At 44.4% G+C, this 72089-nt stretch overlaps 1 protein-coding gene across 1 annotated transcript; it reads right to left on the bottom strand.

Annotated features, from left to right (window-relative positions):
* Positions 1-17876: 17876 nt before the first annotated feature.
* Positions 17877-40399, bottom strand: LOC144782187 (uncharacterized). The gene is made up of 4 exons (XM_078661405.1): positions 40273-40399; positions 27662-27816; positions 21280-21408; positions 17877-18692 (listed from the first exon to the last, which is right to left on the bottom strand). Exons 2-4 carry the CDS (start codon positions 27807-27809, stop codon positions 18616-18618), a joined length of 354 nt encoding a protein of 117 aa, XP_078517531.1. The 5' UTR covers positions 27810-27816; positions 40273-40399; the 3' UTR covers positions 17877-18615.
* Positions 40400-72089: the final 31690 nt, after the last annotated feature.

The raw sequence follows: 72089 nt of genomic DNA, 5'->3' as shown, positions 1-72089 counted from the left end.
CATAATTAGCTCTGTTACCTATAACTGGTGAGAGTTCAAAACATTAATGTTATCACTGACATATCCACCTAACTATAATGTTACTTTAACCTTTGTTTTTTTCATTCAATTTATGAGGGTAATTTAAAAACAAAACCAGATCTTTTTATCACACCTAACATCACTTTAATCTTGGGCCTTTTTAGTGAAATTCTAGAGTTCTTTTATAATGTAAAGGCATATTTTATTATCATGCATAAAGCAACCCCCTCCCCACCTTGGGCCAGGCCCTGTGGCAAAACCCCCAAAGACAGGCAACCCAACGTTGCGCACGGCCTGGGCTGTGCACGGCAGGATGTTGGCTTCAGGGCTTGGTCTGTGGCAGGGCCCTGTTGTCAACCCACAGAAAGGCAACCAACCCCCTGCAGGAAGCCAAGCACAAGCTGTGCAGGATAATTTCTTAGGAAAATTGAACAAAGAGCTGATCATCCACTCAGTGCTCCTTTTCACAATCAATATAGAAATTAAATGCCTTTTTAGGAACCAAACACTAGAGTCTTTCGTTATCCTTAGAGGGATAAGGTGGAACATTAAATGCTGGAATGGTGATAAGCCTGACCGACATGAAAAGGAGTGATGACTTTCGGCACAAAGGAAGCCCAGATCCACTGGACTAACTTTTCAGGGAAGAAGGTGGAATACAGATGACTGGCACTGCGAGCCTGAACTTTTTCTAACAATTCTAGCCGATGTTATGGCAATAAAAAAGACTGTCTTTAAGGTAAAACGTCTCAAGGGACAACAACTCATAAAGGGTGCACATCAAGAATGTGAGGATTAAGTGCAAATCCCACTGCAGCATTACAAATATTTTCTGTGGAAACAAATGTTGCGAACCTTTCAAAAACCTCATCACTACTGGTGATTTAAATAACAAAGGTTAATCCAGCAACCGCTAGAATGCCAAAAGATCTGACTAGTAGCCCTTAATTGTGTGGGGGGCAAGTCTTTGCTGAGCTAGGGCCAGAACAAACAGCAATTTTGCCTGCAAATCTGAAAAAAGCATAACTCTGCATTGGGACAAGATAGAGACAAGATAGATAAATGGAGTTTAGTATGCCTGAATTCAGGATTTAAAAAAACATACTTTAGTAAAGATGATTTTTATATTATGTGTTTGAAAATACCACTTTTAGAAAGTGGGATTTTTCTTGTCTAACCATCCTGTGTGCCTCTGCCTGTTTGTGTATTCCCTGTCTGGGCTCAGTGTGACAGGAGCAGGAGATGCGCATTTACACTAGACCGACACAAGGGGAGGGTTGAGGTGTGTTCTGCCTATCCTGTGTGACTCAGAGCCAGGCTGAATAGACCTGGCTGCATTTAGAGTAGTGGAAGGAGTTGTTGCTTGCACCTGAATGAACTGTGGCTGCCTCTCACAAAGCAGTCTCCACCTCCTGTGGTGAAACTGGCCCAAGGCAGGCTGAACTGGTTTGTGTGCTAGACAAACTTTGTTTGTACCAACTTCAAAGGAAAATGTGGTATAAATATTGGGGCCCTGAACCCAGAACTTTAGACTACTGCTGGACTGAGGAGTATGCCAATAAGAAGAGCGGGTAGAGCTATGAGGAGAGACTACCACATTGCTCTGTGCATTGCTGGGTGGGCCTGCAGTTGTTGCTTCTGTCTTGGGCAGGGAAAGGAAAGGACTGTTCTTTCTGCATTCTAAGTATTCCCTAGGGCTTGATGTAGAGTTTGCCTCCTGTTGGAAGTCTCAGGGAAGTCAAAGACTTCATTTTCTTCTGGATACCAGCTTCTGGAACTGGATGTTTCAGCTGCTACAGAGGAAAAAGGTAACCCAACGCCATCAATGATGCTGCTGCTGACTCCGAGACCTGAAGGCATCGCCGAGGGCACCACCCCACTTCGCACCACAACCCTGGTCTCACTGACGTCGCCGTTTAATGCCGCCACTGAGCCGCTGCTTGCACATTTACCTGTGGGTACCACACTACACCCCAGCTCGCTTCACACTGCTGCCCTGGTTTCTGCAACAACATTGTGATGCCGTCACCGAAGCCACTGTGCGCACAATGACCTGTGCACACCGCTTGTGGAGTACACGGAGTACTATTCCACTTCGAGCAGCAGCCCTGGTCTTACCAACGCTGCTGCTCGGAGCCGACCTCAACGCCCCTGCCTGCACTGTGGTTTTGAGGCACTGCTTGTATGGTACATGATGCACCGCCCCATCCCACATTGCAGCCTTGGCCACAGATGCCAGTGCCACCTACTCCAGTTCATCATCTGACACCACTGCCTGCAAGAGACCTGTGGGCCTCGTAGTCCGCATAGCCCTGCCTAGCACCATAGCTGTAGGTCTACCGATGACAGTGCTCCAGCAACGATGATGCTGCTGTTTGCACCGTGACCTGTTAGCACCACAATTAGCACCGCCCCCTTTCGCAACACAGCCCTGGTCTCACCGACTCTGTTGAATGACCGCCACCAAGCCTCTGCCCGCATTGTGACCTGAGGGCACTGCACGTCACACCGCTCCGATTCACACTGCAGCCCCAATGGCTGCTAATGCCAGCACTCCTGACTTCAAACTCACTGAGTTCGACCTGCAACTAGTGTGAATTTAAGGGTCCGCGACTCCTGCACCGACTTCCGGACCTGACGCCGCTCCTCCAGACCTCACCGCAAGATCCGATGACTGGCATCTCCAAAGGTACTGTTTTACTGGTCTCCCCAACACCATAGCTGGCCCACAATGCTGCAACCAGCCAGAACTGTGGTATTTGTTTGTACACGATGCCCTGATAGCCCCAGATGGAGCTATTGACTTCAAGGAACTGTATATAAAGTCTAGTTTTGCTTTATTCATATTTTGATCACTGTATGTTGTATTTTTTATCTTTTAGGGTTTTGTTTTACACAGATAAATATTGGGTAGTTTTCTAAAACTGGTGTGGTGTTATTTTGTAGTGTTTTCACTGTAATACTGTTTGTAATATGCTAATACTTTACACACTGCCTCTGAGATTAGCCTGACTGCTTTTGCCAAGCTACCAAGGGGATGAGCAGGGCGGTATTTTAGATATGTAATCCCCTTTTCCGACTAGAGAGGCAGATTCTGCCTGGCTTAGGTGCATACCTTAGCCAACCAGAAAAATCATTTTAAACAGCTGGCATACCTGATTTAGTGGAGGCACGCCTGACTGCGAAGATGCATGGTCCAATCAGGGAGCAGGTCAAAGGTAGTCAACTGTTGCCCCCAATCTCCAAGCATGGATATGCAAAATGTACAGATCTCTTCAGAACTCAGGGCAGGAGTGGAAGTGGTGGGAAGGCATAGAGAAGTCCAGAGCGCCTTTCTAGACGGAAGGCATCTTCGAGGGAGAGCAGCTTCGGAAACTCCATAGTGCAGAAGTGTTGACATTGCAGATTCTGGGCAAAGCTGGAAAGATCGAGCCAGGGTTCTCCTCATTGCTCAAAGATGTCCTTTGACTCATCTGGATGTAACTGCCAATCATGATCCGCTAAGTGCCTGAATTCGCCCACCCTGTTGTTTAAAGATCCCACCAGGCAGTTCACTACCAGAGAAATCCCTTGAGGGTCCAGGCACTTCCTATACCATAATGCCTCCTGGAACAGAGTCCAGGACTCCATCCTACCCAGAATGTTGTGGACCCCAAGACAGAGGTGTTGTCTGTGAGCACTTGCACCAGCTTTCCTTTACTGTGGAATCAAGTCTTCACCTCTCAGAGATGACCTCCCCATACCAGTAGTGATGCATTTGTGGCCATTGGTATAGAGACAGAATATCGAGTTGGAACTGTCGACTTGCTTAATATCGAGTTGAAAAATCGAGACACAAAAATATCGACAGCAACAATATCATTGTCAAGAATATCGAGTTTAAGGTAAGAAATATCGTTTTAAAAAAATTGAAGTCATTAATATCGTTTGCAAATATTTAGTTGTTAAAGATATCGTTTTTGTTAGTGTTATGTATTTTAGAATATATTTTAAATGTATGTACTCTATTTGTTTCTAAATATTGCTTTTGTTTTTAATATATGTGTTAAATTTTTTGAAGTTATTCATTTTATTTCAATTACATTTTGTCTTTTAGTTCTGTAGTAGGTTGTGGGTTTATAGGGGAATAGGGTGGGAAGTAATTGGAATATAATAAATTAAATATTAATTTGTATTTATTAGTATTTATTTAATTTATATTTTATAGTGTTAATTGTGGAAATTCATTAATTAGTTGATTAATAATTGATTGTTAATTTTTCTTAATTAATTAATTGGTAAATATGTTAATTGTGTCATTTTCTTAGGAGTGGGTTTTGTGTCGATAGGGGAGTAGGGTGGGAAATAATTTAATTTTAATAAATAAATTATTATTTGTTATATAATATTTATGTAATTTTATTTTATGGTGTTAATTGTGGGAATTAATTTATTAATAATTATTTAAAACTTGATTGATAATTGTTTTTAATTAATTAATTAATTGTTAATTAATTATGTTCATTGTGTTGTTTTTAGAAATAAGTAGTGGTGTTTATAGGGAATAGGGTGGGAAGCAATTTATTTATAATTAATTAATTATTGATTAATAAATGCTAATTGGTTTACTACAATTTAAATATGGGAATTGTGTAATTAATTTGATGTGTGAGTTGTGGGGGTTTATAGTGGTAAACGATGGTAACTATTTTTTTTGTAAATTAAGTAATGATTTGTGATTAATTGTTATTAATGTATTAATCTAAAATTAGTTATGGAAATTGTGTAAATATTTTTAGGTGTGTGTTGTGGTGTTTATCATGGTGGAGGGTGAAAAGTAATTTAGTTTAAATAAATCAATAATTACTTGATCATAAATATACATTCATTTCTTGCTTGATAAATAGTTTTGGTAATTGTGTATTTTTATTTTATTTGTGGATTTTGGTTCTATAGGGTAACGTTTGGTCAGTACAATAATTGTTATCTGTTTTAACGTGTTTTATAATTAATATTTGCTTAATTGATAATTAATTGTGTTAATTAGGGAGGTACACTTTTTTTAAATTTAGATGTGTGCTGTAAATTGTGTGGTATCATAGGGTAGGAAAAAATATTAAATGTATGTAATAATTAATGGTTTTGATTATAAATAATTTAAATTATAAAATATGAATTTGTTTGTAAAGGATTTTTAAATTTTTTAAAAGTTATCTTTGTATGTAATTTTTAGATTTTTTTAACATTATAATATATTTCTATGTTTTTTAATTTTATAAATATTTATATATGTTTGGTGTTGTTGTTTTTTATTATCTTTTGTATTGTAGTTGATATTTTGTTTGTTTTTAAATTTGAATTGTCTGGGTATAGTAATTGTTACTCCTCCACTATCCAACACTTTCCCTACCGTTGCATTCGCAGTAGTGGGTATAGTAATTTATACCCCTCCGCTATTCAACACTTTCCCTACTGTTGCACTAGCTGGAGTGGAAATTGTAATTTATACCCCTCTGCTATCCAGCACTTTCCTTACTGTTGCACTCGCTGGAGTGGGAATAGTAATTGTATCCCCTTTGTTATCCAACACTTTCACTGCTGTTGCACTAGCTGGAGTGGGAATAGTAATGTATACCCCTTCGCTATCCAACACTTTCCCTACTGTTTCACTTGCTAGAGTGGGAATAATAATTTTTACCTATCCGTTATCCGACACTTTCCCTACAGTTGCACTTGCTGGAGTGGGAATAGTAATTGTATCCCCTTTGTTATCCAACACTTTCACTGCTGTTGCACTAGCTGGAGTGGGAATAGTAATGTATACCCCTTCGCTATCCAACACTTTCCCTACTGTTTCACTTGCTAGAGTGGGAATAATAATTTTTACCTATCCGTTATCCGACACTTTCCCTACAGTTGCACTTGCTGGAGTGGGAATAGTCAATTGTACCCCTCTGCTCTTAAATACTTTCTCTACTGTTGCACTCAATGTAGTGCAAACTGTGTGTTAGAAAAATATTAAATATTTTAATATTTTAATTCATAATATACATTTTTTACATTAATTTTTATGTTACAAGTGTATGTATCTATATTTATTTATATCCTTTTATATATTTATAACATTTTAATTTCAAGTATAATTATTATTTATGAATTTTTTCCAAGTCAATATATATCTATTACATTTTATATACGTATCTTGATTTTTTAAATTAAATGTATTACTTATGATTGTTAAAATTTACAAATAAATCTAAATAATTGTTTTGAAGTTACATTTATTATTTAATTAATTTGACAATATTTTTTATACATAGAAAAAAAACATATTTTGTACATCGATATTGTTTCCGATATTTTTTCCCGATATCTTTGTATTTGTATTTGTGGGTATTTATTAAGCGCAGCCTTTCGCTCCGAAGGGAGCATCTTGGCGCTAAGCGAGCGTGTGTAAGATAGAGGATCTAGATGGCTGCCATCACATAGGTATCGGATTGCTGATAGACCCAAGTCTTCAGTTGTTTCCTGAAAAGACTCTCAGTCTCAATCAGTCTGAGGTTTACGGGCAGGTTGTTCCAAGCCCTTGCTGCAAGGACTGTGAAAGTTTTTCCACCCCTTGTTTTGTATTTATACCTTGGGATCTTGGTGAGGTTGGTCCCTGAGGATCTCAGACAGCGTGCGGGGTCATAGTGGATAAAACGGTTGGCGAGGTATTTAGGACCTATGTTTTTCAGGCCTTTAAAAACTGTTAGTAAGAGTTTGAAAAGGATTCTCTTATGCAGAGGCAGCCAGTGGAGACAATTTAATGCTGCTGAGGCTGAAGATTTCCTGGGTAATTTTAACACTAATCTTGCAGCAGCGTGCTGTACACTTTGCAACTTCTTCAGAGTGGACTTTTTCACTCCGGCCATCAACCCATTGCAGTAATCGAGTCGGGAGAGTATTAATGCAACCACGACCGATTTCCTAGAAGCAATGGGGAGGAAGTCAACATTTTTTTTTAGAGATTTAATGAGTCCGAAACAGCAACCGGCCGTAATCCTGACGTGATCGTCGAAGGAGAGGGTTGCATCAAATTGCACGCCCAGGTTGCGAGCAGAAGTCACTGCACTAGGCGGGGCCTCTGAATCTTTGGGCCACCAATCCTTAGGGCTAAAGAGTAAATCTTTCCCTAATGGTATGATTTCGGTTTTCCCGCTGTTGCACTTCAAGTGGTTTGTATTCAACCACTGAAATACCTCCGTGAGACAATTCTGAAACCGCAGCTCTGTATCCGTGCAGTTTTTGTCGATAGAGACGACGAGTTGGGTGTCGTCAGCATATGACGTGACAAGGATCCCATGAGACTCTATCACAGCCAGGAGGGGTGCCATATAGACATTAAAAAGTAATGGGCTTAATATGGACCCCTGCGGTACTCCCGATGTAATGGTTTTTTCGCTGGATAGGTGGGGACCCAAAGATACAGATTGGGACCTATTGGTCAGGAAAGATTTTACCCATGCCAAAGCTGTGTCTGTCACGCCAATCTCACGCATCCTATCAATCAGGATGACATGAGAGATTGTATCGAACGCTGCTGTGAGATCGAGCAGGATGAGGACGGCTTTCCTTCCCTCATCCTGCAGGAACTTGATGGAATCGGAGAGTTCTATCAGGGCCGTTTCGGTAGAGTGGCTGGGGCGAAAGCCAGATTGCTGTGGGTGCAGAATGTTATGGTTCTCCACAAATGCTTTTAGCTCCCAGTACACTATCTGTTCCGTTATCTTTCCTAGAACAGGCAGGAGTGAGATGGGGCGCATGTTCGTCAGATCCGAAGGAGATTTATTCAGCTTTTTCATCAGGGGTTTCATGATGGCCTTTTTCCATTCGTTAGGCACTACCCCTGAGTCTAAGGAAGCATTTATGATAGCGTTGATGTTAGGATTGACTACCTCAATTAGATGATGCAGTATGCGAGGGGGACAGGAGTCAGTTGGTGCTCCTGATTTGCAGGCCAGAATCGCCTTGCGGGTCTGTTGGAGGGAGACAGGTTGTGAATGATGGTGATCGCCTACCTGTTTCTGGGGTCCAAGAGTGGGAATGGTCAGGGAGGGCGGGAAATCCTTTTGAATGATTGCAATTTTTTCCCCAAAGAAATCTGCAATTTGGTTGCACAGAGTTTCAGAGGGGGGGATTTCGGGCTGAAGAGCTTTGGGGTGAGTGAAGGATTTGACGATAGAGAAAACCGTTTTTTGCTTCTGATGGGCGTCGTTGATAGCTTTTGTGTAATACTCCTTTTTGGCAGACTTTATGCTTGAGAGGTATAATTTCCTCTGCTGAACATAGAGGGCTCTTAAGCCTCATCGTATGTTTTCCTCCACTTCCTTTCTTTTATTCTACAAAGAAGGTGGCTCTCAGTTAAGGCCTGGGTGTACCATGGGGCGCTCAGTTTCCTTCTGGGACACTTCACACGGTCGCCTTTCGAATTAGAGTTTTCCGAGATAATCTGATCCATCCAGACGTGGAAGTTGCGAGAATCAACCGATACGTCTCCCACCAACTTAGGGGCCTGTGCCAGTGGCTGGGAATCCAGCTTAATACGGTCGGTCACCTTTCTCCAGTTTACCAAGAAGGAGGGTTGGGAGCGCTTTATTGTTGATGAAACTGGGACTTGTTGCTCAATGTCAAAGGGAATGAAACAATGGTCAGTCCAGATTTGTGGAATGGGAGGGGACGTAGTCATTGTACTTAAGTTGGAACAGATACCGTCCAAAATGTGGCCGGCTTGATGGGTAGGAGCGGTCACTAATTGAGCCAGTCCAAATATATTTAGGGTATGTTGGAAACAAGTGGCATGTGGGTCGACGCACGATTCCAGTTGCATATTCATGTCTCCTAATAGAGTAAAGTGAGGGTAGCGTAACATAAGTGACCCAAGTACTTCATCTAGGGAGTCCAGAAAGGAGGTGGCATTGTACTTATAATGTTAAATATAGGAGGTCGATATTTTTGTCAATGATATTTATGTCCCGATATTTGTGTAAGTCGATATTGTGGTGGTCAATATTTTGTCAGTGATCCGTGGCCAGTGCCAGCTGTGGGTCGGGTAACGAGTGGGACCTGCCACTGACCCAATCGTAGTTAAGGAGCAACAACTGCAGAGCTTTTGCTGTCTCCTCTGAAATTTCGATACAATCTGAAACATTTCCTGATTTTGTGCCTATTGGAATATCAGGTCTCACTGCATAGAGCACATGAGCCATATGGCTGCAACACTGGCAGGACGCAAGAGGCCAACAATCCCAGCAGCCTCAGTGTCATCTGCACTGGTATCATGGAAAGAGGCTGAAGTATCGAGATCATAGTCTGAATGTCCTGAACCCTCCTATCTGGGGAAAGGGCACATCCCAGAATGACACAAATGAAAGAGAGCATCTGTAAAGGAGTCAGATGTGACTTAGCTAATTTATAGTGAACCTCAATGATGTGAGGAGGCTCTCCACCACCCGGAGGTGGTTGCAATTACTGAAGGCTAACCCGACTTTAGCAGCCAGTCATCAAAATAGGGGAAGACTGATACTTTCAGCCTCCGTTCAAGTCCTGTGACCACGGCCATAACTTTTTTGAACACCTGAGGGGCACTGGCGAGCCCAAAGGGGAGCACTGCAAACTGAAAATACTCTTTCTCACTATGACCTGCAGGTAGTACTTTGGGCCTGCTGGACGAGGATGTGAAAAATAAGTGTATGCAGGACCAATGCTACCATTCAGTATCCAGGGTCCAGGGCAGACAGGACCTGGGCTAGCGTGAGCATCTGGAATATGTACTTCCACAGGAAGGCATTGAGAGGGCAAATATCTAAAGTAAGACAAAGGCCACCGCCCTTCTTCGGCACAAAGAAGTAGCAGGAGTAACATCCATTTTCTACTTCTGAGGCTGGACTCCTCTCTGTGACTTCTTTGGCCAAAAGGGCCTGCACATCATGCTGTAAAGTGGTCAGATGGCCCTTTGTCAGCTGCCCTATGGGTGGTGGAAGTTGCAGGGAGGAAGAAATAAAAATTGAAGGGAATTTGTAGGACCCATTTTTCCATAGTGATTGTCTTCACCACTGTAGGGAATATCAGATCCTTTCTCCAACAGGTTGTCTTTGTGCCAGAAAGGACACACTAATGTTGTTTTTTAGTTGCGGCTGATGGAGTTGTGGGGGGTTGAGCTATATGCTGTCCCTGATGTCCTCGTGGTCCCAGGGAACTGCAGCCTTGGCCACAAAAGGGCTGAATAGCCAGGCATGCTGGAGGACTAGCTTCACGCTGACAAACAGGAAAACCTATATAGTAGCAATGACGAGGTCAAATGTTGGTGGAATTGCCTTAACAGGCACAAGGAATGTGCCATGGATTTGCTCTCTTTAAAGCTCTACAAGGCTGAGTTTGCTTTATCCCCAAAACGGCAAAATCCGTCCAAAGGCATTTTCATAAAAAATGCATGGACATCCCTGGAGAAACCTGTGGAAGTCATCAAGGTATGGGGGTGGAGAGCAACAATGGTGTCCATGGCATATCCTAAAGAATTATCAGTTATGTCCAGTCCTAAACTAATTACAAATTTCACTGCGTTGCAGCCATTCTGAATATCTTCCGTGACAGAATCCCGAAGGCCGTCTGGAACAACCAGTAAAACCTGAGGCACTGTACCGCAAAACGGTTGGGAGTAATGGTCAAGGATACAGCTGGCATTGACCGATCAAAAAGCAAGGCATGTGGCGAAGAAAATTCTTTTACCAGAAGTATTTATTCATTTGAACTCATGGCCAGGAAGATTCATAGGGAAAGCATCATATTGACTCTGCTGGTGGACGCTTGGCCACCCAGGCTCTCCAGAGGGTGATGTATGTTAGGAAGGAGAGGCTGGAGGCCCAGTTCAATCATGATTGGAAACCTATTTATTGACTGGCATCCCTGAACTGGGCTTGACCCAGAAGCCCAAAGGGGTTTCAGTAAGAGCCTCGTTAAATGGTATAAAGGGCTCAGTGGGAGCTTGGTTAAGTTGCACGACTTTGGTCAAACCACTAGTATTCACCTCCAAAGTTGGCAACTGTAAGTCCAATACTTCAGCTGCCCTTCACATCACTATAACAAACGAGGTGCTTTCCTCTGTAGCAAGAGCAGGGAATAAACAAGACCAGTATCAGGTGAATTGTCAGGGCCACTGACATCCTGGATCTCTACACACCAGCTGTCCGTATCATATTGGGGAACATAATCTTCTCTATCATCATGGTTATTGTTCTCAGAAAACGTGCCAAATAAATGAGGTAATTTCAGGCCCTACCATGTTGTACAGGTGAGGTATCAGAGTCAGAGGGATTGCCAAAAGGGTCCATGGCAGTCAGCACCAGGCGCAGCTTCAGGAGTGGTCGTTGCGGATTCTCTTAGGAGTCAGATCGCATTATAGGATGTTTATCCTTATCCGACGTCGATGGTGTCAGCATCATTGTTGATGTGAGTTGGACCAGTGCACTAGGAGTACTCCCAATAGGAGTGCAATAATGCTCTGGGGTTATAGACCTGGTGTGTGTTCAATGACACACAGCGTGTACAGCTCTAAAAATCCACAGCATTAACTCCATGAAGGCTTTTTTTTGCTGCAATGTCGCTGAAAACCCTGGAAAGTCAGGGTGTGACTAGAGGCGGAATCGGCACTGATGGAGATCGATGAGACTAGGAGCACATTGATACCCTTGTATATTCTTTGGAGTGCCAGTGTCAGGAGGGGAATGTTTCCTGCTTGCATTTCTTATTTTCCTTTTTTGACTTATCAGAAGACTATGACAGCAAGTTGTGGGTATGGGACCTTTCTTTTAACTTTGACAGTTCACAGTGCTGGACTTCCTGTACTTGGTAACATACTCTTTGGTTTTGCATTTACATATAGCTTTCAGGTTCAACAAGGCTACAGGCCTTGGAGTCATAGTCTGGCCCCAGACACCACAAACAAACTTTGTGCAGATCTGTCACAGACATTTGTTTGCAACAATCCCTGCATGGTTTAAACCCTGTGGTTTTAGGGGGCAACATCATGATTGCACACTAGGTACATTTATGGCTACAAATCTGGTCAAAGACTAGATAGAAGCTCTTGATTCACTTATAAAGATGCTGAAAGAAAGAAACTGACATCAGTGCACATGGGTGGAGTTTAATTGAAGTTCCAGTTGTTGTTTCTGGAGTGGAACAACTAGACACAGAGCTGCATAACACCACCTACCGGCACTCAGAGGTACTGCGGATAAGTTTACCGATCCAGTCTGACACCTAGGGAATATTCAAAAGGTGAGGAATCAGCATTTAGAAGTATCCATCAGAGTGTTCTTGAAAGCCCTTGCATGCAACATAGGCTGAACAGTTACAAGGTCACTTGGCATCCCACTAACTGGTGAACACAATCTCCTTGTGCACTCCACTAGCAATCATTACATCTTGCATGACCAATCACCCTTCCCATCATGTTTCTAGACATCCCTTCATTGAATACAGCTGTTATGGTGATGAAAGTCGAGCTGTTAATAGTCGCTAGGATGGCCACATCTGTTTTGTCGTCTCTCTGCTCTCCCATCCAGTGTAGTAATATCAAGGGTGAGTGATGAGATTGCACTATCACTGGGTCCATCTGGCTCCACATAATAAAGCCACATCTCTTTAATCCCCACTCCCTCGATGCAGGAATGTTGGTGATGAGTGTGGCAGCAGCACTATCTTTAGGATCACTCATAAAAGCACCCATCTTTTCAGCAGTCCACCCTCTGCCTTCAATACTTGCCCACTAGCTCAATACTTAAATCTATTGCCTCGTGCAGCTATTACTCATTCCCCAGGAGCGATCTTCACTTCCACATACCAACATCTCAGTAGCTAATACTTATCTGTGTCATGTCTGCTCTCAGCATCTGGCACCCTACCATTGACTGCTCTCCTCTAAGCAATGAACATAATTTTTTTATCATTCTACACCAAGCTGGTGGCAACTTCTCAACCGCGCACCACTCATCTACTTATACCTTCTCCTAACTCACCCACCTCTCAGTAACTCGTATCTCCTCTAAACACTCACCTGACCTGTTGTCCCCCCTGAAACCCTCAACTCATCTCTTCTTTGCCCACTACAATATGATTATTCTATATGAATTTTAAATCTGTCCCATCGTAAGAGGAAACTATTGACGAAACTGTACCCCCTCTGGCATGGAAATTATTTATACAATTTTGATATGTCATTACCCACCAAACTGTTTTGTAATGAGTGGCGCATAAATGCTTCCTCTGATGACATCTGTCCAACTTGTAATGAAAGTCCTGAATCCCTGGTCCATTTGTTATTGTTTTGTCCCCATTAGAAGACCCTGAGGGGCAAGTGGATGTTACCCCTGTGTAAGCTAATTAGTCCTTGACCCTACCTCGATGTTTTGAGAATTGTATCCACCGATACTCGAAGGGTAATAGTCTTTGGCTTGGCCAAATACTGGCATGCATTATGGATCAAATGCTCTAAATATATTGTATGAATTCTTTAAATGCAATTTTTTTTAACCTGTATATATAAGAATTATCTCCTTTTAACCTTGGGATTTATCTTTATATCCATCTTAATCTGTGCTTTTTTATGTATGTTTTAAGCTCTCTTTGATCGAAATAAAGATATATGAAGATGATTATTCTATACCAGCTATCCATCAGAACCACCCCAACGCAGCCCCAATTTTGAAAAGATTTGAAGACGCACCTCTTTAAAGAAAACTACATCACAGTCCAGTAAGGGTACTCTTCTGCTCACAGGACTCAGTTACCTCTGCTATCACTCGTTGAATTGCCTTTTACTCTGCAGTGCTCTGCTGCCTTTGGCTAGATTTGCACTATACAAATACCGCCTGCAGACATACATACATACATACCAAGTAAAACCCACTTACATTTGTAAAATGCTTGTTATTTTTGTTAATCCGGCCCTGTGTTTCTTGAAATTACAATGATGTTGTTTTCAAAGTTCAAAGAAGATTTTCAAAACACAACAATCGCATAAAAATACAATTTTTTATTTTTCAGATTTTGGTTTCAATATAATGATAACACATCAATGCTTTTTTATCATGTTTAACAAAAGGCACTAATAGATAGTAGTGAACTTAACTCATGTTCTTAATTAGCACAGTGAACTTGAACAGAACACCTTAGCTGAAAATGGAGTCAGATGTTATCTTTTAATAGCCACAGTCAATCAAATCTTAGACCCGGTAAACTTTCACTTTGGGTTTCCTAGCTGAGATTCCCGATGGATATGTTTGAGACGTGACATTAATTTCAATATCAGCAGATAATAATGTATTTCACATTTTCATTTTTTAAGCCATGGAGCCAAAGCATTAAAACATAATCTTTCGGTTCTGCCATGTCCTCACATTGCATGGGAGATTAAGTGCACTGCATAGCGAAGTATAGAAAATGCCCCAGGATTCATGGAGTGTTTGCAATACTGGGGCATAATGTGTGGGACCCAGTTTCAAGTGTAGCTTCTGCATAGGGCAATATGTAGTAGTTGTATCCTTTAAGAACTCACAGTTAAATATGACTAAACCTAAATTAATGTCTTCTTTTCTAATAAATTAATAGGTTGATAATATTTTTAATACGTTTTTCCAGACAAAAGAGAAAAACACATTACCTACTGTAAAATATATGCATTATATATGTGCTTCTTTGCAAAATAAATAAATCTACCTAAATACGATAATGCTAAACTATATTAGCCCACATGCAGATTGCTAAACCAAACATACAGAAAATGCAAGATATTACGAAATACAGCACAATAGACATAAGTAGAGAAAAACGTATAGGCTCTGATGCAGGCTGGATACGAATGATACAGAATAATACCGTTGTATTTTGCTTAAATACATTTTCTTTGGAGTCTTTACTTAGAAATAAGACATTTTGTGGACCTGGTGGCTGCATTACAGAGAATGGCGGCACTGTCCACAGTCTTTGTCAATTGCATCCCAAATGAACCTGGGTTCAACAATTGGCTACATTTATATATTCGGACACTCTCTTGTTGCGTATTAGAGGGCCGCAGGGCTTTAAGTTGGATAAAAAAACTGTGTAAGGGGGTCTCCCAATGGGGCGAGGCCAATGTAATTAAGGGCATGGATTAAAATATGTAAGCTAAAAAGCTGTTCTTAGCATAGTGTGCCGCCCGACTTGTATTTTGCTGTTTCTTTCATTGCATCCAGATATATGATACAACAAGTACCATCATACCTACAACAAGTCAGGACTATTGGCTTTGTCAATTGTTGTTAGTTGCATAAGATAAATACGCAGCAAATTTGGCTTGTATATAAGAAAAAAAGCTTCCACTTAAAGCCCTGGTGACACCACAACAATGTTGCTGCTACTAAGTTTCAAAAAGAGAAGGGAAATCCAGAGAGAAAATTACTCTTTAAAGGATTTCCCTTCCCCTACAACGCTCACCTCGCATGACGTCATGACGTAACTTCTCCACTAGTGAAAAGTGTGAGCACACGCACATGATGGGCCTGCTGTCATTGCAGTCCGGAAAAAACGGACCGCCTGTGCCAGGGCACAAAACAGAGCCGGATAGGGACCCGTTTCGAGGCTCCCTTTAACCCCTTCGCTGCTCGCGGTATTTCCCCGCTGTGCTGGGGGTGGGGGGGCGCATACAGCGCCCCCATGCTCATGACGAGGTCAGCTCGTCATGAGCCACGGCGCTCCGGTGCTCATGACGAGCTGAGCTCGTCATGACCGCGCCCTTTCCAATGGAACGTTCAGCACAGCAGGGGAATCAGCGCAGATTGCGAGCGTTCCACAGAACGGGCGCGGTCATGACGAGCTCAGCTCATCATGAGCACCGGAGCGCCGTCGCTCATGACGAGTTGAGCTCGTCATGAGCATCCAAGGAGTTAAAAAACTGCTGATGCTCAGCACTGGTGAGACCCAGCCAACTTAAAGCACTGGAGGGCCGTCTCTGATTGCTAAGGGGAGAGAGACATTGCATCCCTCAAGAGTGAGTGTAAGTATAGTAATTATGCAGCGTTAAAGTACCTGAAAGTCAGTGGAGTGAAGTTAATGGCTGTGCGAAAAACATGGGGGTTCTCAGACACCCTCCATAGAAAGGTATTGTTATCATGTTTCAGTTTGATCCAAACATCTGGGGACTATTCACAGCTGCCAATATGTGCATTGGTGTCCCAAATACTATGTTAGGCAATGCTCTGGGGCCTCACAATTCGATACAGCTGAGACTGCATCCCTCTTCTGAGGGAGCATGTGTCCCGTGGGATCCTCTTCGTTCCATTAGAGTATATAAATTCTCTGGTGGGCACAAAATGCTGGCCAGCAAAGGAAGTTCGTAAGGCATGTGGTTGGCTTGCTCAGGTACATTGCCTTAGATAGGACATGTACTTCAGATATAGATCATGTGGCGTAGGGAGTACATGAGAAACATCTTAATGCAAAAGGGGAACTTCCATCTGTTGATAACTCACATGGGGACTACTTTAGAACGTTTAGGGCTACTGAAGGTGCTGTAGCTCCCTCCTTTCTTAGAAACATGTTTCTGCATCTCCTACTGCTTTATGGACCAGGCGCACCTTATTTAACATGGCCATCGAGATTATTCACTTGGGCAATGCACTCCATTCAGACGAAATTATATGTTTTTCTTAATCGTGAAGCTGATGAGCAGAATTGAATGGCATTGGAGGTGCTAATGGAACAACCACTAAGGAAACAGGTTGCAAGCGAACCTTCTGCCGCCAATTTGATCAATCCCCACAAGAATGTGTGGACAGTCAAAAATAGGCTACCTATAGATAAGAAAATATCTAAAATATTTAAGAAATATCAAACTCATCTTCAGTGGATATGTTTTAAGGGGGCTCAGTCAATAATGTGAATATCATGTTTTTTTATAAACTCAACATGCAAGCAATCAGAATATTTCTAAGTACTTTTGTGCACAAGGAAATTGAGACAAGATAAAGCAATGCACAAGGGATTATGCAATGTTATAAAGTTCACGCTACATAATTACAACTAATGCTGTTATGGCCTTCAGGCAGTTCGGCCATTATACCTTATGATAATATCCTCTCATGATTTGCTGAGTCCATAGAAAGTCTATCAAAATGCATGAGAAGGCACACAGACAAAGGATGATTGACAATAGACATGAAGTAAGAGATGCGTTGATAAATACATAGTTTGGGGACAACAATAATGATGTGAAAATTGGAGAGACACATCTGGTATGACTAGTATGCATAATACATCTCCACTTGCAGCCAGGGACACAGAAAAGTGTAAGTGACTCGTGCAGGTGTGATATAAAATCTCAGGATAACTAACTCTGCTATCAAAAAAAACAAACGTGCAACAGTAAAGATTAATAACATAACAAATCTGTGTTATATCTGCACAATGAACCAGAGTGACCCTATTTTTCTACTATCAGTATATATTTTGGTAATTTGACAGTTTAGACTCCCTATTGGTTGGTCTGGAGCTATGTTCTGCAGGTGTGTGCATTGAAAGTGCAAACGTGTGCAAGCAGCTGTTTGCTAATTTGGTTCTGGTTGTAAATATAGTTTCACGGGGAGCTATAGGATGCATCCTATTCTGCAATGAAAGTCTAATAGGGGATTTCTTCAGCTGCATGGAAGGCAGATATCTAATATATGGCTTTTAGGTCAGATGTTTACAAAAAGGCTCCAAATGTTGAATATTTGGGGAAAAATGTATATATTTGGTTGGCGGTAGGTTTCCAAATGTTGGCAATAATGTTTACTCCTTTGATAATAAATAATCACAATGAATTTAGAGAGGAAGACAGTTATCTTTAATTGTGTAAGGTACTTAAAAATAAAGTTAGGACATAATCATATGATTCAAATATTTGTATTTTTTTTTTTAAATATACCGAAAAGGACAATCAAAATATTGGAATAAATAAATGTCCTTGTTTCCTTATTAACCAATTTCTAAACAATTATGTTTTGATGTTGGTTTTGTAAGGCTATTCATATTGATTGCTTTTTCTTGGCATAATTAAAATTTTGAATTGAAAGTCAACAATGAAACTTAAAAAATTTCTTATTGTCTGTGAATAGTCAATTTCCTCACCCCATCGGAAGGGACATTTACCACCCATGAAGTTTGAGCAAAGCCTTCAATGTATTTAAAAATTATATTTAGCATTATTTTTCTTTATATTACAACACAATCAAAACCATGGTGAACTTTCAAGGGTTACCTTGTTCCAGTAATCGATACATTGAAGACAGTCCAAAAAGGCAAACTGATTTAGGGATGAAGGATAAAAATTGGGAACAGAGGAAAATGTACCTTGAAGTAAGATCAAATTTACTATGAGATACATTTACTTTGTACTGTGCAAAAAATGAACAATTGCATAATCAGCATCGTTCTTAAAAAGAGCATAGAGTCCAATTATCCGCAATGAACAAATCCTGCTGGAGAATTTAGCATGATTTTAGGTTGCACTGCTTCCAACTCAATTCTTTCAATTGTCCGGTATCTTACATCTTGATTCACTCAAAACTTGACTCGGTCAGGAATGTTGAACACCCAGGGAGCCTCTTCAAATTCCTGCTTTGTCAGCATGTCATTACCTTGGTAAACAAAGTTCAAATATCATTATTTACCCAGCACCAAGACTGTTTCAAAGATTTTATCAGTGAGCAACAGACAATGTGTAATAAATAGAAAACATTATTCTATGCTACTAGTAAATATTACAACTGTGGTCTGGAAAAGCTAGTTTGTGAATAAGAGGACTAGAGGAGCATGGGCTATTGACCCCTAATTCATTAGTAGTCAAACTGAGTTGAAATATTATACTTTTCTCCTCTGTAGTTTTGCTGACCGCAAACAGCCAATCAGAGCGCTACTGCCATATTTTAGATGATCACTGACGGAAACAAAAATATCGTGTGGACAGAAAATCATGTGAAAAATGTGGAGGGCTAAAATATTGATAAGGTAAGTGCAAATAGGTACGTATAGATTTACTATTTTTAACTCCACATCTACATAACTTGAAAATATATATATTATATACCTTCACTGCATTTTGTCCTCGATATACTTGACACAATATTTTGTCCCACAGTACTTTTGTTTCCGATATTCTGTCTAAACACCGATCTATCGATGGAACAATGGCATTACTAGACCCACTAGTGACTGAACTCTAGGTATAAAACACCAGGAAAACCCTGGATTACCTACTAACGGAAACAATTGTTTTTCCTGCTTTTGCCTTTGGGGTTACATAACAAAAGGATGATATATGCATGCAATTCTAAATTATGTGTCATAACATAATCAGAGATGACTTTGGGAGCCAGAAGCTGCAACTGGGAAGTAGTAAAAAATATTTTTGCCATATCACTCCACTTCCAAAGTTCCCATGAACAACACTGCTGCAGGTAGAAAGGGCAGATTGAGCTGGTGCATACGTCCCCATCAGACATTAAATATAGTTCCAAATCATTTAGGCTGAGATCTGTATTTATTCTCTCATCGACAAAACCGCTTGACCCAGATTTGAGTTTTATGAAACAGGTAACCAGCCATTAACCCGTTGGGTGCACGCATTGGCCAACGGCAGTCGCAAGCACTAACTCGGTCGTGCTGCGCACGTCCGTTGGCCGACGTGGCTTTGGCCACTTAATAGATCTCCCGCACTGCGACGGAATTTGAGAGAGTTAATGTGAGGAACGTGTAGGCCTATACCAAGCATCGCAGACTTTATGACTATCTTTGAGAAATAAGGGCCATATTTATTGCAAAGTCAAGCCACACAGCGTAGCAAGGTTGTAACGAGGAAAGGGCAGGAATGCACCGTATTAAAAAGAATATGGCGCAGTCATGCCTTTGTCCCTATGCTGATGTTGTTTTGGATGCCTAGCGCCAATGCAGGCACCCTTTCACTATGGTGTAAAGGGTGCCTGTGTTGTAAAGAGGATTGTTTTCGTGCAGGGACACCTTCCTGCACAAAAACAACCACCTGAGGCATTTCTCTCTATGTGTGCTGCAGATATAGCACACATAGAAAGAGGAAGTAATGATGAGAAATAAAATATTTCTCTTCTTTATAGGTCACCGTGGAAGGCATAGCATTTTGGTGCAATCCCAGGTCTAAGACTTTTGATAATTCTGGGAATGCGTTAAAATCCACGGATGATGCATGGGAACTCCGATGCAACACCGATGGAATGCCTCCCTGGCGTAGGGTAATGCAACACAGCGATTTAGGCTGCATTGCATTACTCTGGATTTACGAAACCGTTCAGGGCCACTCAATGTCGGATTGTGTTGATTCCTAAATCGCATTTTGTGCTTGCGTCATGCATGCAACACATTGTATGTAGCGAAGTGGGCCTATATCGCAAAGCCATTTGTACCTAAATTCAACTTAGGTCTGCAAATGCTAGTACTTAAGATAGTAGATAAAACATTGGAATTCAAAAAATGGGAATTTACTTTAATAAATTGATTATTTACGCATAAAAAGAGCATGAATTTGATTGGTTGAAAAAATTTGCTCGCCCTGTTCAGAAAACTAGAATGTGCTTTAGAAGTAAAGCATTCCTATTTAAAGCCCTTCCACTTGCACTCAGATATTCGAAGAACAGGAGGACAAGACTTTGTAGACCTTTTTTTCTTGGCAGCATTTTAACACATCTTTGCCAGGGTTTAGAGTACATGACAACACCTCGTGTGCTATGTTCTCCTGTTCGAACCAATTTCACATGTTCCTCAAATGTTGTTATCAGTCATGACACCAAGTAGCGGAGGTCAGAGCTACAGTAGTGAGATGTGATGAAATTTTATTAGAGCAGAATTCCGGTTCTTTCTTAAATGTAGAAGTGCAGAATTATAACCCTTCTGACTGACATCTGGTTTGGATCTTTTAACTTCCTTTGGTGTGGGTTATGCTAGGGTATGCGGTTTCTCATTACCCAAATTATTAATTTGTCACTACATCTCGCTTGCAAGCAAAAGGCATTATCTGAAATATCTGGTGATCATGCAGGCTCTTCAGGTGATAAGATGAATGGCAGAAAGGCAACATTTTGATGTTTTATATAAAGATCAATATTTGGGCAAGTGGATTGCTCCGATGTGCATTACTGATGATTCATTTCTTAATCCCCCGCCCCCCCTTTTCACTTATATGGGCAAATAACTTACCATCTTTGTCAGCATTGTGGAAAGGCAGAGTGGCATCATCACTTTCAGTTTCTGTTATATCTGACAGCTCATTCAATGTAATTGACCCATCTTTGTTCATATCATAGATGTTAAATTCTGATGGAAGCTCTAAAAGACACACACAGAAAATGACAAATCATTTGCAGAACTTTGCGTGACTGCTTAAAATTAAGACTTTAATAATGTGTACCTTTCATTTAAAGATATGCTGTGGGTGTACCTACTTTACAATCTTTGCTCACCTATTGCTTTACCTCACAAAGGGTAGGGGGGGAGTTGGGGTCAATAAGACATGCCACATCACATCTATCAGATCTGACAGTCCTCCTCTGTCTCATAAAGTTCATTAGAATCTCCAGTGTTGCTGAGATGTGTGCTGTGGGAACACTGGTGGCATTTCCAAGCCCACATGAAATTATATTTGGGGCAGGCGTTCAGCTGCTCCTTGACCCCATCTGCACCTGGCTGTCTGAGTATTATGATGTCAGCTCTAGTAATGAATTATAATAATTAGGCCCGGACCCCCCCCCCCCCCCCTTCACCCTCCAGGGGCAGACAGACCTGTGATAGCTTTCATCTGATGGGGGACTGTCTCTGCAGCTGATGGAGGTAACAGGCCATGCATGGCCCCAGTGAACAAGACTAGCAAGACTAAGGCTTTGAAGATGCCATGGTAACCCCTCCTTTGGCTTTGGGGAGGGTGGGCAATCTGTCTTCTTTATCTAGTTGTTTGAGTGCCATTTGGGTGACACCAGTGAGGGCAGGGGCAACTGTAGGAATTAGAGGCAGGCTGCTGCCCCAAGAAGAGTTAATCAGAGTAGGGTGGGAAAGCAGAATTTTACACCCAGTGGAGGGGGGAGAGGAATTCAGTGATCAACGGGAGCAGTAGAAGCCAGTAGGGGAATTAGAAAGCTAGAGCCTTCTCCTCCTTCAGGCTTCTCTTGTAGAACTTTGGTTTATTTTGTATTTTTTGTTTATCTTTCTGGCCTATCCAATAATCCACAAGACAAGATGCTAATTGGAGAGACGGACATAGGCAGAACTGGGGCAATCATGGGTTGACACCAAAGACTTCACCGGATCACAACTTCTCCTTTGTAGGCTGGGGGATGGGCCCTGATGGCGATCACACTGAACGTCTAGGGCCTAAACTTAACAGTGAAGAGGAAATCTTTGCTCTACTAGCCACACAGGAAATAGATATATGCAGACTTCCTGCAAGAGAGGCGCCTCTTGGGGGAGATGTAAGGAGGTGCCAATCCAGGTATTTTCCCCAACAGTTTAATTCTAATGCATGAACTAAAACCAAGGGAGTGTCGATCATAGTGGGAATCACAACTCCCTTGTGGGTGGACACGATCAAAAGAGACTCAGAAGGAAGGGTATTACTTGTTAATGGAACGATAATGAACAGAAACATTCCAATAGTGTTTGTTTATGGCCCAAACGAACACAGAGACAAATTCAACTCTTGGTTGGTCATCTTCCTAGCTACCCATAGAAGCACTGATTCAATAATAGAAGACGACTTTAATGTAGCCCTGTAAGAAATGGCGTTTCTAGTTGGCTAAGGTATAAACCCCAGCCAGGCAGAAGCCACCACTCTAGTCAGGGTACGCTAGATACACAAAGAAGATAATCTGTGCTCAACCTCTGGTAGCATGGCACAGATCAGGCAGACTTATCAACAGAGGCATTGTGTAAAGTATTTGGGCACACATACAGTAATCCAATGAATACACCAGAAAAAGACTCCACACCTGTTTATAAAAATATTTATTTGTATTGTCAAGGAAACAAGATCAAAATGACATAAATGCGAACAATATTTTTCAGGATATATGCATTCAAATTATGCATATTTAATCGTCGCTCATTCCTCCCTACCCAAGAAAACTCATCAGAATGCAGATGGATGCAGATGCAGCTGATTGTCCTGTGTTGTGGCAGTTTAGAGGGAATAAACAAACGTAGCTGTCACTCAGCCCAACCCAAACGTGTATTGGAGACAGGCTGTCAGACACATAGAGCAATAAGGGTAGAGAAATGTCCACTTTCTAAAAGTGGTACAAAAGGGGGTGGTAATGGACGGAGCATCTGAACCAATCAAACACTCACACCCAGTCAAAAGATCTGGGTTTAATCCATCACCGTTCTTTAGCCCACTCTGCCACCCCAGTTCAGATATGACTATATGCAAATCAATCTGACCCTGTGCCTCATGGGAACAGTCAAGCCCGAACTGCCAAGCCATGACTTCCCTGGACCGGAAACAAGCTTCCGAGGACCGGTTTCTGGCATTACAGCCGTCTTCAGCCCGGCTTGCTTGAATCCAGTGGCAAAGTGAGCAAGGGACTCACGTCTGAGCATACCCTGCCGCACTTATGGCGGCCAAAAGCGGTACAAAAGGGGGTGGTAATGGACGGAGCATCTGAACCATTCAAACACTCACACCCAGTCAAAAGATCTGGGTTTAATCCATTACCGTTCTTTCGCCCACTCTGCCACCCCAGTTCAGACATGGCTATATGCAAATCAGTCTGACCCTGTGCCTCATGGGAACATTCCAGCCCGAACTGCCAAGCCATGCCTTCCCTGGACTGGAAACAAGCTTCCGAGGACCGGTTTCTGGCATTACAGCCGTCTTCAGCCCGGCTTGCTTGAATCCAGTGGCAAAGTGAGCAAGGGACTCACGTCTGAGCATACCCTGCCACACTTATGGCGGCCAAAAGCGGTACAAAAGGGGGTGGTGATTTGCATACAGCCATGTCTGAACTGGGGTGGCAGAGTGGGCTAAAGAACGGTGATGGATCAAACCCAGATCTTTTGACTGGGTGTGAGTGTTTGATTGGTTCAGATGCTCCGTCCATCACCACCCCCCTTTTGTACCGCTTTGGCCGCCATAAGTGTGGCAGGGTATGCTCAGACGTGAGTCCCTTGCTCACTTTGCCACTGGATTCAAGCAAGCCGGGCAGAAGACGGCTGTAATGCCAGAAACCGGTGCTCGGAAGCTTGTTTCCGGTCCAGGGAAGGCATGGCTTGGCAGTTCGGGCTGGACTGTTCCCATGAGGCACAGGGTCAGACTGATTTACATACAGCGATGTCTGAACTGGGGTGGCAGAGTGGGCTAAAGAACGGTGATGGATCAAACCCAGATCTGTTGACTGGGTGTGAGTGTTTGATTGGTTCAGATGCTCCGTCCATCACCACCCCCCTTTTGTACCGCTTTGGCCGCCATAAGTGTGGCAGGGTATGCTCAGACATGAGTCCCTTGCGCACTTTGCCACTGGATTTAAGCAAGCCGGGCTGAAGACGGCTGTAATGCCAGAAACCGGTCCTCGGAAGCTTGTTTCCGATCCAGGGAAGGCATGGCTTGGCAGTTCGGGCTTGACTGTTCCCATGAGGCACAGGGTCAGACTGATTTGCATACAGCCATGTCTGAACTGGGGTGGCAGAGTGGGCTAAAGAACGATGATGCATCAAACCCAGATCTTTTGACTGGGTGTGAGTGTTTGATTGGTTCAGATGCTCCGTCCATCACCACCCCCACAAAGTGGTTTGGACACAACGAGTTAACACATATTCTTTCCCTCTAACCCCAGTGCTGGGTAACCCAGGCTTTCCCCAGGGATGACCGATAAGGACTAGTGAACATGGGAAAGGAGTGACGCCCTGTGTCTTGGCCAATTATATGAACTGCCATATCCTGTTTGATGACCAATGTAACGGCGACCAGACTGCGGACTGTACCCTTCCATTTCCGCAGTACCTGTCATCCCCGGATGGACTCTGGCTGGCCCTCCACGGGCCCATATTGTGTGGTGTGCTTGGCATGGCCCTGTACCGCTCCAGCTGCAAAACTCCACTGGATGTGCAATAAACATCCAGTAATGCACAGCTGTGTCATGTCTTTCATCATTTCTGCATGAATGTGTGGATGGAAGTTAGGACAGTGATTTCACTTATGTCAATGATGCTCATTTAGTGGGATGCTAGTCACTGTGTGCTACATTGCCTATTGTTTCCCGGGTGCCGTGGACACTACAACAGGGACATACACATTGGTCACTTCCTGGTCCGGACATGGACTGAACCATGCCCAGAGCCCCCGAGTCATTGTTGCAAGCCATGCGCTGGTCCAGCGTACGCCAGGCCATAACACTCTGCTAATGCTCCGAGGGTGGGCCCCCATAGCTAACTGTCGCAGGCGTACTCGCTGGTGGTGGGCAGGTCACTGGTCTAGTTGCCAGCATGTCACGGCCACTCCCTGAGGGCAGGTCTGCACACACACCACACCCATCCGGCATAGGCGTCACAGGCCATGTAACCCCGCAAATATAAGGGGCCGACAATGTCACATTCCCCGCTGCCGGTGGTGACTGGGTGACGGATGCTCCACGGTGCTCAATCATAAAGGGCGCATGATTTGATGCGCACAGGGTTGGTGGCACCCGAGGCCTTGAGGCCGACAAGGGCCTACCACCACGTGACGCTACCAGGCATCAACATCCACATTTTCCTCTATGCCCTAGAAGTTCTTCTGGCTAGTATACCCGGGAAACCAGCATATCAAAGACGTGGCACGTAACCAAGATAGATCTGCCAACACTCAAGGGTCTAAGGAAGGAAAGACAGCTCTCGTTAACTTTCATGTACTGCTATCAATTAATGTGTCTCCACACCTCCCAAGGTATCACTGTTGTCTGTTTCTCTAACCCTGTCAGTGGTATTGTTGGACTCTAGTCTTATGTAGCATTAGGGTTAGGTCCTCTGATGTGGCATGGAAGAGCTTTATCTCATAGCTCTTGATAATACACAGTTCAAGACTGCTGGAGCCGGACAAGCATGGACACACTAGAAGAACTATTTTCTACAACACCAAACATAGTCTTATTGAGTCTGAATAGTTGTGAGGGTGGTTGTGTTGTATCACTGGGAGTGGCATGATAGGGTTGCTCTGAAGGGACAGGGATATCATTATTAGTACTGCCTTTCTCTAACAGGGTAAAAATGTATTTTTATAAAACATTGATTTGGTGCTTCTTTAATGTTTGTAGTGTTAAATGGTTCTCTTTAAACACATAGGGGCCAGATCTATCTTGCAGATATTTACAAGTTTCTCCAAATCTAAGAGGGTAAGCAGCAAATGTTCGAAGTTACATTATTTAAAATTTCACCTGCATCTACAATAAAGTAACTCAGTGACACGCAAAAGCATGAATTCAAATTTCTTTGATAAATAACATGAAGCATTCTGTTACATGATATATCAAGTCAGGACTGGCATTACTATTTTCCTGGTGGTTGTTCTCATATGCTGTAAGACTATAACAAATATTAGATACCTTTGTATTTATGTGACTAGAGGCATATGGTTTTGTATGAATTATTTATTCTTGTGTGGGCTGGCAGGCCAATGCAAATAAAGTTACATTTTTGACTCAGTCCATAGGATGTTACATCACAATTGTATATATGTGTGAAATATTGACATAATGCAGGTAACTGCAGTACTGAACGAAAGGAGTTTCTTGGATCCTAAGCAGTCTTCAATGAAAGCATACATGTGATATATTTGATTTCTATGGGTACAAACAATTTAAAGATGTTCTTAGGAGGTATTGATTAACTGGTTAAAATATCTTTGATATAAATTCTTACTCTACGATTTTTAAATCACGCTTCCTTTAACAGAATATCCTTGTATGCGTGTCGGATCTATGACATTACAACGCATAGTTTTACAACGCATACCTTTACAACACATTTTTTACAACGCAACATCCATTACAACGCATTCCATTACAACGCATGCCATTACAACGAATTTTTAAAAACTACCTTTACAACGCATTCCATTACAACGCATACTACCATTATAATGCATACCATTACAACGCATAACATTACATTGCATGTAAGGTAAGTATTGGATAGTGTAGGGGTAAAAATTACTATTCTAACTCCAGGGGGGTGCAACAGTAGGGTAAGGGTTGGATAGTGTAGGGGTAAAAAATATTATTCTAACTCCAGAGGGGTGCAACAGTAGGGTAAGTGTTGGATAGTGTAGGGGTAAAAATTACTATTCTAACTCCAGGGGGGTGCAACAGTAGGGTAAGTGTTGGATAGTGTAAGGGTACTATGCGTTGTAATGGTATGCGTTGTAATGACATGCGTTGTACTGGTATGCGTTGTAGTGTCATGTGTTGTAATGGTTGCGTTGTAATGGCATGCGATGTAATGGATGTTGCGTTGTAAAAGTTTTGTTGTAATGGTAGTGCATTGTAAAAGTTGCGTTGTAAAGGTTGTTTCCCAGGCGTGTCTGTCTGTTCCAAACATCTGAACTGTAATTTGAACTCACCGACAATCTGGAACTGTAAAGAATCCTCTGGGTTAACAGTAGATTCTTGAAGCGCATAACCCATTTCTTGATCTTCTAGAATTGGCACAGGGGAGGCATCAGACATCTGGGCTAGTGACAAGATGACAAACAGCATGGTACCCTTCATGGTGAACCTTAACACAGGAAATAAGATGAGCATTTATTAGATTACTTGTGTGGTGTTTAAACAGTGAATTAATTGTGTACATCTCAGAAAAACACTTTGGAAACGCAAGGCTGCACCGTATTTACAAGAATGTGGTGCAGCCTTGCATTGCTCCCTGCGATGGCGCTAAGTTTCACAACTTAGCGCCAACACAGGCACCCTAGCGCAAGGGTGTCTGTGTGCAGGGGAGATTTGTTTATGTACAGGAAGGTGCCCCTTCCTGCACATAAACAATCCTAAAATGCCATTAACTTTCATGTGTGCTGCTTTGTACAGCACACATGAAATTACAAAATGGCATTCTTTAAAAATGGTTGTTCATGTACAGGAAGGGACACCTTCCTGTACATAAACAAACCATGGCATTTTGCTTTTTCCATGTGTGCTGCACCAGGCAGCACACATTTAAAAGCAAAAAAGAAGGAGACACAGACGAAGATGGCGTCGGAGTAGAACGCTTCTTCTACCCTCTCCGGCGCCGATCCAGCAAAGCTACTTACAGCACGGCGCTGAGTGAGCGGACTGGCCCCAGAACGGTGGCGGAGGTCCCCGACACGCAGCGGAGAGACCCAGAACCGTCGGCGAGGAGAGGCGCCGCCTGTGGCAGCTGCAGGAGCGGCGGCACTTTGGGGCCTGTGACTCCCCGGTCTAGAGTGGTTGGGGGCCGGCTAGAAGCATCGCGGAGCCCACCGCGGAGGAGGAGAGCCCTGACCGCGTCACGCCCGTGAGTCACCCTGCGCCGGCTGCCGGAGTTGGAGCGCGCTTGCCGGAGCAGGTGAGGGGCGAACACAAATGTCGGTGTGCCCCGGGGGTGCCTGAATGTGACGGCCTGAGGAGCGGAGGGGGCCCAGACTCGGCGGAGCACGGAGGCGCCGCAGAGCACATCCGGGGGACGGAGGAGGCGCCTGGAGGGCAGCGGAGGCTGACCATAACAAGGGTGCTTGGGAGGCCTAGATCCGGTGAGTGGACCCCCGCCCTGGTCGGAAGGAGAGACGGGTGGTGCCAGGCCAGTAGACAGGGCCCACGAGAGACCTGCGAGAAGCGTTGACTGCCCACAGCGTGGAGGCGGCCTGGTGACTGCTGTGGTGCATTGCCCCTGACCTCAACCTACTGATCATCGAGGTGCCGCCCTCGCACTGGGGGGGTGCAGACAAGTGGCGGCTGTACATCCATATTGACCGGTGGGTCGCCTGGGAGGATCAGTCACGTCACGCAGCATACCGTGCGATTTGGAGGGCGCGACGGACGGTCGCTGGGGCCATAGATTCTGCCGTTGGTTCAGGGCGGAACTAGCTACGGGGGGTCGGCGCCACGTGTCCTGGGTGCGTTAACTGGCAGAGAACGCCACAGAGCCATTTTATCTGGCTCCTCCTATGGGACTGAGTTGCGCTCTGCGACCCTAACCTGCGGATCCCGAGAGACACTGCATTACTTGTTATCGAGGCCCACTTGACGAGAAGCTTCGTCAACGCCATCCTGACAGGGTGGCTGCTGCCTGCATCGTGCCTCAGCTGGGGCGGACGGACTGAGTGGGCCTCTTAGTGCTCCGGAAATCCCATAGTCGTGTCCGCTTCTGGTTCCTGGAGTAGGGGAAATCGCCTTGACCCGCACCTGTCTCGGAGCCCTGAAGATGTCCAACGCTTTACGTAGGGGGAAGCGGGGGAAGGAGGGCGCCTCTAAATCCTAGCAGCAGCCGGCCTCTCCTGGGGCGAGTGGATCGTCTCGGCAATCGGATGATGAGGCGCCCGCCACCAAGGCCTTTATGACTGAGTTGTTTGCCGCCATCAAGGAGGACATCTCGGACCTCCGTGCTCAGTTGGCGTCGGACCTACGTGAGGAGCGGAGAGACGTAGATGGAATTGGCGAACGAGTGGCGACTCTGGAAGACCATGATCTGAACGTTGCGAACGACGTGCACCAGCTTCAGCAGGACATCATCCGCCTCACTGAACAGAATCTAGATCTGCGGGCCCACTCAGAGGACTTGGAAAACCGATCTAGGAGGAACAATATCCGAATTCGTGCGGTCCCTTGGGAGGGTGAGGATGGGGGTCTACGTGGCTATGTGCAGGCCCTGTTCCTACAGATCTTGGACGAGGAGGATGTGCAGGAAATAAGAATGGATAGGGTCCATAGAGTCGGTTTGCCTAGGAGAGGAGGGGGGCCTCCTCCGGACATCCTCGTCTGCGTGCACGACTTTCAGGTGAAGGAACGCATACTGCGGAAAGCAAGAGCCATCTCCTCCTTGCAATTTAGGGACCACCGTCCACAGCTCTACCAGGATCTGGCGGCGTCGACGCTTCAGAAGAGGAGGGAATTCCGTCCGGTGACTGCTTTTCTGCGGGACCGCAACATCCTCTACTCGTGGGGGCACCCCTTCCGTATTATATTTCGCTGGCAGAACCGGCTGGAGCAAATCCGCTCTCTTCAGGTAGCTAAGGATCTACTGGGCCTGGATGACATTCCTCCTTCTCAAGAGGCGCGTACCCCTGCATCGCGGAGACGGCATCGATCGTCCTCCTGGCACAGAGTGGGTGCATCCCCGAACCGGCGGCGGCCGGACAGCGCAGCCAGCTTACAGGAACGAGGGAATGCGGTGGCATCGGTGGCCTCCGCCACGTTGGCTGATTCTCAACAAAGCTCAGGAGCAGCGTGATCCTGGATCTATAGCAGATTGGCGCCGGAGGGGACCTGACCCTAAGGTCCCGGAGGTGCGTTTGTACTTTTGGAGAAGACACCCCGGACCGTGGCCCTGGGGGTCACCGAGTTGGTACCCTCTCCCCGTTTCCGTTCCAGAGGGGTTCTTGTGCCCTGTGACCTTCTGGAACTGTTGAGGACATTGTTCAGGTTCAGTGCCTTCTGTTACTTTTTATTGTTGTTCTGTTTGCGGGTGTGGGGTGAGGGGTGGAGGGTCCTGGGGGCGAGGGGTGTGGGGGGGATGTTGGGACTTGGGGGGGGTGGGATGGTGGTGGCGCCCCGAAGCTGTGTGTGCGAGGTGCTGTTTGCACTCGAGGTATTCCTTTCTAGCGCTTGCTGCAGGGGACCTTTCCCTGGAGCACTCTCTGCCTTATGCATAATTGCGAGTTATGTCATTGTTGCTGGCTGCTTGATGGTGGGAAGCATGGAGTGCCTGGCTGGGCGTTGTGCTGTTTTCCGGGGAGGGACATTGGCCTGGTCAATGGTAGTGATGTTTCTATTCGATTGTCTTCAGTACGGATTGCATTGCGGGTCACCATGTGTGCCTAGCGCTGGGGGATCTGGTGGTGCGGCTCTGGTAAAAAATGGGGGGTGGAGAAGGGGCTGGCAGGGGAAGCTCGGAGTTGGGCCTAGCCCGGGTGCATGTGAAATGGAGGCGATACTGGCCGTGGAGTGGGAGAGGACCATGCGGTTGGGCTTCCAGAGCAGAGAATCCCAATGTCACTATGCCTATTAGTGTAGGAACCTGGAATGTGAAGGGTCTCAACTCCCCGCAAAAGCGCCAAAAGCTCTGGAAGTACCTGTCAGATCACCATCTTGATGTGGTGGCCCTCCAGGAGACCCACCTAGCCAGGAAGGATGAACTTAGACTTCGGCACCGACAATTTCCCCTCATTTATAGGGCGTCAGCGTCCACTAAACATAGGGGGGTGGCACTCATGTTCAAGGCATCCCTTCCCTTTTAACCCCTGGGGGTGAGCGGTGATAAGGAGGGTCGATGGCTAATGGTAAAGGGATCCCTGTATGGCCGACAATGTACCTTTGTGGTTGTGTATGCCCCTAATGCTGGACAGAATGGTTTTTTACAGGAGTTGTTGGGCAGGATTGGAAACTTCGTGGAGGGGCACTTGTTCCTCTTGGGGGACTTTAACATGGTGTGGGACAAAGGCATGGACAGTTCAGGAGCGCGCCGAGCAGGCTCGGGGGTTTTCTCGGTGGAAACGCAACGACAAATAGAGGCCCTGGGACTGGTGGACAGCTGGCGATTCTTACACCCACAGGCTAGGGACTATACATTTTTTTCCTCTGTACATCGTTCTTACTCCCGTATAGATCATGTCTTTATTAGTCAGGCCCTCAGGGGGGATACCCGATTCTCCAGTGTTTTCCCGATCTCGATATCTGATCATAGTCTGGTGGTTCTTGGCCTGCAGTGGCATGTGGGAGGGGACGGTTGGCGGAAGTGGTACTTTCCGGCAGCGTTGACTCGGGATGAGGTGTCTTGTAAGGAGCTACGGAAGGCTATTGGAGACTTCATGGTGCTTAACCCGCCTTCTGACACCTCGGTGTATGTCACCTTGGATGCGTGCAAGGCCTACCTGCGGGGCACTTGCCTCGCCCTTAACGCCAACCTCAATAAACTTAGGAGAAAGGAAAGGGAAGCCCTGGAAGCGGAGCTTGCTCTTTTGGAACAAGCACATAAATCCAACCCGTCTAGGGTGACTCTACGTCCGTTGACAGCGGTGAGAGGGAAATTGAGGGCCCATTATAATAACCGGGCTGAGTTTACCATCCTCCGCCTCCGCCGCATCTCCTATTCTCAAGGGAACAAGGTGGGGCGGCACTTGGCACGGCAACTTCGCGATAAACGCGAGAAGGACTACATTGGGGGAATAAGGGACCAGGCGGGCTCTGTACAACACGGGGACGCAGACAAAGCGGATCTTTTTGGCCGCTTTTACGCTGATCTCTATTCGGGTGACGCCCTTGACCCAGAGGCTCAATCTGCTTTTCTGAATGGTCTCCCGATACCACAGGTCTCCAGAGAATGGAACGACTTGCTGGGATCCCCCATCACAAGAGAAGAGGCTTTAAAACTTCACAAAGCGCCGGGCCCGGACGGCTACACTGCCCTGTTTTACAAGACGTTTGCGTCGGACCTCTGGGATTACCTGGTCTCCCTCTTTAACACCATGGCATCGGAGGGCAGAACTTCTGAGACTATGGCCGAAGCTTTGATCACCGTTATCCCCAAACCGGGGAAAGACCATGCCGAGTGCGCTTCTTACCGGCCGATAGCCCTCCTCAACCTGGACGCTAAGTTGTACTCATCTATACTCGCGGGAAGACTGCAGGACTTGATGCCGGCTGTGGTGCAGCCGGACCAGTCCGGATTTATAAAAGGACGGCAAACACATGACAACTTGAGACGCGTGGTCCACCTGATCGAGAAGGCTACTAGATTTCGTATCCCAGCGGTTTTTAGTAGGACTCGACGCGGAGAAAGCCTTTGATCGCGTCGACTGGGGCTTTTTACATCGTACCCTGGAAGCCTTTGGGTTTTCACCCCGCTTCGTAAGAATGATTGAGGCTAATTACAACAACCCTATGTCGAGGGTGATGGTTAATGGCCATAGGTCCGGGCGCTTCCGTCATTCGCGTGGAACGCGTCAGGGATGTCCTCTCTCCCCACTCCTCTTCGCTTTAAGTATTGAGCCATTGGCGCTTGCGATTCGGGAGGACGACAATATCTTGGGCCTCCCCTTCTCCGGTGAACAGCATAAGATTTCGCTGTTTGCGGACGATGTACTGCTCTCACTTAGAGATCCGGAGCTCTCGTTGCCATATGTTCATACGGTGCTCTCTGACTTTGAGCAGGCGGCGGGTTTCAGAGTCAACCTTGACAAATCGTATATCCTGAACTTGACTCTTTCCCCTGAGGAGGTGCTCCGACTGCGAGCGCTTACCCCCTTATCGTGGTCGACTTCGTCTTTGTTGTATCTGGGAGTACATCTGACACCTACTCTAGGCGCCTTATTTTCGGCCAACTTTACACCACTGTTGACGACGATACGCGCTGAACTTGAGAGGTGGAAACCGAGGTACATTTCTTGGTTGGGTAGGATTCTCGCACTCAAGATGGTCCTCCTCCCGAAACTTCTGTATCTCTTCCAGGCATTGCCCATACCGGTGGAGTTGGACTATTTCCGTCGGCTTAAAACTCTGATGTTGAAGTATGTGTGGCAAGGTGGCAGGGCACGACTTTCCTATGCAGTGCTTCGCCGTCCGCGAGCGGAGGGGGGAGTGGGATTCCCGGACATGCACATGTATTATAAAGCAGCGCAATTGAGAATTTTAGTTGAATGGTCACAACAACTTTCAGAAAAGCATTGGCTCCATATGGATCGGTGCGTGGCCGGAAGATCCATTTGGGACCTGGCCTGGAAACCCAAGGCTGACCGACCCCGGAATGCATATATTAGCACTCCCACCAGCACGATGTTGAAGGTCTGGGACACACTTAGTGGTGACGACCGATGGACTACCTTCCCATCTCCATTTACCCCTATTCATTTTAATCCGGCTTTTCCTCCAGCATTGACTGACGGAGCCTTTGACGTTTGGAGGGAGGGTGGTTGCCGAGCTCTTACCCACCTGTTTCATGGGACGACACCTCTCACCTTTCATAACTGTATGCGAGATTATGGGGTCCCGCCCACTGAACGCTTTCGACACCTTCAACTCTTACACTGGGCGACATCGACTGCAGTAGGGGACGCCGCTACTAGACCGCTGACGAAGTTTGAGGCTTTTATTCTTCGCACGTCTACGATGAAGGGAACGATTTCCTTCATATATGGGATGTTACTGGATACCGCGGTTTCCCCCCGCCCTCGATACATGGACCACTGGGAGGCTACCCTCGGTAGGGACATTTCTGACGATGAGTGGAGGTGCCTTTGGCGGGATGTGGCGGCACATAACCACTCCACAGATCTTAGAGAGGCTCACTTAAAATTATTGTTTGACTGGTATCTATTCCCCTCTAAGCTGCATCGGATCTTTTCGACTACCTCAGATAGATGTTGGCGGGGCTGCGGTATGTTGGGGGATTTCCGACACATTTGGTGGGATTGTCCCACCATCCGACCCTTTTGGTCCGAGATCCTGTCCCATATTAAGGATGTACTGGGCTATCCGGTTCCGAATTCCATAGAATATGTGCTACTGGGAATTAGGGACCCATTGTTGGAACATCAGACTAGAGCTGATAAGCGCATGGTATGGCTGTGTTTAGGGGCGGCCAAGTTGACATTGGCAGCCGCCTGGAAAAACCCATCTGCACCAGCCATCTCATTATGGCACGTGCGGCTGTGGCGACTTTTGAGTATGGAGAGAATGTCTGATATATTTTTGGGAAATTTTAAAAACTTCATGTTTACCTGGGGTCCATTAGTGCGATTCCTATCCCGAGGTCTACCTTCTGCGGTCTGCCCACCAGCGCTTCGAGCATTACACCTCTTTCAAATTTAACCGGTTACGTGTGTGAAGTTGTGCTGCATGAATGTTGGTCGCCACCACCAGGGGAAGGGTGGGCGGTGGGGGACTAGGGGGCTTGAGGGGTGTTGGGGTGGGGTTGCAGTTTACTCTTCGTTGCGACATACCTTGCATGTGGAAGTGACCTGAGTGGCGTTCCTGAATTAATATGCTTCTGATTGGGGACGTCTTCTCTTATAACCCTTTGGACAATTGCTACGGACTTGCCACATCCTCCTCTACGTTGCGACCACGAACATAGACATGGGCGGCGACCTGCACAGTGTACCATATATGACTTGGGGTTCTATGGCAATATTATCAGCACCCCCTGTGTGGGGATATGTGGCGTTTGTCGCCTGTTCCTTTATTCTTTTTCTCCTTCTCTTTTTTCTTCTTACTCTCCTCGCTTTCTATTTCCCTCTTGAATAAATAACAAAATATATATTTTTTTTTTTAAAAAGCAAAAAAGAGGAGAAATAATGCATGTCTCCTCTTTTTGCCATCTTAAGACCAGGATTTTCCTGGTCTTAATTTTGGCGTTGCCTCCTATGTATGCCATCCTTGTACATCGGGAGCTGTGTCAAATACAATGGGCGCTGCGGTGGAACGCCCACCACAAGACCCACTGCACGCCCCTTTCACGCTAAGCATAGCGTGAAAGTAAGCCACGTTAAGTGGCTTAACGCTGCCTTGTACATAAGGCACAGCCCCTATCACCACGGGAATGTCACAAAAAGTGACGTTCTCGTGGCGATAGGGGATTGTACAAATGCCCCAGAGTCTGTCAGTGTGGGTGTGCAATACTAAAGGAAAAGTTAAGTTTCCACATTCCTCTCTTTCTCCGACAAGTAAAGTAATGCTCCTTCGCCAATCTGATTAAAAGGTGGTTATTTTTTTAGGACATTACAAGTTGGTATTTTTTTTTATTTTTACTGGGAATGCTTTTCTTTTATACGCATTAGAAAAGTGCACTCGAATATTAAATCATCCGTCTGTCCTTCTGGACATATATGATACACACATTTACCATACGTAATTATAATAATACAAATAAATGACAGGCACTAGTTTGTGATAGCTGCACAATATACTGCCCTACTAGTGCCACAATATACTTCACAACCTTGTCAGAGAAGAACCTCTCAACAGGGAAAAAAGGATTTACACTTTAAGTCCACAACCTGTGTCTCTCTAAAGCCAACAATTGCATCATTCAGTTATGTCTGAGATGTTAATTACGATTCGTCCAGCAAATTTTGAACTGATGGAGCGGTAACACATCTATCAGAAATTACTTGTAGTCACTATTATTAACTTGAGGAACAGAATACTAAGAAACACATCTAAGAGGTGAAAATACATCACAGTTTTGTTTTTTATCCAAACTGTCTCAATGTTTGGGTTCCATGTTAGCCAAGAGGGAGTTTGCCATGGAAAACAAGGCATGCACTTGTACCAAACATCTTATAGGGATGCTTATCACCCATCCCCTTTGTGGGACGCTAGTAGATGTACCTTAAGGAGTATTTGAATAAAGATCTCTTAGGCTCTGAAATGGGTGCAGAGGAAAGAGGACACCACTATTGTATTGGATGACGGGTGACTTGTTTAGGACTCTGTGGGCTTGGCGTCTAGACCCATGTTCCAGCAGTTGCAAACGTCACTATTTCTAATTCTGATTATGTCACCGCTATGCAAATTGTATTGTTCCAAGAAGCTGTGATGTTTATGGGTAGAAACTGAATTCCAGACCCTTAGTTTCAGGCTAAAATAATACATTTCCAGAGCCAATAGCCAATGCCCTTCATTGGGTGGGAGCTAGGTGTGAGGTGTCATCCATTCTCTTCATCCCCTGTATCTTGGAACAATGGTGGGTGGAGTTGTGAGAGCCTGATACACAGCAGTACACAGAAGCATTTCTCTGAGCAAATTTGTTGTCAGAATGTCTGCTCCTACCCACTGAACGGGTAACAAGGAAGCATGGAAAAGAGGTAAAGGTTGGAAGGGGAAGCTGGGGTACAAATCAAATGGGAGGTGGCTTTTGACTTTTGGAAGTGGGTTGGGAGTAGAAAAAAAAAAGGCATGACCAATATTAACATATTAGTTTCTGAGCTTCACCAGCTCACAATTACAGGGCTCGTTTTCTTGTCTGAAGTAAGACGTGCATGTATATTTCTTTCAGTGGTAGTAAGGGGACATGCCACAGCAAACAGAGAATATACAATTCTTAGTAGCTAATAATTCACAACCAAAAACCATGTCTTCGACTTGGGACCTCCAGAGAGTTCAAGCACCAATCTTCCCTCTTATTTTCTAAGACTTTACTGGGAATGGGCTACAATTTTGTTCAAATCTGACATGAAGTTTCTAATACATCTTTCCACACAAATCTATCTTTTTTCAAAGGATTATCAAAAGGTACAAACAGTAGTATGAAACAAACTCTCAAGAGTGTGCTGCCATTATTAATGTGCAACTTCTTCCAATGGTCATAAATGTGTTTATTAAAACCCCTCTTGTTTTTCTAAGTCATGCTAAATGGGATTTTCTGTAATGTCATTCTTCTGTGACCTGCCAAATGCATAAAATGCACTTCGTTCTTTTTTTAGTTGGTCTGGATCTGAAAATATAATCTTTAAATTATGCGCATGGATGGTAGGTCACAGAATTGTGGTAGAAATGTCGGTGTCCACCATATTACATCTACATTATCGACTACAACTACATCATCAAGGTAAGAAGATGTGGAGTTAAGTAGAGTACATCTTAACTTTCCTACCTTGTTGATACAGTAGGATTCTATAATGAAGTTGTATGTATGTATGTATGAAAATGGTATTTCTACAGGGCGAACTCAGCCAAAAGGCCGCAGAGTGATGTACATGGTCAAAGACACCTAAAGTCGACAAGTAATAGGAGAGGAAACTTGGTTGTGGAAGGTTGTGAAGATACAAGATTTTGCTGGTCGACATATCCACTTCCATACTGTTAACTGCATTCTTATGTTTTGATAATTAACGATGTTCCTACACAATTTCTGTCCTAACACATATGCCAATTCTTGAACTTGGATAGTGATACACATGTGATGATGAAAGAATGGTACCTGCTTATTGGATATCGGCTAAATAATGCAAACAATAACACTCTCTTTCAATCTCTCTCTCTCCTCATCACTTCGACTCAATTTATGGCCAACGATTCACTAATGTCCATGCAATGGAATGCTGTGCAGAAACTGCAGTGTTATTTGTGTGAATTACAAAAAAATTGTGTTTTGCTGTATTTACACATCTTATCATAGACAGATGGCGTACACAGATGATGTCATCAGCCACACTTGCACAATAAATTCAACTTTTTGCATGAGTCTAAGCACAAACCTGAACAAGACGTGTATTGCGTGAGATTTCCTTTTGCCCACGGTTGTGCCTATTTTCCTTTGACCCTAGTACACTAGTATTCCACAAAAAGTCAGGCACTGTCAATTAGTGTGACTTTAGTTAATCTAGTTTTCAATAGATCCCTATCTGTTTTACGCTGTTCCTGCCTTTAGCACCTCCTTTGCATTAAGTATTGGGAATGTGGAGCTATGTGATGCAACGCCATTTTGCATTGTGCCTGTGTCAACTTTCAACACCGAAATTGCGAACGAAAGTTGATCAACGCTATAGTTTAAACCACTTCATGTTAAGTACCACTGCTTTGCATCATCTAGGGCCCTCGCTAAACATTAGTACATCTAGGTCTATCTTTCTGTGTCTGTCACTCTGCCTAATCGTTTCTGTCCACATCTCAGTAGCTGAACATACGCCCATCTGTAATTTTACCATTGCACACATTAATGTATCCCGTAATTTCTCTTGTTCCGTTAGTGTGTCAGCCTTATAGTCTGTATTTTAGTATCTCTTTTTCCAAGCGCCTAAAATCCTGCACTGCGTTCCTCCCATCTGACGTCGGCCCCTTACCACAGCCAGGCCTGCAGGTATACTGCACGTCATTTACATTTGTTCAGGGGAAGACGTGCGTTTGCACACACTTGAGCACTATGCTCCTGAAAGAGCATTACTGTGCTGCCGATCAAAAGACCCTTTAATAGCGCTTCTCGTTCAATCTCCGATACCGAGAGCGCTGCCTCGCCACGCTGATGTATGCCTCCATTGTCCTGAGCAAACCTGCCCCACACAGCATCTCTTTTACTGCCAGTCCTCAGTCCCAAAAAAAGTCATCTGGCCGAACACATTTCACGAGGTAATTGAGGCATGACGAGAATAACTCTCTGAGAGGGGGACAAGCGTGCTGTTATCCTGAGGGTGGGTGAAGCCGAGCTCTGTGGGCGCGAGGGCCGCTGCAGCGCGTGGCGTCATTTCCCCCAGATGAGCAATGGGCGCCTCTGTTGAGGGTCACCCACACAGGTCACTGGCAGCGTGCGGGCAGCAGCACACCGGATGCTGCTGGTTCCACAACGCGAATCATTTATAGCCTAAGTGCAAACCCAAATTACCATAAATGCGATATGGAAATCAGAACTTTGGTAAGATTAAAAAAGTGAACCATATTTATGTTGTTGATTTTGCACTATAAAATATAACAAAATGATAGTGACTGACACAAAATAAAAAACACCTTTCACGTTTAAAAAGTTGTTGAAATATATTTTGCCGTTTGCATTTTATGTAAACCAGTATAAAATTAGTTGCTTCATGTTTTGACAATAAAAACTGAGAGCTAGTCCTATTTCCTCTAATCCCTGTTACACAAGCAATACAATGGGGCCTGACTACTTGATACCAAATTACAAACAGGTCAAGTAAGAGAGTCTATGATAAAAAAAAGAAATAAAGAACGGAGAGGTATGCAGCTCCCACTGATGGTTTTAGAAATGATTCATTTTTCAGAGATAAACGTGTCTACTCTGCTAACTTTTAATTAAATTATGGGCTGCACATTAACTCGTTGAATTCCTTTGCTTCGAGAAGCGAGTTACACGTACACCTGAAACCACATTGTCTCTTCGTTGTCACGAACCTCAAACAAACCTCGCTGCCGTTGCTCTGAAACAAAGTTTTAAAGGTGTCTTTCGATTTTCTTCCTTCCCAGGCTTGTCACTTTATCTCTCGCTCCATCCCGCTTTCTGTCGGACTGCCTTCTTCTTTCACTCCCCCCCCCCGCCCTCTACACGACTTACTGTTGGTGTTGAACTTGGATCCGAGCTTCTCCTGTTTTCTGCTTCTCTCCCTCCTGGATGAACAGTTCCAAAGAGTTGTGCCGACTCCGGAGCAGGTCTTTGTGAGCGGTGGGAGGAGCTTCCTTCTGACCCTGTGTGGTAGCGAGCTGGACTCTCTCCCTGCTGCCCTGTCCCCTGGGAGGAGAAGGCGGGGTGGGGGGCCGTCTTTGGCTTTGAGCCACGAAATTCTTTCCTGCACAGACCAACGGAACTCTCAGCCGACCCTCATTAGGTTCAACTGAACTTCCAGCCTTGACTACAGAGTATCTCCCAATTAATGACGTGTCAGGCAGGGCCCATAATGTAAGTTAATAAGCATTTATTTGTTACATAGACACCGCTTTATTGTTTCCATCCAAATTGTGTGTGCACCCTGGTTCTCCCAGCCCCCTCCCCCCTCAGTGCTTAGTCAATGTAAACATGAAGGAAGGTTATATTGATAAATAAGGGGCTTTGCTACCAGGACAGGACTGGGAACCCAAAGCAGCCCTGGCGAATTTTGTAAGACCAGCCCCCATGTGGTGCCTAGCGATGGAGCGCACTGAGCAAGCCTACCCACTACAAGGGAGCTTGGGGTGGGGTTCTCCCCCCAATTTTTTTTTAGGAAAAAATGGCAAAAAAGGTGCATTCTACAACACATTTTTCATTATATATTCAATTGTATTAGTTTTGAAAGCATAGTAAACGATTAACTTACAGTACCAGGATAGGACGATCTTTATTGGGGCTCATCAATGATTCCCTTACTATAACCCTCTAACAGCGCCTCTCATTTTTTCATAGCCCCTCTCCCTCAAGTATTTCACTTGTTTTATAGCCCTGCTCATACAAGAGTAGGATGTTAGAACATCTTACATCATAAACACATACAACAACAACAGTGGCGGCTGGTGACATTTGAACGTGGTGCGGCGGAAAATGATTTCTGCACTGTAGCTCACAAGCGCAGCGCGCATGCCCGAACACCCTTGAGAAAAAATGTGAAAATCGAGTGGTTCATCACAGTACCCTCTGGTTCACCACTGCCACCCTCTGGTTCATCACAGCACCTCTGGTTCATCACAGCACCCTCTGGTTCATCACTGCCACCCCCTGGTTCATCACTGTCGCACTCTGGTTCATCACTGTCACCCTCTGGTTCATCACTGCCACCCTCTGGTTCATCACTGCCACCCTCTGGTTCATCACTGCCACCCTCTGGTTCATCACTGCCACCCTCTGGTTCATCACTGCCACGCTCTGGTTCATCACAGCACCCTCTGGTTCACCACTGCTTCACCATTGCCACCCTATGGTTCATCACTGTCACCCTCTGGTTCACCATTGCCACCCTCTGGTTCTTTACTGCCACTCTCTGGTTCATCACAGCACCCTCTGGTTCATCACTGTCACTCTCTGGTTCATCACTGCCACCCTCTGGTTCATTACTGCCACCCTCTGGTTCACCACTGCCACCCTCTGGTTCACCACTGCCACGCTCTGGTTCACCACTGCCACCCTCTGGTTCATCACTGTCACCCTCTGGTTCACCCCTGCCACCCTATGGTTCATCACAGCACCTCTGGTTCATCACAGCACCCTCTGATTCACCACTGCCACCCTCTGGTTCACCACTGCCACCCTCTGGTTCATCACTGCCACCCTCTAGTACATTACTGCCACCCTCTGGTTCATCACTGTCACCCTCTAGTTCATCACTGCCACCCTCTGGTTCATGTCCCAAGGGGTTCAACTCTGGCACAATTATGTCCACTGATGACATACTGGCACAGTAATGGTCAATCTTGGCAAATATAGGGCATCCTTGGGTGAATCATAGCATAAGGGTCGCACGGCTATCCTCATCAGAGCATGAGCACGCGGGGCTAATTGTGGCCTTTATGTCACATAACAGTGGCTGTCATTAGAATATTAACGTCTGTGACTGACACTGTGTGGTGTTTATGCACGAGGGTAGGCAGCCGCTGCACACTTGTGGCGCTGGTACAATGTTGACATCCTTGGTACGTCCTGGTAACACCTGTTCTGACGGCGCAGAATCAGACAATGTGATGCAATTGTCTATGGAAATTGAAAGCTGACATTTGGGGGAAAATAGATGAAATCGGATTTTTGAAACAAAAATGTACTTTTCTTTAGAAAAAGGAAAGATTTTTTTTTGTGCGTTCACCAAAAATGGAAAGTGCATAGTGGATAGAGCACGTGTATTTTGAGAATCTGTCATGCTGGTGTTTGAAAACAGAATGATAAATGAGCAATCCCCATTTACAGCTGCTCTTTGAAGGGTAGTTGGGGGGGATTTACAGCTGCTCGTGTTTCCTCTGTGCCAGGGGGCACTTGCTGCTGTCGTTGTTATTGCCTTGGTCGTGTGGGCGCATCCAATCCCCGCCCCATTAGGAGACCGGGGGCTGCGGCATGAGGCAACCCCCGGTCTCCCAAGGGGGAGGCTAGTGCGCATGTCCGCGCCGGGCAGGAAAATGACCTGTCCGAAAGAGGACATGGCACTAGCGTGTCTGCACAGCCCAGCCTCCCCCTTTTCCTGATGGTTTCTGGTCCGGCACAGTAACCGGCCGGCCAGAAACTCGTTCCTGAATGTGTGATTTAGGCACACATTGGCAGTCCGGATGGCGGCGGTGTGCATTGGGAGGGCAACGCCCCAACGCCCCAATGGACGCACCGCCGCTGAAAGACAATGACTAATATGTGTGTAAATCAGTATAAAGAAAATGTTACATAAGACAAAGGGGACTACAAGGTGTAGCATTCACATGTCATCCATTCTGGTAGGCATTTTTTAAGAGTGCTTGGTCTGGGTAAGCACAACCTCAGTATGCAGAACATAACACAGTAGTTAGGGTTGACTTTACTAATAAGAATGTATTTCTACCAAAACATCAATTTTTTTAATCAAAAATAGGATAAGGAAAGACTGGGTCCCAAAAAAAATAACTTTCTGACCTAGATTATGATTGAAATTAAGTTACTGCACAGTAACAAATACATAAATTGTCAGGGTATGCTCAGACGTGAGTCCCTTGTTCACTTTGCCACTGGATTCAAGCAAGCCGGGCTGAAGACGGCTGAAATGCCAGAAACCGGTCCTCGGAAGCTTGTTTCCGGTCCAGGGAAGGCATGGCTTGGCAGTTCGGGCTGGACTGTTCCCATGAGGCACAGGGTCAGACTAATTTGCATATGGCCATGTCTGAACTGGGGTGGCAGAGTGGGCTAAAGAACGGTGATGGATTAAACCCAGATCTGTTGACTGGGTGTGAGTGTTTGATTGGTTCAGATGCTCCTTCCATCACCACCCTTTTTGTACCACTTTGTTCGCCATAAGTTGGAAGGGTATGCTCAGACGTGAGTCCCTTGCTCACTTTGCCACTGGATTCAAGCAAGCCGGCCTGAAGACGGCTGAAATGCCAGAAACCGGTCCTCGGAAGCTTGTTTCCGGTCCAGGGAAGGCATGGCTTGGCAGTTCGGGCTGGACTGTTCCTATGAGGCACAGGGTCAGACTGATTTGCATATGGCCATGTCTGAACTGGGGTGGCAGAGTGGGCTAAAGAACGGTGATGGATTAAACCCAGATCTGTTGACTGGGTGTGAGTGCTTGATTGGTTCAGATGCTCCATCCATCACCACCCCCTTTTGTACCACAATTCTTTTTCCAGCAGGTACATTAATCAGCAGAGTTATTTTAGCACTTTTATTGTTCCCTGAAAACTATTGGATATACCAAGAATACGGCCAGTCCGGCCGTGTTTGCCACAAATCAATAGAGCATGCAATATAAAATCACTTATTGTTATTCCGTGTTGAAAACTGAGCTAAAATTCGAAACATAAATGAAGGGAACTGCAATAAAGTGTACAACTGGAAATATTAAAAACTGATATTACCCCTCACTCCCTCCTGTTGTGTAATAAGGGTACAGTGGGTTCCAAAGCAAAGAAAGAGATGTGCCCTCAAACCCTCATTGGGTTGTAATTTGCATTTAAATAGCATTTACTACCCCTGATGAGGAGTTGAACAGCCATCTTTGGGGTTTCATCACACCTTTAGACCCCGATGCCTTTGCTCCTACTGCGTTATTAATAACTGCAACTGGGTACAACCCAATTCGAAAACAGTATACATCTCCTAACAGAGGAGGTTTTAAAAGTCAGACTAAAGTTATGGTAACAGACTCGAAAGATAAAGTGTGCAGTATCAATGAGAATGGAGAATAATGAATGAATTATGGGTGGTGACGCTCTTAGTGCATACTTTTAGGCGGTTCCCATGCTAATAATTACTTATGTTTATTTGCATACAAATCAGGGGATAAAGAGTCTAGGTGAAGAGTTACATTCAACCCTAACAGCTTTACATGTGGTTACATGCACTAGCCTAGAAGAGATCAAGAAGTTTGGTGGGGGTTTCAAATACAATGAAAATATGTTTTTTTTCTGATGCAATACATGTCATTTTAATGAAAATTACACAACTTTTTGTGAGAAAAATATTTTTTGGGCTTAGTCCTCCACCATTTTTTGCTTAATTGTAATCCTTGCTTTTCGATTCTGTGCCCCCCCACACACACCCTCACTCATCATAGCCCATGATTAGTGTGACAAAGACTTTTGTCCTGACACATTGCATTTGGGTCTGTTTGGAGTAGTAGTACATTTTTATTGTATATAGTTAATTAAAACCTTTACAATATTGTTAGCATAAAAAGCACATGATTTAAAACTATAATGTACAAGCTGATGGATCATTAAAAAAAGAAAACTTTCTATAATGTCTATGTACAGGATATATTTGCGGATGTAACTGGTTTATTGCACTTCACACAATGGGGTTCAGACCTTTGGAATCCTTGTTCTCAATGTTCACTATTAGCTGAAGTGCCTTTTGACAAAATCTAGCGGCCCTACAGGCAGTCTGCAGTTGGTGGCTGTTCAAAGCTAGCATGACGGCCGGGCGGCATGATCTAATTTGAGAAAGTCTGAAGACGTGGAGTAGGTAATAACGTCTCAGGTTTGTCAAAGCCGGACAAATGCACAGTATATGCATCATAGTTTCTTCCATTTGCCCACATAGTCTACAGACGGGTGTCGGCCATGTTTGCTTCCACGCAGGTGTCTGATCTTTTAAAATGGAGGTTCCCAGCCGTAATTTTAGAAGTATTTTTTGGGCTGCTGGGGATATGTGAATAACTAAATATGGTTGCGGCTCCAATTTCCCATACGTGCCCAGCACAGTCCAACCGTGCTTTTTCTTCGCTGTAGCAGCTTTGTCTATTGCCCATGATCTTTGCTTTGCTGCCGCGGTGGTCTCTTTTTTGAACGCCGCAAATGATTGATTTGTGTTCCATGCGTTTTCCAACTTGAGGTTTGACACAGCGTTCTCCCATACCATTTTCCATGTTTTTATTTTACTTTTTCTGGTTGTTCATCTCAAACCAACAGAGGCCCATGAGTGTATTCTCTTCAGCAGATCTTAGTTTCCAACATGTTTATAATATGGCTGCTTGTCTGCTTAGGTGCTGATTTAATAGACCAAATTCCAAGCGGATCTGTGATTGGGAAACAAACCTCGGAATCTGGAAAATGTATTTGAACAGCTCTGATTGTTGTGTGTTCAAGAAGTTAGCGTCTTTTCCCCTATATAGTTCTGACCCATACGTAAGAGATAGAAGATTTTTTGCAGCTATTACCTTCAACAAATGCGAGTTAGATGGACAATTCAGTTTCGTTTTAGTAAATTTAGGGCAAAGCGTAGTTTGATTGCCTGAGCCTTTCTGTATGACTGATGATCTTTCAGCGACCACCTGGCATCGACTACTACTCCCAAGTATTTGTAAGTGGGGGTCTTCTCTATTGTATTGCCTGCGATGTGCCAACTAAAGGATTTCCTCCCTGGCCGAGAGGCAAATGAGACGATCTTTGTTTTTTTGTAATTAATTTGCAGACCTTGTGCACTGATGTAATCGTTAAGCTTCGTGATGGAGCGTTGTCGACCCAGCGGGGTCTGACTGCAAAGTACGATATCATCGGCATACTGGATGCTCCTAATTTTGTGGTTAGCTAACTTTGGTGGATCACTTTCTATTTCCACGATGCATTTGTCCAGGTCCGCTGTGAAGATGTTGAAAAGAGTTGGTGCCAATACACAGCCCTGCTTGAGGCCGACATAGGTGGGGATTTTTTCTGTTGTTCTATCGCCATTAGCTAGTTTTATTCTAACCCAGGTGTGCAAGTATAGATTTATAATGGCCTGCAGCAGCTTTGAAGGTATTCCCCAGTTGGCCATCTATCGCCATAATGCCTCCCTCGGGACTGTGTCGAACGCTGCTTTGATGTCTACAAAGCATGTGTATAGCTTGGCTGACTTTTCCCTTACTTTGTCCACCATAAGATTGAGCGCCAGCAGATTGCATGATGTATTGGTTCCAGGCCTGAAACCTGTCTGCGTGATCAGCAGAATCTTATTCGCACAGACCCAATCTTCCAAATCCCTCAGAAGATTCGAGGCATAGATTTTGGCCTTGACGTCTATAAGTGCGATGAGGCGGTAATTGCCTGGGTCGGACCTTGTACCAGCCTTGAAGATAGGATGTAAAATGCTGCCTCTCCATGACTCGGGTATGCATCCGGTTTGAAATACTTTATTATAAAGTGGGGTGAGATATTCTGCCCAAAACTGTTGATCTTGTTTGAACAGGCCATTCGGTAGGCCGTTTGGGCCAGGGGCACCTTTGGACCTCAAGTTTTTGAGGACTATTACTACCTGAGATGGCGTTATCCAATTTCCATCAGGTTGTAGCTCTAATTCTTGGTTATTTATTAGTTGCGTAGTCTGCTGGTCCGGGCACCCTGCTGGGCTGTTGTTGCATTGAGCTTGCTCTATATGCCGTATCCAGTCTCCCTCAAGTATGTTAGCATTGAAGACCTGTTTAGCTCCATTTGCCACTTTATTAATTTCAGCCCAAAATTTCCCGTTGTTTTTTGAATTGCTAGATTCTAGTAGTGCTTGCCAGATGTCAGTTTGGTGTTTTGATTTTTCTAACCATACTTCTTTTTTGTAGTTTTGTCTTAAACTGTAAATTTGTTTACCAGTATCTTCACCCTTTGTCTTGGCTATTGCATGTAGCTTTCTGATTTCTTGGTTTAGGGACCTTTTCTTGCGCACTATTGGCCCCAGAGACACTTGGGGTGGTTTTCCGGTCTTCCTTTTGGTAATATGGGTTTGGTTAGCGAATCTTTCCATTAGTTTTATCATCAGACTTTCCCAGTTGTCCCGGAGGGTGGATGCATCTTCACCGATCGTTTCTGTGTGTACATTTTTCACATACGTCATTATCTCTTTGATGTTGTTGCTATTCCATGCTAGTCTCTTGAGATTATAGAGACTTGGTGGTTCAATCAGGGCTTTACATGCGGTGGCCCTTATGTGTTGGACGCAGAATTCGAAGGCTTGCAGGCTGTAGTCGCTCTCCAGTTTGGGGATGATTTTGTAACTCACAATGGTTTGCAAGGTCTCTAAATCTACAATGGTATAATCCAGCACAGATTGAGCCTGTTTGGCTATTCTAGTTGGGGCCGCTGGTTGATCTTGTGGAAACCGTCCATTCAAAGCAATCATTCCCACCTCAGCAAACATTAATGCACACTGTTGACCGAGCTTATCCTTTTTTCGGTGATTTGTAATGATGCTTGGGATAGGTCTGCCATTCCATTTGTTTTGTGTCATGGCTTGGGCCTGGTCTTTTTCAAGCAAGAACATGTTCAGGTCACCTGACACAACCAGCCCGGCCTGCGAATAGATGGATTGCATTGATTTAATGAAGGCTTTGAGAGTCAGAATCTTCTCCACTTTGTTCTTTGAGTCTGGATGTAAATATGTGTTGCAAATTATCATTGACAAGGAATTTTGCGCTCTCTGTGTGCCTTTGCCGGGATCTTTCTTTAAATCAAGTTTAATGCGCTGGATCCATTGTTGTCCTGTGTCAATGGTAAGGAATGTCCAAATAATGCTAGTGTTGAGGTAGATGGATAGGCCTCCGGCTGCCCTTCCCGAAGAACCTCTTTTGATGGCTTGTAGTTGGATTTCCTTGAAACCATCTATGGGCTGGGAAGCCGTTAGCCAGGTTTCTTGGAGTAGAATACTGTCAAAGTTTTTTTAAAATGACATTAATTCTACGTCATTAGTTTTGCCCCCCAGACCATTAATATTCCACGAACAGGCTTTCAGAGTCGGTTTTCATGCTTCCACCATCCTTGCCTCTGGTGTGTTTCGTGTTGGGGCTAGGATTGTCCGGCCTTCTTTAGACCCCCTGACTGGCCTTGATGTATGATGCGGAGATTGGCCCACCCCCTTGATTGTGTCTGTGCCACCGACGGCCCCCTGGAGAAATCCACCTTCTGGTTTTGGTCTTTCTTCCGCCGATATTGATAAAGGGCCCGGGTATCTTTCTAGCGGCACTGGCCTTATTTCAATTCCCCAATTGGCGAACTCTTCTCTATATCGCCAGACTTCTTTGGCTATTTCGGGGTCATTCCATGTAGCCACTGTCATTTCTTTCCCGTTTGAGTTAGGAATTGTTTTAAATTCGATGCTTTCTATGTGTTTTGTATTCACATGTTTTAGCGTCTCAAACAAATTGATGAGTTTTAGTATGGCACTCCGATTTAAGATACCAAGGTTCCCCCTCGAGTTGTAATGCGGTATTATTTCATGCGTGATTGAGCCCGCCGGATAGATTGGCTCTTGCATCTCACAGTGATTTGCAAGGGAGATTTGTTTATTGAATTTTACTGGTCTTGCTCTAGTTCCCTGCTTTGGATCGATCGACTGAGTTTCCGGCATAGTATCAAAGACCGCCTGCTGTGGTCTTGGGCCCACCGGGTCCTGTAAAATGTATCTCTGTTGTTGCTTGATTATTGGGAGATTATTTTTAGGAGCCGGCTCGGTGTCAAGCGGCGCCTGCTGTGATCTTATGTTGAAAATAGCAATGTATATGCACATAAGCGGCGTTCATTTGTGTTCACTGTACCTCTTGTCGTAAGCAGGATGGATATTGCAAAACACTGACTGTGTTATCCCGCCAGCATAGACCCATACACACATATATACAACAGCCATTTTAGGTACCATGGTCTCCCTGTTCGCGATCAATCATCAGCGCCCTTCCCTGACCCTGCAAGCATCCCCCATGCACCCCGACCGCCCCCACTCTCACATGCACAAGTCATGAACCCTTCTCCTTCTGCATGACTCTGTCACTGGGAATCACACCCCGCGCCTGACCAACACCTCCTTTCCCTCCATGAATACCCCTCTTTTGATGAACCCTTCCTCTACGCTCGGTTGTCCACACCGATCCTTCCTTTCACGAAAATCTCTCCTTTGATGACCCCTTCCTCTGAGCCCGATTGTTTGCACGGACCGCTGGTCATCCCTTAGCCCGAGGATACAGTTTATTGCCCACTTCTGTATGCACTCGCCCCTCTTCAAAGGAGCTACTCTTGATCATGACCTTCCCACCCCCTGGGATTCGATCAGGCGCACACATTCCAAAGGGATCAGCAGAACACTCAGCTGCGTGACAGCCCCCTCCTATTGTATGGAGGGTAAGGGCCTCTACTGTAGCCACGTGTTGGAATGAGCCGGAACTGGGGGGGGGGTGCCGGGGATGTCATCTTCATACTTCACAATGTCTTTATTGTAATAAAGAACGTTCACTTGTCTTAAACCAGTGTATAAAAGACCAGACCTCAGAGAAACTTGTTAGAGCACCTCCTGAAGACACTATGGGAGTGTCCGAAATGACAGGCTCTCCTCATGAGAAATAAAACTCTGTTCTTGTTTTCCTGCTTCCAGTGCCCGTCTCTTTATTTGGTAATTATTTACGATGGGAACTAAGAGGCGCCTTGCGCCAGCAGCCTGGGCATCCGGTGCGTTATGGGCTGACTTTTCCACAATTGGCGTCCCAACGCGGGGTCCATCAGCGACATAAGGTCCGGTGAGAGAGGTCCAGACGATGGGGTGAACATCTAAACGATTGGAGTATACCTGCCGATTAAATGAGCTTCACCGATTCCGAACGGACCTCTCTCAAGTGACCTACTGTCCTGACTGGAATCCCACAGGAATGCTGCGGTAAAAACATGGAGAAAAGAGAACGATCGGGCGCTGGAAAAAGGAAGGCGAAGAACTGTCCACACGGTCCGGTCCGGGTAAGGTTAAGTAGGACGTCTTTACGTCTGATTGGTAGGATGGCTTTATCCATCTGATTGATTGATTGATTGTTGATATTGGAAACGGTATTTAGATACTGGTATTGTTCATTGATTGGTTCATTCAGCCTTGGGTGCTACTTGAAGTATTGGTTCTCTTGGAGACATTCTCTGTTTGCAAACAGCGACAGATAGGAACGTCTCTCTCTCTTTGCAAATAGTGAAGGATAGGTAATGCGGACTTTTGTCCCCCATTGTAATCCGTCATACCTATTTTTCTCCCCATTGATTGATTGTTTGATCGAGCATTGAATTGTTCGAAGTTGGTTCTCTTAAGGATCTTCTCTGCCTACAAACGGGGAAGAATAGGAATATTCTCTCTCCCTTTGCAGATAGTGAAGGGTAGGTAACGCAGGCTTTTGCCCCCATTGTAACCCGTCGTGCCTATTTCGTTCCTCATTGATTGATTGGTTGTCCGAACATTGACTGTTTGGAATTTGTTCTTTTTTGAGGTATTCTCTGTTTGCAAATAACATAGAAAAGAAATACTCTGTCTGGTCTTTGCAAGTAGTGAAGGGTAGGTAATGCGGACCTTTGTCCCCCGTTTTAATCTGTCATGCCTAGCTACTCCCCACTGATTGATAAACCAGTTCCACCCGGACCATTTACTAGAGGTAGGTCATCTGGCCGACCAGAGAGCACCCCTAGTGAAAAGGACATATGCAATAATAACGAAGTGATCACTGTATCCTGTTAACAGAAACTTTAGCACGAAACAAACTAGAAAGAAAGGAATAGGAAAACGAAATCAGTAGGCCACTGATGAAATTTTTATTAAATAACGAATAAGGAAACGATAACAATACTTAATGATAAAACATATGATTGTCCTAGAAACAAGAAACGTTAGAAATAAGCTCGTAATAAGAAACATGAAAATGATAAGAGAAGCCAAGCTTGACATTGCGACGGCCACGAGGCAACGAGGCTTCATCGCCCCTCACTGCTCCAAACATGTCTGTCCCACCGCCTGCCACGCCCCAATAACGGCAACCTGGGAAAGATACAAGTCAGTAAACATCCGCCCCCATTCTGGAAACTCCCAAAGTGCAACAGGTTTGCGGCTACGCCCAGCCGGAAGACGAGATCTTCAACACATGTAGGGCGGGTCCTGCTGCCAGCCGTCGGCCGGAGGTCATCGCATGAGGTGGGCCTGAGGAGAGGCCGGGGCCGACGGGATCCGGCCGCGGTGGCGGCTGCGACAACACTGGAGAGTTGTAGGAGGGAATGTCCATGCCCCCTCTCTCAGACAGTCTGGACCAGCTTCCATAAGGGGCCTGGGGGTGGAGAGGCCACTACGCGAATAGCCCGAAGACGGCACCACGCGCCAAGGTCTGTCCCCAGGATGAACCAAGGGACCCGTTCCTGGGGCCGTGGCGAAGAGCGTCCGGCCGCCATCAACCGGAGGCCCGGCCCGAAACGTACTAGGCGCCACTTCTTCTATAATGGCTGCGACAACACTGGGGGGGATGTCTTGCCTATGCCTCCGACCCCCCCTCTCTCATCGCCTGGTCCGGCCATCATGTATATTAGCGCCGAGGAAAACGGCGTGGGGTGCGCTGGGAGGGAGAGACGGCGCAAACGAGTCTCTCCCACCTCCCCAGGTGGAGGTCCCCAGGGGCACCCCCAACGCTCCACTCACCCGACATGGGTTCGCCCACTCGTAAAATGGCGGACGATCCTGCTGGAGCGGGCCCGGGGTGAAGAGATGGCCCGGCTGCTTGTTGATTAAGAAACGAGTCCCACCATCATAAAAGTTCTCCTCGACCTTGAAGATTCTATAGGAGCCGCGGGAGTCCCCGACCCCCGCGGACACCCCCGATGGGGAATGACTGCCATGATTGCCCACGGAACGATGAAAATGTAGCCGCGAGACGTCGGCGCTCACATGCCGGCGCCAGCCTCAGTTTGAATGACTAGAATCCTGCAGACTACAGTTCGGATCAGTTCCGGTGAAAACCCAGTATGACCCGGTAGGAAAATTGTTGCCTCCCTCCCCCTTTGACTGATGGTTCAGACCACCGATCCTTTCTTTTGCCCTTTAACTGAACTTTTGGACTGCCGAAAGAGGCTCTGGCCCAACCACGAGTTAGCGGAGATTTAGACTATGCCGGGATCTGCCTGACTGCACCCAAAATGGCGCCAATGCAAATGAAACTTTCAACTCCTTGTTGTACCCCGATTGTTCAGCCCTGGTGTCATGAGATATGTATGCAGTGGATTGATATAGGACGTGTACTGATTATATGTTCGGACAGTAAAATTGATATGGGATGTGTACTGTCAATTCGGACCATGAATTGATGTGGGATGGGTACTGGTTATATGTTCGGACAATGAATTGATATAGGATGGGTACTGATTATGTGTTCAGACAGCGAATTGACATCAGATGGGTACTGGTTGAACATTCGGACAATGAATTGTTGTTAAGTTTTGGCGCCTCATGATTATTGCAAGTTCGAATTTCAACACTTATGATACTCGCTCACACTGAATTCTCGACATGTTTTTATTGCACTTGTCGTACTTTTTATTATAAAATAAACAACCCCCGACTCCATTAAGTTTTTCACTAATAAAGTATCCCCACATCTACAGTTCCAGCCTGCTCCGTGGCCGGCCCACGGGGTTGTAGGCCCGTATTTGTGCACCGACATTCTTATTAAAGATTTTTTGGAAAAAAGCAAACGTAGTTGTCACGCGTAGATTGATAAGTTTCGAATAAATGATCACTATTTCCGATATAACTAAAATACAGGTGAAACGACTCAGCTCGATTAGTTAAGGTTTAAAAGGTATAATATATAGAGATATTGCAGATATGAAGGGTCCAAGTTTTAGTTGTGTATTTTTCCCTTTTTGTACAGCCAAAAGCAACCGCTAAAGATCCTGGTATTTAGCCTATACTTTATATGCTACCTGTATAAGAAAAGTCACACTAACGGTCCACCTGGGCTTGCACGCCCAGTTGGCAGGGACTGCATCCCGTGGAGATAGGCCAAGTATGCAGTAAGTAAAAGCCTTTCTGGGTTTATGCGCGCTAAGGTGTCTATCAATGTAGCCCCTGCCCCCTTCTTTTTCCCTCTCTCTGCATGTCACATCAGAATGTCGATTAATGTACGAAAATGGTGATCTAGCGGACGAAGAGACGGGAAAGAGGGTTTGATTATGGTACCTAACCGCGACAAACCCCGAATAATGCAACCAAAAATGACGTACAATAATGAATACATTCCTACGTTTGACTAAATAGGGAAAGTTTAAGGAATATTCCGAGGTAAGGTTTTATACAAGTATCCTCCGCCGGGAGGACTAGGAATATTGCCAATATTTAAAAAAAAAACCTACTACCTCCTTTTTCGCATCCTCATAGACATGTAACTCAAAGCTGCCCCATTGTTCTCCAATTGACACCAACTGTTGTCTCAGCCTGGAAACACATTTGCTAAAATGACTCGAAAATACCACCGTGAGCATTAGCCCGACCAGGTTAGTTCATGACCAATTGCCAAAGGCGTAAGTGTGTACAATCAAAGCCACCAGTAAAGGCAGCCGACGAATAAAAGAGAAGAAAAAGGTAAAAAGAGCTTAGGATGCCAAGGATGCACAGCATACAGGAAAAGATAATTTTGGCCAATAACTGTTTTATGTTTTGTCTTGGATTTTTGTATATAATACATGTACTGTCTCCCCGTCTGAGTTTGTGTGTACGTAATGTATGGATCTACGTCATCCCTCTGCCTGTGTTTCCGTATTGCTTAACCCCCGCTGCTCTGTGTTGTGTGCGCACTGAATGGACCATTATTGTACACGCTTCTCTCTCTCTCTCTCTCTCTCTCTCTCTCTCTCTCTCCACGTCATACGTGTACCAAATGGTTCGTTTAGAGTGCGGGCGACTCTCTCTCTCTCTCTCTGAGGGTCCCCCTGTTCCCCCCCCTTTGTGCAAGAACGTTGTGCCCCACCGGCACAAACCTAATTGGGTCTCTTCGAACACAAAGGTGTTCGACAAAATTGACAGGAACTAAAACGATTGTAACTTGCCATATTACTACCTCTCCTTTCTGCAAAACGATAGAACCCGAGTTGGTAATGAAAGAAAGGACAGGTCAGACGACTGACGTCCCCTAATCTGGCCTTTTTATAGGGGGACTATAACGTCAATGGTCTTCTGTTTTTCAGTTTGTCAGAAATGCAATCCCCAACGCCCAGATTGCCCCACCCCTCTGCACTTAAGTGCGGATGTCCAAAGCGTCCACGCTTCTCCCGATTGACCCCGGCTCCATATCAGCTATCCCCGAAGCACAATTAATAACCTTGATTAACCGTCACTCCCCAAGAAAAGCATGTTTGGTCTTTGCCCCCCACATGACGATAACACCTCCTGCTTGCAAGAGTTAGCCGACCCCGAAGGGAGATGTAAGATCGTTAGTACTTGGGTTAAGGACTCGATTTTGAGTTTGATAGAATACACTGTTGATGGGAATCCGACTTCTCTCCGCGTACGTCATGAATGAACGCCAGATAGAAAGTACGGATTCAGTGGAAATGTCCTCCTACATACTCCATAAGTGGTGACTACTGACTGTGACCGATGAACTTATTCCCTACCTACTTAGGGTTGGGGACGGATTGAGATGTATAAATGTCTTCTCCTGGCAGTTTTTCTAAAAACTTGTTTTTTACCCATTCAAAGATACAATCACCGGAGGAGAGGAGCTGGACGTGACGCACAGCCTGGCCACAGATCATGAAGCACATGTGACCGCAACCAAAGGTGGAGCCGCAGAGCAACGAGACGCGGGATGAGGCACAACTTTCAAACTCGGCAGATGAAGGAATGAAGGGCTGCCTTGAAGCCCTCGACTTGCTGACCCACTCGTGCCTGAAGTCCCCGTCCCCTTTTGAGTCCGACTGATGGGCCTGCCTGCTCGTTGTCCTTTGCTCCCTTGGTCCCTTGGTGTGTTCAAAGATCTGGCCCCACTCCGCCCTCTCTTCCCTTGATTATTCAACAAACTCACCCTTTTTCGCATAAGCTTTGACTATAGAATTGGGTTTTGCCACGGAAGAAGAAAGACACGCAGGTGCCCAGCATAAGGCACCCCTAAGAAGATAAGTTAGGAAACAGGACTGTGATCTAACAGCAGAGGACTGATCGCACCCTGCAACGCGTAAGGATGATTCCGAGCTGGACTTATAGCTCCACCGCCGGTGCTCAAAAGCGCCAACGAAAAGAAAACGGACTACCAGAGTCTACCAGTGGTGGCTCGTCGTTGAAAAGACATTTTCACTAAGACCCCCCTTCCTGAACTTTCTACCCACCCCTTGACTAATTGCTTGTATCAAGCTGTATTCCTCCCTCAGCCATCTTCTTCATCGGTCACTCATGTATTTAGTCTTCCAAAAAGTCTCATATAGCACTGATAAGACCCGAAAGTATCAGAGCACTTTTTACTGTATGTTGATGTCATCGGAGAAAAAGTCAGAACCTGATTCCTTGGTTGACCCCGACTAAGTATTATGCCGATCTCTAGATTTGTATGAATAACCCAACGAATGTAAATTCATATGTACCGCATTCCGCCAATTGTATCGACTGCATATGGGTACACGCAATTTGCTAGCATTTGACGAACGCTATTTCATTGGCCACACATGACTATATGTACACTCCATCAGTTAGGGTAAACACAAAAGAACTAGCTTACGTTAAAAAGCGGCGACTGTTGAAAATAGCAATGTATATGCACATAAGCGGCGTTCATTTGTGTTCACTGTACCTCTTGTCGTAAGCAGGATGGATATTGCAAAACACTGACTGTGTTATCCCGCCAGCATAGACCCATACACACATATATACAACAGCCATTTTAGGTACCATGGTCTCCCTGTTCGCGATCAATCATCAGCGCCCTTCCCTGACCCTGCAAGCATCCCCCATGCACCCCGACCGCTCCCACTCTCACATGCACAAGTCATAAACCCTTCTCCTTCTGCATGACTCTGTCACTGGGAATCACACCTCGCGCCTGACTAACACCTCCTTTCCCTCCATGAATACCCCTCTTTTGATGAACCCTTCCTCTACGCTCGATTGTCCACACCGATCCTTCCTTTCACGAAAATCTCTCCTTTGATGACCCCTTCCTCTGAGCCCGATTGTTTGCACGGACCGCTGGTCATCCCTTAGCCCGAGGATACAGTTTATTGCCCACTACTGTATGCACTTGTCCCTCTTCAAAGGAGCTACTATTGATCATGACCTTCCCACCCCCTGGGATTCGATCAGGCGCACACATTCCAAAGGGATCAGCAGAACACTCAGCTGCGTGACAGCCCCCTCCTATTGTATGGAGGGTAAGGGCCTCTACTGTAGCCACGTGTTGGAATGAGCCGGAACTGGGGGGGGGGTGCCGGGGATGTCATCTTCATACTTCACAATGTCTTTATTGTAATAAAGAACGTTCACTTGTCTTAAACCAGTGTTTAAAAGACCAGACCTCAGAGAAACTTGTTAGAGCACCTCCTGAAGACACTATGGGAGTGTCCGAAATGACAGGCTCTCCTCATGAGAAATAAAACTCTGTTCTTGTTTTCCTGCTTCCAGTGCCCGTCTCTTTATTTGGTAATTATTTACGATGGGAACTAAGAGGCGCCTTGCGCCAGCAGCCTGGGCATCCGGTGCGTTATGGGCTGACTTTTCCACAATTAGACCCACCGGGACTTGTGGAGTGAGTCTCTGTTGTTGCTCGATTACTGGGGAGTGGACTTTAGGTGCCGTCGCCATTTTCGAAAAGTAGTATGAAATGTTTCTACGTGCGGCTTCTGCAAGGGAGGGCCGACCACCGATTGCCTGGTTGTTTGAACTTGTATTGAATTTGGGATGTTTGTGTTCTTTGTTTCGGCTGTTGATGTGACCTGGGGCGGAATCACTCGAGGAGAAGCCCGCACACAGTCCACTTGCTCTTCCGGTTCCACGTTGAACGATTCCTTGCGGCTCGGTCCTTGGGATGTCGTTCCTATAATTGAGTTTGGCGTGACAGTGCTTATGGCATCTTTTTTCCCCTGGGGCTTGTTGTGTCTTGCTTTCCTTAGTCTATTACATTCACACTTTGTCAATGGAATGATTTGTTTTGTTTGCAGTAAAGTAAACAGGACCCACTGCAAAAGTTGTTAAGTCAGGGACTCGGAACCTTTACTCTCCTAGGCAGAGATGGACGAGGAGAGTTTTTGGGTGTCCTGCACCCATAGGCAGTGGAAAAAACCAAATCTGGACCCTCACACAGCCTTTCTCAGAACACTGCTGGACTAGCAAAAGATACCAGGTGGGCTACATCTGCTCTCTTGGCTTCTGTGACCTGTGAAAAGGACGTGATGAAATTGGTCCCTCTTTCAGTTGAAATCCAAGGGCAGAAAGATGTCCAAGTATCATAAGGCGAATCCCCTGGGAGACTCCAGGAACTTACAAAAAAAGTTGAGGAGGACTTTCCTGTGAAGAATCACAGTTGACCACTGGCAACCAGGTCTGGAGTGGATTTTGCTATTGCCCTCTGTCTAACGCTCTGCAAATCTCTAAATGTCCCCTAAGGTCATGGGGGCCTTAGAAGTGTACTTCAGTGGTTGTCTGGGCACCAAAAGAAGTTTGGGAACTTTTTCAAAACTATTGCTCCAGAGCTTCAAGGAGATCCACTCTGAACAGTATTCGATCAGCAGTTCCACAGCATCAGACTGAATTTTCAGGTTTATCCCACACAGACAAGAGTTTTCCTCAGGAAACAGACAATGTCCCATTTTAGATTCAGACTTAGAATCTTTTTTTAACTTCCTCCTTCCAGGCCCTAGTGGGGGGCCAATCTACTTGGTATTTCTGACCTGCACTCCACCATGGTCAGCCTCAAATCATACATAGGTCCCTGTCCACCACATCCATTGACTGCCATTAATTCCTTAGTCTTCTTCATACTATTCTCACTTAAATGTTTAAAAATTCACATCTATAGTATCCCTTATTGAATTTTTGTAATTTTCATGTTATTCTGATTTCTAAATATTTTTCTATTTTTATAAATTCGACTGGGATATTTATTATGTTGTGTTTTTGACTTTTTGGCTGTTTTGGTTCCTTTTGAATGCTTTGTACAGATTCTCTAAGGTTGGCCTGTCGACTCTGTCTCACAGCTCCCAGAGATTGACTCAGGCTAAACTACTGAAATATTCAACTGGTCCTAACAAGATAGTGATTTAAAGGGGGATTTATAATTTGGCAGGCGGAGGCAAGTCCACCAGGATGATGTAGTACATTTCTTCATCGCCCTGATGGAGTCCCCACCTACCTAATTCGGAAATGACTGCCAAGCTGGCAGTCACTTCTGATGCATTGGCAGGAACTGCCATCATAGTGGTCCTGTCAATGCTATTCTTAACTTTGAGGCACAGCTGCATCGACATGACAGAGCCGTCCATCAAATGTTTGTTTTTATTTTCAATAATATATAACAATGTCCCCCTTGCCATGGAAGTCATCTCTCATGGTGAGAGGGGCATTTTTAGTGTTTACTGCCCTTTACTGTCAGAATTTTTCTTACAGTGCGGGCAGTAAAAAAGAGCTATATGTCCTCCAAGTCATATTTAGTGTCATAGATGTCGTAGAATGTTTGTCTTCGGTGTAGTCTCCACTTTTTCCAAACTATGGTTGCCTGCATCTTAATTCGATGGGTGAACCATTATATTGGCTGTAAGGATAGTCCATCGCCATTGCGACTGAGAATTTACCACCAATGAATAAATGTGCTCTTTATTATTTGTCATGCACACCAAATCACCCTAACTAATAAACAACTTTTTCACACTACTGAAATACATTTCACCAGTTGCCTGTATGAAAATCATTCATGAGGGTTTACTTTGTGTACAAAAGTCTTGTGAGTTACTCATGGGAGACTGATTTGAGGAGGTATGGGGCTAGATGTATCAAGCCGTTTGCGATTCGCAAAGGCCGGAAATCGCAGAATTCTGGCGTTTGCGAATCGCAAATGGTCTTTTTGCAAGTTTTGACATGTAACAAAAAATCGCAAAATAAGGAATCGCAAAAATTTGCTATTCCTTATTTTGCTTAAGTATTTAAGGAATCGCAATTTTGCGATTCCTTAAATGCTATGTATGTAGCATTTTGGAATTGCGAATTTAGGTTAAGAAATCGCAAATTACCACCAACTTGTAGTTGATGGTAATTTGCAAATTCTTTTAAAAATGCACAATTTGGCATTTGTGAAGGTGGCATGTGACGCACATACATGCCCATAGGGCATGTATGTGTGCCATGTGCACACACATGTACATTTCAGGGGTGCAGCAGGGTGTTCTTGAGACACCCCTGCACCCTTGAAATTATTCTCAATTTGCGATTAGCAAATTGCGATTCGCAAATTGAGAATTATTTCACAATCATTCCTATGGGCCTCCAGGCCCATAGGAATGAATGGGAAATTATTCCTTAATTGCAAATTCGCAAATTGTGAATTCGCAAAGAAGGAAGAATAAGAAATCGCTAAAAAATAGTGAATTTCTACATACATCCCATTTTGCGATTTCTAAATAGCGATTCCTTAAAAATCGCAATTTAGAAATCGCAAAAGGGTATGTTGATACATCTACCCCTTGGTCTCTTGGCTATTGCACATAACAGTTTATCATCTCCCATAGAAATCTTTCATCTAGAGACTGCATTCACTGAGCACAAATATTACAAAAAGCATAACCAATAATTAATAAAGGTCATGAAAAATACACAAAACCCATCAAACAGGAACTCGATGAGATTTTGATCATGTAACAAATTTTTCTCCCTGGCGTAGTTCCAAGTCTAAAGCATTTGCTAACAGATTTCCTTTTGGGGAAAAAAGAGTGATCACCTCCTAAAGCATAATGTTGATGGTTATAAATAACTCCTAATGTTTTGAAAATGTTGATTGAATTGATGGTAATTAGGTGCAAGCCTTTTCTCCTATGTTTGTCATGACTCTGTATCACTGATACTACTTACTCAAATATGCTGGTTTTGCAGCAGTACATAAAGAAGTTACATATTTCTCAGTTCCATATCCTTTGGTCTTCAACATATTGTTGTCCTCACTGCAACATTTTCCATTGTTAATTGAAGCTTTTTTCTCTCTTCATACTGCAGACATGCAACAAAGATAAAGAATGATCAAACCTCTTATATTACATTCTCCAGCTCAGCAAGCAGCCAGTGAGAATGAGGATACAAAGTGAAATCAACACTTACATGCCCCATGGGAGCTGCAGTGGTATGCTGCACTCATGTGAAACATCCAGGGGTGGCTCCTCCTTTTGAAGTGGAGGAGCATCGCCCCACAAACACCCCAATGCCCCAGAGATGAAAAATAAAATGGCAACTTATCACCATGACGGGGGCGGGGCTGCTGCTGAGCGACAGTAGCATGTCATTCAGCAGGAAAGAGGGTGGGCTGCCTATGCACTGTTTAAAGTGCACATAGCTTTTTGTTGAGCCATCTTGCGACGGCCAGCACACATGCACTTTAAATAACTCTAACCCAGCTGTCTTAAGATTCCGAAGCTATGTTGAGTGCTGAATGAGGCCTCCCCCATCAATCCAAGCGCTGTTCTCATGCTGGTGAGAGCAGCACAGGATTGGCCAAGGGAGTTGTTGCATCTGATTCCAGTTCCTGCCAAAGGAGAGATCCAGTCTGGAGGTCGTCATGCTTGTGTGTGGTAAGTGGATATTAAAAAATATATTATTTGCACACCCCTTTTTTAAAATGTTCATTGCGCACCGCCCCCCTGCCTGTAGATGCCGGCTGCCACTGGATACATCTGCACACTTGCACAACTATCACTAGAATGAAGAAGCATTTTCTAATCTTTCTCAACGACATTCACTCAGCAGACACTGCTGTAAGTTGGTGAGTTAGTTTGTGCCTGCTGGGTCTACTTTCCATTCCAGGGCAAGCAAATGTTGACTCTCTTGTGCATGCTAAATTGAAAGGTCAGACTGATGATGCACCTATTTAAAGAACATCACATTATAATGTAGTAAAAGTTCACAAACCGGCTACCTATCTTGTCACTCATTGACTTTGTGCTTGTCTTTGACCATGTATAGCATGTGTAGCTGCATTATGCACTATGCAGGGGCAAAAGAACACACGGTCATTAAAAAAATATCCAAACTATAGCAACTAGCTTTTGGAAACACCAAAACATCTATTAATGAATACGCATTGGCCAAGCCGCTGGGGTTGGCTTTAATATGACAAACTATATAAACACAGCTAATGCAGATAAGGATTTCCATAAGATATCAACTTAAAGCCAGGCATTTTGGCTTTGTCAATGTTTGCTAGTGTTGATAGAGGTAGTGGTATGTTATTGGTGGAGGTGGTGGTGGGATTGGTGATGGTGGGGTTGCTGGTCACAGTATTGGTGGTGGTATTGATGGTTACTGCATAGGTGGTGGTATTGGTGATATTTGTGGTATTGGACTGAGTCAGAGCCTAGAAGAGAGAGAAGCTCTATGGGGTGCTATACTTATTCCAGCTAATGTTGTCCAAGCTATTAGTTTTGTCTGCACTGCCCCCACATTATGTGACTGAAATAGGGTCTCACTGTCGCCAGAGAGCCTGCATCAGCCAAGATCCACTCACACATGGTACTCAGAAGTAGAATCCACCATGGGGGCCGATGCATCCTCCTCACCCAGCCATTGTTCATCTCATAAGTCCCACAAGAATGATGGGCTCAGCTCCCTGTAGCCAACAACACAGAGATGAGTCACCCACTGAGAAACACAGTCACCTCCTTCATGTCCCTTGTGATCTTGCCCAGGGCTGTTCCCAGGACTGAGTCCAGGAGTGGGCTAAGCATCTGCTTTGATGGTTTCAAGAGAGAAGGGCTGTCAGCAGCACCCACTTCTTGAGGAGCTAAACATTAGCTCTAAGGTGCCCAAGAGTAAAGATGGTATCTTCCAGCCATTGACTCCACATTTTCTCTTTTCCTGTGAGGAATGGATGTGATTATGCTGAAACTTGACATGGAAGAACTGCTTGCAAATGTGCTGCTCTCCCGCTCCCAGAACCCCAGCGCTCTGATTTGGGAGTTGGGAAACACTGTGAATGTTGTACCCCTCCCTTGCATTCAAAAAGCAGGCTTTAGATGTAATACTTTGGGCTGCAAAGGCTCTCTGCGAGTTGTAACTCGGTGACCTAAGCTGTGCAGGACTCTGTCTGTCGATGATGGAGCTTCGACTGCTGCTCTTTTAGTAGCTGAAGACTAGCAAAAGTGGACTATATTTTTTGACAGCAATGAGGATATGAGTCAGGCTGATAGTTCCCCCAAAAGTCTCTCTTCCCATAGTCAGTGACATGAGTACAAGAAAAGTGGCACGCTGCACAGGAGAGCACCCCAAATATTACTCCACACCTATTGGCAAAGTTGCTGGTAGAGTCATCCTATGCAGACAAGGTCCAGAGTACTGTCTTCAGCCTTACCATCAGCACCATCCATAGTTCCCTATCTATGTATGTATGTATTAAAGTATGTATGTACGTATGCATGTATGTATGTATGTATGTGCTATATCTATAGTGTGAATCTAGCCATAAGGCATCAAATTGCTATACATGGTCAAAGACAAGCACAAAATCCCTGATTGATAAGATTGGTAGCCGGTTTATGAACTGTTAATTCATTATGATGTAGTGTTCTTTAAATAAGAGCATCGTCAATTGGCCCAGTGTTGGGGCAGTCCCAATGGATACCGGGATGTTGCTCCAGATCCTGGGTGCATAGATGGAAAACGCCTGCTGTCTTGTTTTTATTTTATTTTTTACATGTTCTAGTATGCATTCTGATGGTGTCCTGGCTGTGGGTGTCCCAAGAATCATCAGAGACTGTGAGTTTGTCTGCAAGAAAAATAGGGGTGCTCGCAGTGATGGCTTTTTAAATAATACAGCTCTTTTTTGTGGGATGGCAGGGGGATGGCAGGGGGAGCCATGGAGTTCCATTCTGATGGAGGTGATGTGGGAATATTTCCTTAAACCCAGGATGTGTTGTGGCATGTTGGATGTCCTTGAGGGGTGCCAGTATGGAGTCTGGGAGGTCATGGATCAGAGCAATACCACAATCCAGATGTGAGAGTAGCTTAAACAGCAGTTCTGAAGTGACTTTCTAGAAGTAACTGTTTCCCTTTCTTTAGCAAAGAGTGCTGCTACCAGGCTGTCTTTTTCAGGCAGTGTTTCCCTTGAGATGAGATTGGTGTCCAGGGAGAATCCAGGTGACTTGACATTTAGTGAAAGTTAGGGTTTAAAGCCGTCAAGTGTCATATCATTGAGTCAGATTTGTACTGTTTCTTGTTTGTTCTTCTTGACTTGTCACTTGCGGAAAACTTGGAAGTGGCACACTTCTACCTCTTTACACTTGAACCCACAGTCCCCACTTCATGACACCCTGTGTCATGTCACAACTACACAGACATGGCGGCTCCTCCATTCTTGTGAACTCGCCCCAATGAACCTTTACTAGAAAGGAATAATAACACCTAATGTGTGTTACTGAAGAGAAAGAAGCAAGTGAAATTATTTACACTGACGGTGTGTACAGAACAATGCTCCACACTCACTCTCCCCTTCCAGGAGCCAGTTCAGCTATAAGAAAAGTCATATAAATTGCTCTGTTCTGAACTCCTCGCTCTGCCATCCCATTTTGTACATAACCAACTCCGCTCTCTGGTGCCAGTGAGGGACGAACGACCTGCACTCACCTATTCTACTTAGCTGCCATGTCATCCTGACGGCTAGGTAACAAACTTGAATTACCTCATATGACTCTAACATGTTCTGTGTTACATTCTTCCTGCCCAGGAAACACTGATGAGAGTTTTGAGAATTGGTGCTGGAGGTGAGTGAGGTATGAGGAAGTACTGTGCATGCACCCTGTGATTATGTATCCGTGGGGTTTTCCACACTTCCTGGTAACAGAACTTAACATAAATAAACGTGTAGACATTGACAAAAGCCGCTCTTGCTTGCCTTACAGGGATCCAATCCTCTTTTTTATTCAGAGTAGGCTGCAGGGCAGGTTTGTCTATTGAGGGTCGTCTTGGATTTCTGCAACAACTAATCCCTACATGAAACAGACTGAAGCTCAATTGTTTGCAAGATACAATTCAGTAGCATCTCTTTTGCAAGGCACAGCACAGGAGTGCCATTTCTACCACAGACTGCACAACGTGACAACAGCATCAATTTCACAAAAGACACAGGAAAGCTAAACCCCTTTCTTAACGAGCACTGCTCACTAGCACCACTTTCACAGAAAGGTAAAACTCTGCATCACCTCTTTCATTACAGCCTGCACAGGGACACCCCTTTCCTGCAGAAATCATCAGAGGTAACCCGGTCAGTGGATGGAGAAGGACAGCAGCACCCCTGGACAGCCACACTCCTGTGTACAGAAACGGCATATAATCCCTCCTTCCCAAAGAAGGACACGTCTGCTCAAATAAACACACCTTACTTGCTTGGTATGATAGAGAAAAGAACCCTGAAGCCCTACTCCCCTACAGTGCCACACCGTGATGAAGCTTAAAAGTTGGACTCGCACATGCAGTACAAGGGTTGTAACAAGAAACTATCTTCACTTAACAGCTGGTCCGTGGATCTTCCTCATTAGAGTAGTGTCACAGTTCACATTAGGAGGTGCAATCAGGTGGGATAATCTTTCCAATGTGGCACTGGGTTCTCCCTAATAGATGTGTTTACTTTCTTTTGGCTGATTCGTATTTTTCATAGGCATATTTTCCTGCATAGGGTCTTGCCTCGTTTCACTAGGTGCTTCTTATGAACGGTTGGTGACTGCAGTTGGGCGCTGGGTGCTTCCCACAATGTTTTTGGCATTCTGTTTGTTGTGTTAAAAAATCCAGACATGGTTTTGGAATACTTCCTGTGGGGTTCTGCATGATTCGGGTATCTGATGTGCCTGAAGGGTCGTAAATATTCTTTAGAGTAATACACCCTTCCTGCATAAGTCTACTTGCTGCACACGGAGTGCTGGATTCCTGCCAAGTGCTCTCGAGGGCTTTCTCGTGAGGTATGAGGTGCCATGAAACAGACCAGTGAGTGCAAAGTGGAGGGTAGAGAAAACAAACAAGCCAGGTCACAGGTGAGCAGAAGGAATAGAAGGGCAGCCCATGCAGAGGTAGGCACTCAGGGCCAGATGTAGGTATTTCCGATTTACCGACTCTTAAATACCGACTCGGTAAATTGGAAGGAGGCAGATGTGGGTAAAAAATTACCGAATCTGTAAGAATCGGTATTTACTGATTCTGTAAATACCAATTCTGTATTTCCCATTGATTCCTATGGGCCTTGAAGCCCATAGGAATCAATGGGAAATACCGAATCGGTATTTACAGAATCGGTAAATACCGAATCCTGAAAGGGTGCAGGGGGTGTCACTTTGACACCCCCTAGCACCCCAAGTACAGGCTAGTGTGACATGTGGCACACATACATGCCCTAAGGGCATGTCTGTGTGTCACATTGCACAGGTGTGCGTGCACAGATGTGCATGCACACCTGAATTCGGTATTTTACCACCCAATAGGATTGGGTGGTAAAATACCGACTCTTAAGGGCCTGTGGCACTCTTAGGAGTGTCACCTACATATGGATTTACAGAATCGGTATGTTTACCGATTCGGTAAAATACCGAAGTGGTAAATTTACCGATTCGGTAAATATACCGATTCTGTAAATAACTACCCATCTACATCTCAAAAGCCAAATACCGGTCGGTAACGGCCGAATTCGGCCGTTACCGACCGGTATTTGGCTACCTACATCTGGCCCTCAATGAGGTATTTGAGTCCAGAATATTGCCAACATATTCCCATAATTAATTCATTCCAAAAGGTAGGCAAATCAAATAATTAAACAGGCACCTATAGTCAGACACATCGAATAATTATACTCAGATAGGCTTTATTTAGAGATCCTGGCACAAGAACCTAACAGCCCATATATCTGCTCTACTTTTAGTCTTTTCTGCAGCACATAGCACCTACTAGTTGAGCACTTTCAATTGATTTCAGCAAATTACTTGCTCAAATTTAGCATTAGGTTTTACTTGGCAGCAAAGGGAGTGCATATTTAAAACTATCAAATGCTGTTTACACTCAATTTACAAAAGATAAAAACAACATAGGGATGCAAGAAGTATGGACAAAATAATAGGTATGACCTAATTTTAGTTGTGTATGTTTGCTGGTAGTGCTGCATGGCAGAGGATTCACTGACTCAGCATAATACAATAGCGCATGCACACAGAAAGAGGACACAGTAAGAGGCGTCACTGACCGATCCCAGTGAATTCATACATAGCCCTTAGAATAAGTGTCCTCACACTGCCCTAGGAAAAATATTCCAAGAAGGGTTGTGGTGTTATTGCAGTTATCAAGCTTGGTTTACTTATAAAATCTCCAAGAGAAGGACTTAGGTAATGTGAAGTAGGCTGCCACTTTAAGTACATGGATTCTTGTTTATTGTAGAGAAAACATTTGAAATAAGAATGAATTAGAAAAAGAATTTTGAATAAACTGACCTATAGAACAGTGAAAGAGGAGAATTGAGTCTTTCATTCATCCGAAAAACGTGCAGCAAACATAGCCAGGGCAAATTATGTCAACGAAATGGCAACGATTAGAAATGATTGTAAGGGAAGGCCATTTAAGTGCTGCAATTAAACCAGGGCTGGTGAAGCTTAGCGCGACAATCGTTTTTTGGCCCCTACCCCCACCAATTACCTCTTCCATGAATTCCCTCACTACAACCCTTCAATAGTGCCCCTCGTCTTTCCATAGCCCCTCTCTCAAATACATTTCATTTCTTTTAAAGTGCTTGCTGGGGTTGGATGCACTAATAAGAATGTTTATCCACCAAAATGAACCCTTTTGAGCAACATTAGGAATAGATAATGAAAGACTTGGGAAAAAACATAACATCTTAAACTATATCAAGCAAGTTTGCATGTAGCTCTTTGATGCCAGTTCATACGTCACTGTTCTATATTAGTAGTGTAATGTATGAACTGCTTTAACAAAAGGATCTCTGGGACAAAAGCAGTAATCTCCTGAGATATCCACATAAAATACAGTTCTGTCATCTGCTTTGACACTAGACAAAACTCTGATCTCTCTCCAGCAGGAACTTTATTCACTAGAGTTATCTTGGCATTTTTATTGCTGCATGAAAACTGCTGGAGTCACAAGGAACTCTGCATCTGGTGATTCTAAACCCATAAGTTATTTCTAAACAGAACGCTATGGAGGTCAGTCCCAGGCATGGCTGCACTTAGCACACCACCCTAAAGCTGGTCCTGAATTAAACATATAGCAAAGGTAGGTACCCCTATTGGCTATCAATGAGTGTTGTTTTTCAAACTATGGCTACATATTGAATACGCACACCTACATTGCTATTTATGTAGTTATTATACATAGTTCCTAAGGAAAGCACATCTGCTAATTCTCAAGTTTACACTCTTATGATCATCAATACGAGTCATACTTAAAAACACATTTTGAACATTTTAGTCTTACGTGAATTAATAGTATTTGTCAAATCTCTCTACCACAACTTTTATACCATTAGGTAGAATTATTCAACAATGCATTTGAATTTTTTTAAAATAAGTATTGTTGGACTCGGCCATTTTGTCAGGTTTATCCAGAGATTTTTTGCCTCCTATTTTTCTGATGCCCTTTTTGTTGGCTTTAGGACCCTGGGCACTTTCCCACTGCTAACCAGTGCTAAAGGGCATATGCTTTATGTGTAAATTGTAATGGTGATTGGTTATCCATGATTGGCATATTTGATTTACAGGTAAGTCCCTAGTAAAGTGCACTGTGTGTGCCCAGGGCCTGTAAATCAAATGCTACGAATTGGCCTGCTCAACTAGGGAGGGTTTTGGCCTTTAATCGGTAAGGCTAGGCTAAATTTAACCAGCACACAGCAACACACATGCCAATACTAATGTCAGTTAGTCATTACTCCGCATGATCACACATGACACTTGATGTGACCGTAAATCATGATTCTATTAATCTTTTCTTTCACTTTTCCATTTGTTTGTGAAGATATGTTTCATAAATTTTGTATTCAAATCCCCATCGTTTTTGCTAAAGTAAAAAATCAACATACCAAGATTCACAGAAGAATCACAACATTGATATGGATCAACTTTCGAAATACTCAGCGCCACAAACTACATTGATGTTATGTTAAAAGCATTTATTAAGCGCGCGTACACCAAATGGTTTCATTGTGCTCGGGTAATGGTCGAGGCAGTGGCAGGGAAATAGCTTAGTCATCATATGCTTGGGCGAACAACCAGGTATTAGGCTGTTTTCTAAACGGTACAAGAGAGGTCAGAGACCTCATCTCAACCGGGAGGAAGTTCCAGAATTGTGGGCCAAAAATGCAACCCTTAGACCACCATACTTCTTACGTTTAGACGAAGGAGTTGCCAACAGGTTCAAGTGGGAGGACCTAAGGTCTCGAGAAGGAGAGTAGCATTGAAGTCTAGCTGAAATAAAAGCCGGACGATTGCCATGAAGGCCTTTAAAAATTGTGCATCCCAGCTGAAAAGCATAGCGCTTGATCACTGGAAGCTTTTCATAAGAGGACTAACATGATGCCACTTTTGGTGATGAAAAATCAACCTAGCAGCTTGGTTCTGAACCAATTGGAGGCGTCTCAGTTGGTACGCAGGGATGCCAACATACAGTGAGTTGGCATAGTCCAGTCGGGAGATTACCAAGGCTAAAGTGACCAGAATCATGGCTTCCCTACTCAAGAATCTACTAATCTTCTTTATTCTCCGTAGTTGAAAGAAACCAGCAGAGACAACTGAACTGATCTGGGCTTTCAGTGCCAAATCATTACTGATAATTATCCCCAGGCTTTTGGAGGAAGCAGCTGGCACGGGGACAAGACATAGACACAACATAGACAACAAATTCAACATTACAGAAACAAATATGATAAGCTCGAGTTCTGTATTTCATAAGCAAGTTCCTTTACAATAAGAGACAGATAAACAAACCCCTGCAGGTTGAAATAGGATATTATTTTAACAAAACCAAGAGTAACCTTAGTCAGGGCCGCAACTAGACATTTCGGGCTCACAACTGATGGAGCAAGGTCTCGGAGAAAAGAGACTTGCTCGTAAGCAATTCGCTCGTTTAACTCAACAACAAGTTATTAATAAAGTTTTGTGGAAACTAATACGCATTTACACGAAAACTTTTGGGATAGCGAAGCTTGCATATGGATGTACTAACGCAGATAACATTGAAGAAGGACTAATACAGCTTTAAACGGGAAATCTGTTTTGTGCATGAGTCAACTACATCACGTAGTATGACAAGTTAATGCTTGCAGGGAAAATCTGGCGCTTGAGCAGAAGTTATTAATATGGCGATTTTAAGACTTGTATGCATGGCACCTGCTCATTTAAAATGAATGCAAGCTATTTTACTAATGCTAACACAGGGATCAGTCTAATAAATAAAATGGGATAGAGTAGAGGTGGGTGGTATACAGTGTAAACACTTATTTTGAAAAATTAACATCTGTCTTTTGACTTTTATCATTAGTGCGAACTTTGGCTTTTCTCGCATAACTGAATGACCTGAATGACGGGAAGTATGTGCATGCCCACTGAATGAAGCCATGAATGCCATGACACGGCAGTTGAAAGAGAGCCAAGATCGAATGCTACTTCATGGGAATGGGTGGTGCAGAGTTCAACAGTGAAATGTTCTATTCCACATAATGTTTTAATGTTTCCATATTGATACACGTATATTTGGGAATACAATTCATGAATAAAAAGTAAGGGGTTGGGTTTACGAACAATGGTTTAACTGAATTTAGTGACATGTAAGCATGGTGTGATGAAGAGCCCTCTTTGCCGGACCAAATCAAATTTCGTATTTTCCCGATATTGAAACATTAATGGGTGGAACATGCAGAACGAAAGGTATAATTAAGATAGCTTTAGTTAGTTGCAGAGAAGAGATGCAGATGGAGACTTGCTGAATGCTGGGGAGAGAAGCTGATGCTGTGGGATGCTGAAATGCTGATGAAGAGCTGATTGCAGAACCTGATGCAGAAATTTCTATCCTGATTTAATTGGGTTAGATTTGAAGATCGTGGAAGAATCTCGAGTAGGAAGAGAGTGTCAGAGTGTGGTGCGGCGCAACTGTCGGTATCTTAGAGAGGGTAATTATCCTGTCCTGATTCCTGTCCTGAAGTCTTTGTCTCCTGAATCTATCTCAGGGGACTCCCACCAGCCCTTTGGACAGGGGGTTGGTCTTCCACACCATCCTTGATAAATATAATTTCTTGTTATTTGCTAATGTTTTTGATCTTTTCTCTCTGTCCTCTCCCTTTCCGGCATCAATTATTGCGTGAGTCAGAGATAAATGCATTGTGTTTATTAATTGAATTTTCTCTCCTGTGAATGATTGTGACTGCACTGTATTGAGATTGTTCACATGCATCAAAAAATGTAGATAAAGATTTTAAAACTTTTTGAGTCTGTGGTGATTTACTTAAAGTATAGAAAAGTTATTTTATGTTAATTTATCGCCATCAACTAGATTCAACTAATGGTCCATCGACCTGAGGAAAGAACTTGTTTATCTGCGAAGGGTTATTTAAAATTTGAACAGAAGTATTGAATAAACTAATCCTAAACAGTTTATGAATATATATAAAACTTGAACCCCCCCCACCAGCAGTTTAACTACTATGAGTTTTATGGGCCCAGGTGAGTATGTGGTAGTGGAGTACCTGTTGGTGCTGAACCGCTGGATCACAAGCATATGTCATCATTTTGTGTAGTTATTTAACAACGTTATCCAAAGTGAGCCAGCGTAGTCTATTTTTTAAGCATACTTGTGTGGTTAGGTGATATTCTATGAGTTTTGAACCCAAAGGTATAATTTGACTGGGTTATACTCAGGACTCAGAACTCTTTGAGGTATAAAGGTGAAAGTATAAGAAAAAGGCACACTCATAGTTACCACTCATGTCTCTGCATTTACACTACCAGATTCATTCCATACCTTCCACACATTAAAATGACCTCTCTTTGAGATCAACAGATCTCCTCTGTTAGATTTCTCCTTGGTCAAGTTCAGCCATGATAAATAATTATATTCCAAAACAGATCTCCTCTGTTAGATTTCTCCTTGGTCAAGTTCAGTAATGATAAATAATTATATTCCAATACTAGAAAAGAAAGGAAGATGCAACCCAAGATTTTAAAATTTTACCAAAAACGGACATCTGAAATGGTCCTGGTGTAAGACTAATTAATAGACAGTACAATTGTGAGATAAGTGTAAGAGAAAAACATTCTCTTTATCTGAGAAAACATGCACCTGTGTCAAAA

Source organism: Lissotriton helveticus, chromosome 9, assembly GCF_964261635.1.
Source record: "Lissotriton helveticus chromosome 9, aLisHel1.1, whole genome shotgun sequence".
In the NCBI taxonomy this organism is placed as follows: Eukaryota; Metazoa; Chordata; class Amphibia; order Caudata; family Salamandridae; genus Lissotriton; species Lissotriton helveticus.
The sequence above is the reverse complement of the archived record's forward strand: the minus strand, read 5'-3'. Positions and strand labels throughout refer to the sequence as shown.

Bases quoted from the DNA above. Each gene is read 5' to 3' on its own strand.
- LOC144782187 (XM_078661405.1), bottom strand. From the start codon at position 27,809: ATGAAGGGTACCATGCTGTTTGTCATCTTGTCACTAGCCCAGATGTCT. The intron at 21,409-27,661 runs GTGAGTTCAAAT...TGTGTCTTTTAG, and splicing joins TTTACAGTTCCAGATTGTCG to AGCTTCCATCAGAATTTAAC. The intron at 18,693-21,279 runs GTAAGTTATTTG...TTGTTTACCAAG, and splicing joins CCACAATGCTGACAAAGATG to GTAATGACATGCTGACAAAG.